Below are 72,089 nucleotides of genomic sequence, written 5' to 3' on the forward strand. Positions count from 1 at the left end.
AGTCCATGGAGATTCCTTCTTCCTGGGCAAGTGAGGAAGAAGGTGGCATGGGGAAAGGGACCTTGAATATTAATTAATTAATTCAAGGCAATATGTTAATTAATTTAATTAAAAATTGCATTGAACATCTCCCATGGGTCAAACGTTCCTCACAGCTGCCATATCAGAACTGGGAGCAAATAGGAAATACTAATGACATAACAGGCCACGCTTTTTATTTTCCTAATAAAATCTGCATATTTTCAAAATTAAATCTGCTTGGCTGTCACCCACTGGAGTTCAGAGGTAACAACAACGATGATGATAGGACAGCAGTTGGGTATTGCTTATTCAGTGTTTACTATGTGTCAGTCACAGTGCTAAGTGCAACACACCACTGAATTCTCATAACAAACCAAAAGGCATGATGTCACTGCACTCCATTCTGTAGGTAGGATGACTGGAGTTCAGAGAGGTGAAGTGGCTCACCTAACTCACAGTTATAGCAATTATGTGTATAAATAAATAAGGTTGCATGTGTGTGTATTTAATAATTATATACAAGGCCTGAAATGCTGAAGTGGCAGGATAAAGAGGCAGATTTCATGGTGGGCTTTGAGAATTCACCTTACATCTGTAGTTTGCTTCCCATGGCTACACACATGAACGGAAGCTCCATAAGGCAGAAATCTTTTTCTCTGTTGTTCCCTAATATTTCTGAACTCCTGGCACTGTGCTTGTCTTGTGGAGGGTACTCAGTGGCTCAGCGTCTCTTTGGTCGTTCCTTTATCTAGGTATATGGTAGTTATATGGTCACGTGGGAAAGAGCGCTGGGTTGGCAGGTAGAACTGGATTTGAGCTTTGCCCTGACTTACCTTACTAGTTGCATGAACTTGGTCGATTCCTTCAATCTCTGTGACCCTTAGTCTCCTCATTTGTGGGATGGAGCCATCACTGTTCTGCCCCCCTCTCTGAGCTGCTGTGAGGGTTTGATGCCAGTGGGCTGTAAGAGAGCTGTGTAAACCCTAAGATGTTTTATTTGATTAAAAGCCCTGGCTTATCTGGTTGCTTTGGTGTAAGGAAGAGTACCTTACAAAGATGACTGCAGCAATGAGGTTTTAATAAGAAGAAACATGGCAAAAAAGAGACAAGACTTGGGCTTGTCCTGGGAGTTGTCAGAGAGTCAGAGCGAGGCATAGTTCAGGGACTGAAAGGGTCCGAGGCCTTTCTACCAACAAGATTCTTTTGGCGCCTCCACTGGAATTTGTAGATATGCTACCTTCAAGTAATGTAACATCTCATAATATTTGCTTTTACTATTCCTGCTGTTACTGACATCCTTCTTCCCTGTCCTCTGAGTCTCTGTGTACCCTCTACCCTCCAAATATTTTTCTCCTCTGGATGGATTTTGCTTCTGCATAAATTGAGTTCACTTATAGACCCTGCTGCTTCAGAGCAACCCTCCAGTGTGTACCCTTAGGAATTAGGCTCTGACCACCAAATATTCCTGATCAAATTCCTGAGGGATAGGATCTGACAGGTTCCCATTTTCTCTCTCTCTCTCTCTCTCTCTCTCTCTCTCTTTTTAAGCAGAGCTTTTCCCTCCAGGACACCTCCTGGGTCAGTGTCCAACCCTGGCTAGGGGATGGGGCTGTGTCTTCTTTGTACTCTGTCATGCACCACTCACTTTTGGGAAACCCAGCCACCATATTGTGAGGACACTCAAGCAGCCCTGTGGAGAGGTCCATGTGAAGAGGAACTGAGACCTCCTGCTGACGGCCGGCACCAACGTTCCAGCCATAAGAGCACACCAGTCTGCAGTCAAGCCGTCCCTTGATTTACCCACAGCTGACATCTTGATTGCAACTTCATAAGAGACCCTGAGCCAGAATTGCCCAGCTAAGCTGCTCCTTGAACTTCTGACTCGCAGAAACTGTGAAAGGAAATAATTACAGGTGATAATGTGATTAATCATGGTGTCACTGCTCACTAGAGGTTACTAGTACTAATGTCCCATTTCTCAAGGACCACAGCACTGTTTTCAACAGACCAAGGACAAGATGACCCAATCAATCCCAGAATCCCATCTTTGAGGATCAGCTTCCTAAAACCAATTTTGGTATCAAATATTGGATTAGTCAGAGTCAAGTCAGTAGAAAAAAATCCTCACTAGCTTTCTCTATTTTAAATTCTCTCTTTTAAAGGGACTTGAAGGGCAAAAAGGGAATACTGAGGTATCAAAAGGTAGTAACTGCACAAAGCATGGATTATTCTTAAGGCTTGAGAAACAAAGTTAAGAACATGGGGCTATTGGAACCTAGGTTCTTGGAGGAGGGGCCCTATGGAACTGGGACTCAGAACTCTGAGAAGGAAGTGCTACCAGCTGGGGCTGGTGTATCTGAGTGGGTAGGGAGGATGCCATGAGTTTATATCTGGGAGGGCTGGAAGGAGCTTGGAAATGGGACCCACTGTTGTTGCTGAGGGGAAGGGCCATCACTTGGTTGATGCCAACAGGAAACAGCAAAACAGGAAAGAGCCGGTCCTTTTTACTCCTCCAGCTTTTCAGTCTCCCTTTAGTGCCCTCCATCAGTGGCACTTAACAGGAAGCCAGCTGGCAAAGGAGAAGTGATTTGCAAAGTCTTAGCCCCACACCACAGAGGAGAGTGTAGAAGGGTGGGTTTACTGCTCAGAGCAATAGCTTATAGCAATAGTACTGGCTCCTGGAGGCCATGGCATCTGTAAGCCCTGAATGAGAGGCTTAAGGATAATCCATGACTAAGGGAATTTTACTTAAGACCAGGGCTCCCCTAAAACATTGCCTGGAACCCAAAGATGAGGTGATAGGAGAGACTCCCCGCTATTTTGTTTCCTTCCTCCTTCCGCAGGTGGCCTTCTTCACCTCCCTCCTGCTCCCAGCACTGGTGAGAACTCAGCTAAATGGAGGACCACTGGGCTGTGGCTACTTTCTACACACACTGGACCACTGCATCCTAATTAGAGCTCTGAAGAGTGCACTGCATGGGAACGTTTTTATGCCATTAAGTAGTATTAGCAAGCTTCCTTTCTTTTTTTAACACTTAAACTTCCTTTTCTCATTAGCACAGTCTTCTGGAGGGAGAGGAAGGGGCAGAAGAGCTAATTAGTGAACTTGGGTGACTGTCTCCTACCTCTAACCTTTCCTAAACATCTTGCCCCTTGCTAGAGGAAGCCAGAGCCTACTTTGTCTTTTGAGAAACTATCAGAAAACATTTGCAAATAACTGTGATTGCCTTACAGTGGAGGAAGGAAGCACATTTTCCAATTACAGCCTGGGTGATTGCTCCGGCTTGTTTAATTAATGGAGTGGGCATCTGTTTGCTGAGGCCCTTTCGAATGCATTTTCTGGAGTTTCTTAATTAGCTACAAAAAGCTGCAGGTGTACTGGCAGGGGAGCATGGTAGAGCTGGGATGTCTTCCAGAAGAGAGAATCTTTTTTAATGTAAATATTTAGTTGTATGATGATGAGGTCCATTTTAAAGTTCTCTTCCTATTTGCTCTGTGTGCAGTGGTGTTGGAAGATATATTCGGGTTCCATTTGGATTGTTGACAAAATGAATTGAAATGGAAGAGACCAATTTTCATTATGACAGACACTTGTATGCAGTTAGACCATTACCAGGATGACAAGTTATTCTCGCGCTGTCACAAGGAGACTGCTGTCTGATTTTTCAGGCAAAAATGCTTGCGAGGGGAGAGGAGATATCACATACTAATTCTGTGCATCGAATTACACATGCTATATGGAGAGACCCACGGGGGCAGTGAGAGGGGCTTTCGGCTTCCTGGTAAGGGAAGATCGTCTCAACAACAGGGGTGTGTCCGAAAGGTTTACCATCCTCTGACACGGCTCTCTGCCTGTTATTGTTTATGAGAATCAAAGGATGTTGTCTCTTATGGCAGTAATTACCACCTCTGGATCTGAGAGATGATGTTACCTCGAAAACATTCGAGGCTGAGTTAGAGAGTCTGTGATGATACAGCGGGTGGGTATCGGAGGGTACACTCTGATCAACCATAACAAACCATGGCCATGGGCCAGATTTGGGCCACTGTTTCTTAAAGTTTTACTGGACCACACCCACACCCATTAGTTTACGTTTATGGCTGCCTTTACCAAATGGGCAGAGTTGAGTAGTTGTGACTGTATGGTCTTCACAGCCTAAAATATTTACCATCTGGCTCTTTATTGAAAACTTTGCTGACCTCTGAACTGTAGGGGTTCTGTGGTCTATTGGATGAAGCTCAGGGAGAAAGACCGCTACTTCTGTGGTCTCCTTTCCAGGCCTCAGTCTGCCGATCTCTGTGATGGGGCTAAACCTTCCTACCCTTTGTGTCTTATTAGACTGCTGTGTGAGGTATAACAGTTGAAACACTGTCTGATGAATTTTTGTATTTTCTCACTAAGAAACACACACTCAGTAATTGAGAAAATGCAACATATGCTTTCATTCTTTCCTTGATGTCCTGTATCCTGTGAACCAAGACTAAGACAAGTGAGGCACTGAAACCAAACTTGTCTTGGATTAGCCCCTCTGCCCTTCATTACTGCTCCCCTCCCACATCTTTTGTAGCATGTGTGGGACGAAGGTTCTTTTTATTCTGGGAGAAAAGGTGCACGTGTCTGACTGTACGAATAGCGGTTCATCGCTTCTCTCATGTATGCACCTCCCATTCTACCTCAAGGGTCCTTGTTATTTTATTCCAGGAACCACAAGTGGAGGCAGCTCTGTACTGTAGATCTTAATTTTTTAATGTCGAAAACATCTCACAACATTGCCCTTAAGGTTTCAGGTTTGCACTTCTGGGCCAGGGTTAAATTTTGAAGGCAAACTGATTTCAGCAAAGCATCTTGTGAGCGTTTTGGCACAGCTCGGTGAGCGGAAGTGATGCCCCTCTTTGACTCAACTCCAGCCACATCCTGGTGTCCATGGAAATAATGCAATTGAGCAGCCAAGGTAGAGAGGCTTGTAGAAGCTGCTATTAACTAGCTAGGTGACCTTCCACAACTCACTTGCCTCTGCTGGGTTTCATCTGCCAACATCTGATCGATATTCTCTAACATCGCCGTCTGTTTAAAAAATTCAGTACGTGGAGACCAGTTCCTATTATCTGGGTAGTGGAACAGTAGTCTCGTCCAACATGCTTATTCTATTCTAATTCCACACACTCCATTAAGTCTGGCCTTTGCCAGGGACCCTTACGTGACAAAGCAAGGTGGGATAAGTTGTTAAGAAGGGGTGTGTGGTCAGGGGTCCCCGCTGGACAGACGCCAGATGTGCACACAACAGAAACTGACTCTTGCAGCCTTAAGGAGAAAAGTGACGTGTTGGGAGGGTAACGGGCAGCTTGCAGGATCCACAGGAAGGCTGGAGACCAGAGACCAGGGGAGGCTGGGTGGCTGAGGACACAACCAGTGTTATGCCCTGGAATAACTGCTAGTGCCTCCACCTGAACTCCTGCTCAGGACTTCGGCTCCTCATCTGTGTGGGTTAGAAAAAGGAGCCTGCTTTGCAACCACGTGTTAGAGGACCAGCTTGGTGAGCAGAGCATGGCCTGGATTCAGCCCTCCACATGTCCTTACCCAGGCAGGGGCCACCCTAGAGCAGGGGTCCGTGGCAGCCCGCTGGACCCACCACTGCTGGCCTCTCAGCTCCACTTCTGCTGTCTTTGATGATTTCCATTCAGCCTGCCGGCATTTTTTGTTTCGCTACTTATTTATTTATTTAAATTGGTGTATAGCTGATGTACAATATTATGTAAGTTTCAGGTGTACAACATAGTCATTTGTATCCGTTTATAGTTATTATAAAATATTGGCTATAGTCCCTGTGCTGTACAGTATATCTTGAAGTTTATTTATTTTATACATAGTAGTTTGTACCTCTTAATCTCCTACCCCTATCTGGCCCCTCCCCCTTTCCCTCTCCCCACTGATAACCTCAGTTTGTTCTCTAAATCTGTGAGTCTGTTTCTTTTTCCTTATATTCACTAGTTTGTTTTCTATACTAGGTTCCACATATAAGTGATATCATACAGTATTTGTCTTTCTCTGTCTGACTTATTTCACTAGGCATAATGCCCTCTAAGTCCATCCATATTGTTACACCTGGTAAAATTTCATTCTTTTTTATGGCTGAGTACTATTCCAGTTTGTATATATACCACATCTTCTTTATCCATTCATCTGTTGATGGACACTTAGGTTGCTTCCATATTTTGGCTATTGTAAATAATGCTGCTATGAACACTGGGGTGCATGTATCTTTTCAAATTAATGCTTTCGTTTTGTGTGTGTGTCACTGCTTTTAGATTTAGAGTTCTGGGCAAAAGCACTGGCTTACTTTGGCTTACTTTGACTGAGCGTGGCCCAGATCTAAGCTCTGGGGAAGGGGAAATACGTATCCCCTTTGGCTACCATAATGGGGTTTGGGGTCCTGTGGTTTGGGTTCCCCTCAACTTGAAAGAATATTTCCGTGCCAGGTAGGCAAACAAAAGACAACAGTACAACTTACAAACTGCACCAAGTACAGATGTGCAGGTTGTTTACTGCAGAATCTAGGGGGCGCCATTTGCACTGTGGTCTAAATGAAAGGTGCCGCCAGGTTCTGTGCACAGCCGCTTGTACTGTGCGGTAATCAAAACCAGTGCACGCATTCACCTTCTCTTCTCAGCATCCTGTGAATGCTGACCCAGCAGTCCCCAGTTCTCTTTGTCTCCAGAGAACATCACATCAAATTCAGAATTACACGAACATTCTGAATACATCGAACAGGAGCGAGGATTTAATTGCTGGCTCCTTGATGTGACTTGGGTTGAAAGTATGCCAATTGTCGCTCAAATGTTTTCAGAAATACAAAATGACAAATTGATCATTTGTCTGTTTTCAGAGAGCTTGCTTCCGTTAGGTGATCTCTTTTCGACCTTTACAAAATTCAGTTTTCTCTGATCAAAGGAATTTGCTCTGGAAACACTTAGGGATATTATGAAAGAAGTTAATATTTAAACTTGCTGTAGACGTGTTTATATTTAATGTTCACTTTTGAATGCCAACGGAGGGAGAGAGATTTCTAATGATTTTTCTCAGCAAACGTGCCTTCAACAGTTGTCAAGTGTTTGAAAACAGAGTTTAAAAGGAGATTGTTTTTCCTCCAACTATCCTATAAAAATCCTATACACACTGTTCTCTCCTTGGTTGAGCCGTTTATGTTCATTTTCCCGAGTTTAATAACAGAAAATTCTCTTTCCATTATTTTATCTAGAAGCCTATATTCTGACATAAAACCAAGAAGCTTTTCCACTCCTTTCATTTTAGTTTCCTCACTTCTCAAAGAAAAAAGTAGTTCAATTAAATACCGTCTAAGGGCTCCTTCGAGGCAGAGACCTTTGGAAATTGCGCTAACCCTTTAACATTTAGGAAAGCATATTTATAGAAGCAGAATGTCTTTGCAGTATGTGCTTGCTGTTCAGAGAGGCAAAAACTTCCCGCACTCTCCTCTGAAGAATGAAGTAATTCCATTTCAAGGCTGGTCATTAGGAGTAATGGAGAGGCTGCCTGGGTGGAGTCTGGAATGTCACAGGCCCATCAGACTAGATTCATGTTTAGGTTTTAAATTAACTACAAGGGAAGTGTCCACTTCCACTGGTTCGGGGGAGCATCAGAGTGAAGATTTGGGGGGGAATCTCTGAAATCACAAGAAGAAATTTCCTCCATGCTAAGGGGTGGTGGGGGGGGGAGAGTACCATATCCATCCTCTCATTTATCTAATTCAATGATCCATCCATCGATTGATTCATCCATCCATCCAACGATCCTAGCATTTATTCAGTACGTATTTAATAAGCACTTACTCTGTACCAGTGTGTACCAGATGCCATATGTGAATGCTACAGAGAATAGAGAAACTTAGAATGCCAGAGAAACAGATTCAGGAGCAGAAAGGGATAATAGTGAATAAGGGAAGGCAGGAGGGCAGAGTGGGGCTAGGGATGTGAGTCGGTAGCAAGGGGAGTAGGCCAAATGTATTTTATGTTAGCATTTTAAGCTCTTTCAGATTCACTCTTCCATTATTTTATGTGGATTCTCTGCTGTGTAGAATTTCCATGGCCAAGTGCATTCTTCTTGCATGAATTCATTTATTCATTTAACAAATATATATTGATACAGGGACTGTGTCAGGTCTTGGGTATACAGTAGTAGGCAAGAAAAGACACACTCTCTGGTCTTATGGAGTTGACAGTCTAGTGGGAAACAAATATACCTAGATAAATATCTATTTATAATTGTAATATGGGCCACAAAGGAAAAGTAAAAGTTATTAAAACACAATAAAATAAGTCAATAATATGGCGTCTGGTACACAGTAAGTTCTCACTGGATGGGTAGATCAATGGATGGATCGTTCAATTAGATAAATGAGAAGATGGATATGGTACTCGCCCCACCCCCTTAGCATGGAGGAAATTTCTTCTTGTGATTTCAAAGATCTCCCCCCAAATCTCCAGCCTGATGTTCCCCTGATGCAGTAGAAGTGGACACTCTCCTTGTAGTTAATTTAAAACCTAAACATGAACCTAGTCTGATGGGCCTGTGACACTTCAGGCTCCATCTGAGAGACTTTATTGGGGTTGGGGGTCAGAGAAGGCATTCTGAGCAATTAGATGTATAAATAGGGGTTAGGTGGGAGAAAGCAGGGCAAGAATGTTCCAGGCAGAGATAACAAATAGCTTGTGTGAAGGTCCTAGGGCCAGAACGGAGGGCTTTGTCAGCTGGGCAGGGAGGAGATTGGCTTTCTTTATAAGACGAATGGGGTGGCAATGAGGAGTTGAAGAAGGGCGCAGCTCACGGTGGAAACCCTGACATAGAAACATCATGGATCTTGGATATTTCTATCCATTTGTGGCTGATGAGCTCTCTCCCTGGTGTCCAAGCTAGACACAGGGTGACAGCTCTAACAATTCATATGTTTGTTGTGTTTTGCAAATTAGAGTTTCATCACTTTTGAAATACACGATGTGAAAAAGCTCCATTGAATGAAGAAACCATTTGCATTGTCACAGGAAATTTCAACATTCAAAAGAGCCATTCAATTCTAGAAGAATAACTTTAACAATTTTGGAATTGTTGTAAAGATAATCTAAAAATTTCCTCACTACCTGTGCATATACAAATTTTCTCATGGATGGCGAATACCAAGACTTTGAAGAAATAATCATTAACAACTCATTATCAGGAATTGTGTATGGCCATTTCAAGCATAAAATGTAATGCAAAAAAAGTTATATTCACCAAAACAAGCCCAAGTTTCTCCATTAAAATATTAAAAAAGATTTTAAAGGGAGGGTTTGTCAAATTTAATAATAAACATGTTCCCTAAATCTTTGCATATTATAATTATACAACATTAAGAAAAGAAAATGAAGTTTTCGCCAAATCCTATATAGATATTCCTAATTTTCCTTCAGTTTACCCCTGGGTGCCATACACATATTAACATTTTCTACATGTGCCAAGATGTGCAAAAGGCAGGGAAGTGCCCTTCCGAACCAAAAGCAGCACCAGTCTGACTTGTGTTCTAATCAATTCAAGAAGCAGCTAAGCCCTGGCTTGCCTGATATGGCCTCACAAATCCTCTTTGAATGTCAACATTCTTCTGAGTAGAAAGTTCTCAACCTGTGAGCTTAGATGATGAGTCAGTTATAATGGACTAAGTTATGCTGCATAACAAACAACCCCCAAATCTCAAGTTTTATTTTTCTACTATAGTACATGGTGCTTGCAGATTGGGCACGGGGGGAACTCTGCTCACTGTGGATAAAAGAACTCTGGAAGGTTTTGCACCCATGATTAAATGCTCTGACTTCTGCTCAAACAGCTGCCTGGAACTATTTACAAGGTCCCATCCAGCCATAGGTGGGCCAGAAAGTATGCTTCCAGTCTGTGCCCAGACAGTAGAGAGCCAGGACTCGTGGGTGAGCCGCCCCGTGTACTCCCACGTGTGGTTTCTTTGAGTGGTCCTGGTGACGGCTACTGTCATCTTTGGCCACTCTGCCTGTTCTATATCCTCTTCCACAATTGTTCAGAGACTGGCTCAATGGATTATGGATTTTCCCTTCTCCAGGGCACTTTAAGGGATGATGCGTCTCTCTCAGTTGCCCGTGAAGAGACTCCTTATAATGGGATCTGCAATTGGGGCCTTGAACCTCTAAGCTGGAAAGTGAGCTCTGGGCTTTGAGATCAGGGCTTGTATGGGAAGGGGCTGGTGGGCGGCGGCACTGCCTGCCTTCCTCTCAGCCTTGGCAGACAGGATAGAGTCGGAGGCGGAAGAGTCCATCTGTGTCCATAAGGAGCCTGCCTTCGGGCTTCACACCCTGGGCCGAAACACTCCCTCTCATTCAGTCTCTGTTTTGCAAATACAAAAACAGTTCCAACCTACACGAGAAGATCCAATCCTTTTCTTCTCACAGAGATCCTCAGTGGGCCTCAGTCTGAATCTGAAAAGTCCTTTCCTCCCTCCGTGTGCCCAAGGCGGGCTAGCTGTTCTACTTTCTACCAGTAGGGGTCACCATTTCCCTTTGTAATTCTATGGAGACTAAAGTTGGTACCTTCACAGGTCTAATTATATTTTTCCTTTTTTGTTTATGGCATTAATCCTGAAGTTAGGGTCGACCTGTGGTGAGCAATAATACATTTAACCTTTGCCTTCATGCACTAAGATGTAATTGATCATTTGTGGTCTCATTTTCAGGAGCTGGGAGCCTCGGTTCAGTTTAAGATAGATGGAGACAGGGGGACCCTCGATTTTAGTGACATGTTGAAGAGAGCAAAGCACAGAGCTGACTTATTTTATGAACTCCAATATCTCTCTCACCTTTATTTAAAAGCAAAAAAGAATGTTTTTTTTTCACTGAGTGATTTGTTATTTATAATTTTACAACCATAGTCAGATCCTGGTGAGGGTAATTTCCCTTAGAATGTACATTAGCGTCTAGTTGGTAAATAAACTTGAGGCATTTCTGCACTGGGCATAAAATAAAGATGAAAACGTTAAATTCTAAACCAAATGGTAGCACGGAATTAGAGCTTCTACATAGTGCACACTCTGTTTTTCCTTCGATTATAATCTCATTGCTGTATGTCTGGATTGCAAAACAATTATTCTATGTGTTTTAATGCAAGCCTAAAGAAGCATTTCTGGTGGATTAACATTAACTGTGACTGTTTATTGAAAGCCCACAATGTGTCAGGCACACTAGCTACTGATATCCTCCATTCTTTAATGCTCACAATGTTGAAGAATAGAAGAGTAGATGTCACTAGATTTGATTCAAATACCTGGAGAGTAGGTATCACTAGATCTGATAGAAAAAGATGGTGAGGCAAAGAGAGGGTAAGCAAGGAAAGACAAGATGACAAAACTAATAAGGGGGTAGAATCAGGATTTGAACCCAGGTCTCAGGCTCATGAGGCCCCTGATATTATCACAATACCACTTTGGGCTCTGAATACTTGCATGAGTGTCTTGCCTTTCCATCATTTTACAATTCTGGTTCGTTTTTCTTATTCTCCAGTTTGAGGCTCTAGACTTACGAACTTTTCAATTCCCTAATGTGTGTCTGGGCTTTAGTTTAGCCTGAGACTTAAGGAACACCCCTTGAGCAGTCTAGTTAGTAGCTTGCTCCTCATAAGAGGGAAAGAGTATATGCTGGTATATTTTGAATCTTCGAAGCGGATGCAGCAGCCATTTGAATTCTGCACGGATTTGGTTTCTTCTGTCCACGGGGCATTCTCCTTCATCTTTGAACAATAAAACTGGTTATTGAAAAAGAATCTGGGTCCATCAGGTAAGTAGAGAGCCATCCCCTGAATGGCCCAGCCTGCATCAGGCTAGTGATGGGTCCTCAGTTAGTGGGCAGGTTCTATAGATTTACTGACCACACAGGGCTTTCTGCAGGGTCATCCCTGGTGTCTGAGGATGACTCTGGCCTGTGGCCAGGCAGATGCATCACCTTTACCTCCTGCTTTTCTGTCTAGTGGGGAGAGTGGATCAGAGGACTCACATCCTTCCATGGTCAATGCTTTTCCCATCCCAGAGAATAGCCAGCCCACCTGTCCTCCCTCTGATGCCAATTTTAGGTCCAGACATCTAGGTTTTGTATCCAACTATGCCCTTGGAGTGACTCAAGATGCCATTTTTTTCTACATTCTTGCCCTTTGCATGCTGATGTCCCAGGAGCTTCTCTGGTTTTTTTTTTCTTTTTTCTTTTTACATCTTTATTGGAGTATAATTGCTTTACAATGGTGTGTTAGTTTCTGCTTTATAACAAAGTGAATCAACTATACGTATACATATGTTACCATATCTTCTCCCTCCTGCATCTCCTTCCCTCCCACCCTCCCTATCCCACCCCTCCTTTGTGGTCACAAAGCACCGAGCTGATCTCCCTGTGCTATGCAGCTGCCTCCCACTAGCTAGCTATCTTATGCTTGGTAGTGTATATATGTCCATGCCACTCTCTCGCCTCATCACAGCTTACCCTTACCCCTCCCCATATCCTCAAGTCCATTCTCTAGTAGGCCTGTGTCTTTATTCTTGTCTTACCCCTAGGTTCTTCATGACATTTATTTTTTCTTAAATTCCATATGTATATGTTAGCATACGGTACCTGTCTCTCTCTTTCTGACTTACTTCACTCTGTATGACAGACTCCAGGTCCATCCACCTCATTACAACTAGTTCAATTTCATTTCTTTTTATGGCTGAGTAATATTCCATTGTATATATGTGCCACATCTTCTTTATCCATTCATCCGATGATGGACACTTAGGTTGTTTCCATCTCCGGGCGATTGTAAAGAGAGCTGCAGTGAACATTTTGGTACATGACTCTTTTTGAATTATGGTTTTCTCACGGTATATGCCCAGTAGTGGGATTGCTGGGTCATATGGTAGTTCTATTTGTAGTTTTTAAGGAACCTCCATACTGTTCTCCATAGTGGCTGTACCAATTCACATTCCCACCAGCAGTGCAGGAGTGTTCCCTTTTCTCCACACCCTCTCCAGCACTTATTGTTTCTAGATTTTTTGATGATGGCCATTCTGACTGGTGTGAGATGGTATTTCATTGTAGTTCTGATTTGCATTTCCCTAATCATTAATGACGTTGAGCATTCTTTCATGTGTTTGTTGGAAGTCTGTATATCTTCTTTGGATAAATGTCTATTTAGGTCTTCTGCCCATTTTTGGATTGGGTTGTTTGTTTTTTTGTTATTGAATTGCATGAGCTGCTTGTAAATTTTGGAGATTAATCCTTTGTAAGTTGCTTCATTTGCAAATATTTTCTCCCATTCTGAGGGTTGTCTTTTGGTCTTGTTTATGGTTTCCTTTGCTGTGCAAAAGCTTTGAAGTTTCATTAGGTCCTATTTGTTTATTTTTGTTTTTATTTCCATTTCTCTAGGAGGTGGGTCAAAAAGGATCTTGCTGTGATTTATGTCATAGAGTGTTCTTCCTATGTTTTCCCCTAAGAGTTTGATAGTTTCTGGCCTTACATTTAGGTCTTTAATTCATTTTGAGCTTATTTTTGTGTATGGTGTTAGGGAGTGATCTAATCTCATACTTTTACACGTACCTGTCCAGTTTTCTCAGCACCACTTATTGAAGAGGCTGCCCTTTCTACACTGTACATTCCTGCCTCCTTTATCAAAGATAAGGTGACCATATGTGCGTGGGTTTATCTCTGGGCTTTCTATCCTGTTCCATTGATCTCTCTTTCTGTTTTTGTGCCAGTACCATACTGTCTTGATTACTGTAGCTTTGTCGTATAGTCTGAAGTCAGGGAGCCTGATTCCTCCAGCTCCGTTTTTTGTTCTCAAGATTCCTTTGGCTATTCGGGGTCTTTTGTTTTTGCATACAAATTGTGAAAGTTTTTGTTCTAGTTCTGTGAAAAATGCCAGTAGTAGTTTGTTAGGGATTGCATTGAATCTGTAGATTGCTTTGGATAGTAGAGTCATTTTCACAATATTGATTCTTCCAATCCAAGAACATGGTATATCTCTCCATCTATTTGTATCATCTTTAATTTCTTTCATCAGTGTCTTATAATTTTCTGCATACAGTTCTTTTGTCTCCTTAGGTAGGTTTATTCCTAGATATTTTATTCTTTTTGTTGCAATGGTAAATGGGAGTGTTTTCTTGATTTCACTATCAAATTTTTCATCATTAGTGTATAGAAATGCCAGAGATTTCTGTGCATTAATTTTGTATCCTGCTACTTTACCAAATTCATTGATTAGCTCTAGTAGTTTTCTGGTAGCATGTTTAGGATTCTCTATTTATAGTATCATGTCATCTGCAAACAGTGGCAGCTTTACTTCTTCTTTTCTGATTTGGATTCCTTTTATTTCCTTTTCTTCTTTGATTGCTGTGGCTAAAACTTCCAAAACTATGTTGAATAAGAGTGGTGAAAGTGGGCAACCTTGTCTTGTTCCTGATCTTAGTGGAAATGCTTTCAGTTTTTCACCATTGAGGATGATGTTGGCTGTGGGTTTGTCATATATGGCCTTTATTACGTTGAGGAAAGTTCCCTCTATGCCTACTTTCTGCAGGGTTTTTATCATAAATGGGTGTTGAATTTTGTTGAAAGCTTTCTCTGCATCTATTGAGATGATCATATAGTTTTTCTCCTTCAATTTGTTAATATAGTGTATCACGTTGATTGATTTGTGTATATTGCATTGTGTATCCTTGCATCCCTGGCATAAACCCCACTTAATCATGGTGTATGATCTTTTTAATGTGTTGTTGGATTCTGTTTGCCAGTATTTTGTTGAGGATTTTTGCATCTATGTTCATCAGTGATATTGGCCTGTAGTTTTCTTTCTTGGTGACATCCTTGTCTGCTTTTGGTATCAGGTTGATGGTGGCCTCGTAGAATGAGTTTGGGAGTGTTCCTCCCTCTGCTATATTTTGGAAGAGTTTGAGAAGGATAGGTGTTAGCTCTTCTCTAAATTTTGATAGAATTCGCCTGTGAAGCCATCTGGTCCTGGGCTTTTGTTTGTTGGAAGATTCTTAATCACTGTTTCAATTTCAGTGCTTGTGATTGGTCTGTTCATATTTTCTATTTCTTCCTGGTTCAGTCTTGGAAGGTTATACCTCTTTAAGAATTTGTCCATTTCTTCCAGGTTGTCCATTTTATTGGCATAGAGTTGCTTGTAGTAATTTCTCATGATCTTTTGTATTTCTGCAGTGTCAGTTGTTACTTCTCCTTTTTCATTTCTAATTCTATTGATCTGAGTCTTCTCCCTTATTTTCTTGATGAGTCTGGCTAATGGTTTATCAATTTTGTTTATCTTCTCAGAGAACCAGCTTTTAGTTTTATTGATCTTTGCTATCATTTCCTTCATTTCTTTCTCATTTATTTCCAATCTAATTTTTATGATTTCTTTCCTTCTGCTAACTTTGGGGACTTTTTGTTCTTCTTTCTCTAATTGCTTTAGGTGCGAGGTTAGGTTGTTTATTCGAGATGTTTCCTGTTTCTTAAGGTAGGATTGTATTGCTATAAACTTCCCTCTTAGAACTGCTTTTGCTGCATCCCATAGATTTTGGGTCATCGTGTCTCCATTGTCATTTGTTTCTAGGTATTTTTAATTTCCTCTTTGATTTCTTCAGTGATCACTTTGTTATTAAGTAGTGTATTGTTTAGCCTCCATGTGTTTGTATTTTTTACAGATCTTTTCCTGTAATTGATATCCAGTCTCATAGCACTGTGGTCGGAAAAGATACTTGATACAATTTCAATTTTCTTAAATTTACCAAAGCTTGATTTGTGACCCAAGATATGATCTATCCTGGAGAATGTTCCTTGAGCACTTGAGAAAAATGTGTATTCTGTTGTTTTTGGATGGAATGTCCTATAAATATCAATTAAGTCCATCTTGTTTAATGTATCATTTAAAGCTTGTGTTTCCTTATTTATTTTCATTTTGGATGATCTGTCCATGGGTGAAAGTGGGGTGTTAAAGTCCCCTACTATGAATGTGTTACTGTTGATTTCCCCTTTTATGGCTGTTAGTATTTGCCTTATGTATTGAGGTGCTCCTATGTTGGGTGCATAAATATTTACAATTGTTATATCTTCTTCTTGGATTGATCCCTTGATCATTATGTAGTGTCCTTCTTTGTCTCTTCTTATAGTCTTCATTTTAAAGTCTATTTTGTGTGATATGAGAATTGCTACTCCAACTTTCTTTTGGTTTCCATTTGCATGGAATATCTTTTTCCATCCCCTTACTTTCAGTCTGTATGTGTCTGTAGGTCTGAAGTGGGTCTCTTGTAAACAGCATATATATGGGTCTTGTTTTTGTATCCATTCAGCCAATCTGTGTCTTTTGGTGGGACCATTTAATCCATTTACATTTAAGGTAATTATCAATATGTATGTTCCTATTCCCATTTTCTTAATTGTTTTGGGTTCGTTATTGTAGGTCTTTTCCTTCTCTTGTGTTTCTTGCCTAGAGAAGATCCTTTAGAATTTATTGTAAAGCTGGTTTGGTGGTACTGAAGTGTCTCAGCTTTTGCTTGTCTGTAAATGTTTTAATTTCTCCATCAAATCTGAATGAGATCCTTGCTGGGTAGAGTAATCTTGGTTGCAGGTTTTTCTCCTTCATCAATTTAAATATGTCCTGCCAGTCCCTTCTGGCTTGCAGAGTCTCTGCTGAAAGGTCAGCTGTTAACCTTATGGGGATTCCCTTGTGTGTTATTTGTTGTTTTTCCCTTGGTGCTTTTAATATGTTTTCTTTGTATTTAATTTTTGACAGTTTGATTAATATGTGTCTTGGTGTATTTCTCCTTGGATTTATCCTGTATGGGACTCTCTGTGCTTCCTGGACTTGATTAACTATTTCCTTTCTCATATTAGGGAAGTTTTCAACTATAATCTCTTCAAATATTTTCTCAGTCCCTTTCTTTTTCTCTTCTTCTTCTGGAAACCCTACAATTCGAATGTTGGTGCATTTAATGTTGTCCCAGAGGTCTCTGAGACTGTCCTCAGTTCTTTTCATTCTTTTTTCTTTATTGTGCTCTGCTGTAGTTATTTCCACTATTTTATCTTCCAGGTCACATATCCGTTCTTCTGCCTCAGTTATTCTGCTATTGATCACATCTAGAGTATTTTTAATTTCATTTATTGTGTTGTTCATTGTTGCTTGTTTCATCTTTAGTTCTTCTAGGTCCTTGTTAAATGTTTCTTGCATTTTCTCTATTCTATTTCCAAGATTTTGGATCACCTTTACTATCATTATTCTGAATTCTTTTTCAGGTAGATTGCCTATTTCCTCTTCATTTGTTAGGTCTGGTGGGTTTTTATCTTGCTCCTTCATCTGCTGTGTGTTTTTCTGTCTTCTCATTTTGCTTATCTTACTGTGTTTGGGGTCTCCTTTTCACAGGCTGCAGGTTCATAATTCCCGTTGTTTTTGGTGTCTGTCCCCAGTGGCTAAAGTTGGTTCAGTGGGTTGTGTAGGCTTCCTGGTGGAGGGGTCTAGTGCCTGTGTTCTGGTGGATGAGGCTGGATCTTGTCTTTCTGGTGGGCAGGTCCACGTCTGGTGGTGTGTTTTGGGGTGTCTGTGGCCTTATTATGATTTTAGGCAGCCTCTCTGCTAAAGGGTGGGGTTGTGTTCCTGTCTTGCTAGTTGTTTGGCATAGGGTGTCCAGCACTGTAGCTTTCTGGTCAGTGAGTGAAGCTGGGTGCTGGTGTTGAGATGGAGATCTCTGGGAGATTTTTGCCATTTGATATTATGTGGAGCTGGGAGGTCTCTTGTGGACCAGTGTCCTGAAGTTGGCTCTCCCACCTCAGAGGCACAGCACTGACTCCCGGCTGCAGCACCAAGAGCCTTTCATCCACACGGCTCAGAATAAAAGGGAGAAAAAGTAGAAAGAAAGAAAGAAAAAAAAGAAAGAAAGAAAGGAGGGAGGAAGGAAGGAAGTGAAGGAAGGAAGGAAGGAAGAAAGAAAGAAAGAAAGGAAGGAAGATAAAATAAAATAAAATAATTAAAATAAAAAATAATTGTTAAGAAAAAAATTTTTTTAAAAAGATAAAAAAAATAAAAGGACGGATAGAACCCTAGGACAAATGGCGGAAGCAAAGCTATACAGACAAAATCTCACACAGAAGCATACACATACATGCAGAAAAAGAGGAAAAGGGGAAAAAATCATAAATCTTGCTCTCAAAGTCCACCTCCTCAATTTGGGATGATTCGTTGTCTATTCCTGTATTCCAACAGATGCAGGGTACATCAGGTTGATTGTGGAGCTTTAATCCACTGCTCCTGAGGCTGCTGGGAGAGATTTCCCTTTCTCTTCTTTGTTCTCACAGCTCCCAGGGGCTCAGCTTTGGATTTGGCCCTGCCTCTGCGTGTAGGTCGCCGGAGGGCGTCTGTTCTTCGCTCAGACAGGACGGGGTTAAAGGAGCAGCTGATTCGGGGGCTCACTCAGGCCGGGGGAGGGAGGGGTACGGATGCGGGTGAGCCTGCGGCGGCAGAGGCCGGCGTGACGTTGCACCAGCCTGAGGCGCGCCGTGCGTTCTCCTGGGGAAGTTGTCCCTGGGTCCCGGGACCCTGGCAGTAGTGGGCTGCACAGGCTCCCCGGAAGGGGGGTGTGGATAGTGACCTGTGCTCGCACACAGGCTTCTTGGTGGCAGCAGCAGCAGCCTTACCGTCTCATGCCCGTCTCTGGGGTCCGCGCTTTTAGCCGCGGCTTGCGCCCGTCTCTGGAGTTCCTTTAAGCAGCGCTCTTAATCCCCTCTCCTCGCGCACCAGGAAACAAAGAGGGAAGAAAAAGTCAGCTTCTCTGTTTTTAATGAAACTCCAGAATATAAGATTCCACAATCTTCTATAACACAATCTGATTGTTCAAATTTGTTAAATATTTGTCTTACAGCTAACTCAAATACTGCATGCTGTAATGTCAACCCATTTCCCGTTACCTCCTTGGACAGAAATCTGAAGAAACTCACTGATATTCCTTAGGGCATGAATCTACTTGATACTTTAATAATAATCAAGAAATATAGGGTCCTTCAGTGTACAAGGTGCCTTCTAGACCTCATGAAATAGGCTTTTAGCAAGGAGTAAGCTGAGGCTCAGAGAAGTTAGAGAATTTGCCTAGGTCACACAGCTGGGCACTCGAACTAGACGACAGGTTGGAAAGGCCCGGGAAAGAGAAGGATAGAGGATCAGATCAAAATCCATACAACTACTAAGGAAATGGAGGGAGTGGGCAGGAACCTGTTGAGTGATGCTTGGGAGAGCTTTTCTCGTCTCTTAACAGAAAATTAGTCTCTAGGACCCTGCTCCAATATCCAAGACCTTTCTTTACACTCCTCCAGATGGAGCAATTGCTGCTGGATGCACCAGGTCCATAAGGACTCTTCTTAGGGTATATATATATATATATATATATATATATATTTATACCCTATATATATATTTATACCCTATATATATATATTTATACCATATATATATATATATATATATATATATATATATATTTTTTTTTTTAAGGAATTGGTTCACATGATTATGGAGTCTTGTCAAGTCCAAAATCTGATGGGGTAAGCTGGAATGCTGGAGACTTAGAGAAGAGTTGCAGTTCAAGTCCAAAGGCCTCTGCTGGCAGAATTCCTTTGCCTCTGGGGGAGGTCAGTCTTTGTTCTATTCAGGCCTTCAGCTGAATGGATGAGGCCCATCCGCATTATGGAGAGCAATCTTCTTTTACTCAAAGTCCACTGATTTAAGTATTAATCTCATCCAAAAAACACCATCACAGAAACATCCAGAATAATGTTTGACCAAATACCTGGGCTCCATGGCCCAGCCAAGCTGACACATAAAATTAGGGATTCCCATTCCGGGGTCTGTCTTAACTGCTGGACTGTGGGGTCCCCCAGGGCAGTCACTGTCTTGTATCTTTCTCTCCAGCACTCACTCAGTGATGAATATTCAGCAGATACTCAATAAATGCATATTTATTTGATAAAACAAAAAATAAACAAAAACCCCCAAAGCGCTTTCAAAACCAGTATCCAATTTTATGCTTACCATACTTCTCTGCGGTGGGCACACTTGTCCCCACTCTCCCTGGTAAGAAACAGAGACTTATGAAAATATGCCCAGAATCACAAACCTGGTAAGTGGCAGAACCTGGTCTCCGGCTGTGGTCCTTATGCTTTTTGCCTTTGCACTATACTACAATGTGCTTTTATTTGATGTGAATGTCAGAGGAGGCATTCTGGGATATACAGAATCAGTATCTTATAGAAACAGTTGTTCAAGGTCTAAATCCAACCAACACCAGCAACAATGAATATTTTATTGAGATCTGCCATTTTCTTGTGCACATCGTTTAGCTATTTACTGAACAGCTGTGAAGTACCTAGCCCTGACTGGAGGTGGGCAACTGATCTAGTCTCTATCCATCCATTCCTCCATCTTTCCCTCCCTCCTTCCAGCCGATAGTTACTGAGCATGTACTGTGCACCAGACGGCAGGGGAGGTGCCGGGAACATAAGGACGGTTAAGACCTGGCTCTGTCCTCAAGGTGTTCACAGTTAAGGGGGAAACCAGATATGTTACCCACCAGCCACAAGGGCTCGACGGCAGCATGTTTCTCTAGCAACAGGGAAGCCTGTGAGCATCATGGTGCCTGGATCCCAGCAGGGACTTGGCAGCAGCAGGAATGCCTTCATACACGAGGGACCAGCTGGCTCTGGGCAGTGAGACTGGTCCCTGGGCTTCTCAGGTGTGTCACAGGCAGCAGAAAGAATGAAGTACACTGCTCTCTACTTTGTCCTTTATTTGAGGCTGAAAAAGGCCACATACACAATGCCAGGGGCAGCATTGCCCCCTGATGGCCTGGTCTCTTGATCATTTTTATCATCATCGTTATCAGTTATTATATCAGCATTTATCATCAAATATTTAGAGTCGCCCAGTTGTAGCAGGTCATCCTTCCATCTTCCCTTCTCAGGTCTTAACAACAAAGCTGCTCAAGGGACAGCTGCCTAATCACTCCCCATGAGCCCTCTTGTCAGTGTTTCTTTCTTTTCGACAGCTCCACCTGCAAAGCCTGCTGGGGGGCAAGATAGCTTTCATCCACATGGGCCACCGGGGGCCTCAGAGCCTTCTCACGCACTCTTCCATATCCTTGGAACGCTCTTTGTATGGCCCCTCCTCATCCTCTTATGTCCTAACTTACATGCTACATCTCTGGAAAGATTGTCACTCACCTCTCCCTCCCACCTGAAGTAGCGCCTTTCCCATCTGCTTCTCACTGTCTCTAATTCTCTGGTTTGTTTAATTGTTGGCTGCCTCCCCAGCGAGAATGCAAGCTTCCCAAGGCCTTGCCTGTTTCATTCAGCCTAGCACAGTGCCTTGCATGTCGTAAATGTTCAACCAAGATTTAGGGAATGGATGCAAGGGTCTTTGGAGCCATATAGCCTGTCTCTACACGGCACAGCGCCTCTGACCCCTGTCCCTGCTGGCGAGCTCATCCCTCCCACTGCTCTTTAAGGTGTTCTGATTCAGGGCTGACAGCGCATCTCTGGTGGAAAGCGGAGTCTTGGGTTGAGGTTGGTCTGCTGAACCATTTATTCTGGACCCTCCCAACACATTCCTTACGGGCTGTCTGGTGATGTCCTCTTGCTGCTTCCTGCCCGTGTTCCCAGGCAGACTGTGAGCCTGTCAAGGACCTGATATGCTCTTTCATATCCCTGATGACACTACATGCTCAGGAAATACCTGAGGGGTATCCAGTCATGGTTATTTTAAAGCTCATAACCATCTACATTTGGATAGAGCCACACTGCTCTCCGATCATCCCAGCTAAGGTGACAAGCTCCCGGCAGTATAGCAGAGTGGATAGGGATTCGAACTTGGAAATCAGTCAGAGTTTGAGTTCCGGCTCTGCTACTGTGACTTCAGGCAAGTTACTTAACCTATCTGAGACTCAATTCTTCATCTATAGAATGGGCATAACTATAGTACCCACTGTCCAGAGTTCATGGATAGAGGAGTGTATCTGGAGGGTCAGAAGATGAGGAAGAATTGCTATCAAGCTGTTGCCCCATTACGTGTGCTTGCTGAATATCATGGTTTTTTTAAGAGCAGGCAGAATCTTGCTGCTCATGAGTGACAGAGGATAGTGAAAGAGAAAGGAACAATAAGAATACAATAAAAGCCACACTCAGGACTGTGGAGAACTGCTCTGTATCACAGGGCCACAGAGCACTTGGGGCTCGCAATCACAGCCTTGGAGTTCCAGGAAAAATGTAGACTGTGAGATAGTGACGTCTGTAAGAATCTTAGGAAGCTTTCCACCAGGAATGATTAAAATAAAAATACATTTATACACTCGTAGTCACATAAATTGGCATGTAAACAGTGAAATCTCTAAATCTACTAAGTTATGAAATCTCTGAAGACACCATTAATAGAAGGTTCATCCTGGAAACTCTAATGACTACAAGACACCAGACACAGCACAAGAACTTAGGAGATGCTGCCTGGTGGAATGGATGAATCTAGAATTTTGTATTTGAGAGGCGTGTCATTCCTATCCCCTCCATGGTCATGGCAGCAGCTAACCAGGGTCCTGAGGGTGGGCTTCAACTCTGTAGAATGATCAGCTGAGTCAGGGGCCAGACAGGAGATGCGCTGGGTGCCTGATCAGGCTGGATAGCTAGAAGTGTGGTCCTGCCCACGCACAGAACGTGGGGGGAAGCAGCGTAATTGGAGGGATGCTGCTTAGAATCCCGGAATTGGGAAGGACCTACAAGGATCAGTGGTACCAGCCTTTCCTTCAGCACATGGAAATCTGACACACCCAATTCTTCTTGGAGGTGTCCATGGATGGGGAGCCACCATTTTTCTCCCTTTCCTTTTAAAAGCTACATTTCCTTGGTGACTCTTTCTTATGGCTGACCACAGTCTCTTGCTTTATTAGGAGTCCATGTCTCATTCTTTGGGTCCCTAGGAAAATGTAAAGGAGAGCTCAGCATCCTCAAATTCTTCACTGACCTCATTTACTTCAATGTCTTTTAAAATACTCTAATCAAAAGCTGGGCATGAAGCCCAATGGAGGCCTTACTAATGAAGCAAGTTCAAATGGACAGGAAAATCATGGTATTCTGGAAGCTCAACCAACAATCTTTAATATTCTGACTCAGTTGAAGTTGCCAGCTCTAGGTGGCCACGATGAGATAACTAAATGCCCCACAGGTGAGTAGGACATAGCCATGAGGCCCCCAACAGAGCCAGCCATACTGGCTTTAGAAGGTGAGCGGGTACCTTGATATCTGGGGAGCTCCAGGGTAGCTGGGGATTAGGAAAAGGGCTCTAGTTCTGGGGGATGCAGTGTGACCAATAAGGCTTTCTGGGAAAACTAAACTATGTGGGTGATTGGACTGAACTCAGAACAGTGATTAAAGGGGGGCTCTAATACAAATAGCAATAACTGTAACCAATTATAGTTTTAATGATAAAAATAGCTTTTTGTTTTACTTGTTTCTCCTTATGAAAGATAGCATGTTTTTATTTCTTTTACTTCCCCAGCTTTACTGAGCTCTGATGGACAAATAAAAATTGTATATATTTAGGTTGTACAATATGATTTTTTCAAAGGTATACAATGTGACGATTTAATATACATAAATGTTGTGAAATGGTTACCACAATCAAGTTAACTAACACAACCACCACCTCACGTAGTAGCTTTTAGTTTTAAAAGCACTAGCACCTACAAGGTGTTCTGCTAGACACTTTATATGTGTTATCTCACTCCTCACACCAGTCTATGAATTAGGCACCATTATTATGCCTATCTTATAGGTAAGGAAACTGAGGTACATAGTGTAATAAGCTTCTCAGGCATTCTGTTAAAGACACACTAGTGGCTATCAACTGGCAGTGGTTTTGCTCCCAGGGGACATTTGAAAATGTCAGGAGACATTTTTGGTTTTCCCGTGGAGCTGAGGGGCATTGCTACTGGCATCTAATGTGTTGAGACCAAGGATGCTGATATACATCTCACAATGCACAGGACAGCACGCCCACTCCTAACCCTAACAAAGAATTACCCAGCTTAAGATGTCACTAGTGCCCAGGTCAAGAAACCCTGCTCTATACAAGTGGTCTACTTTAACCCTTACAGGGACCCTGATGAGAAAATTCGGGCTCACAGGGATGAAGCCATATGCCCAAGGTCTCTCAATAGGTGAGTGGCAGGGCTCGGGGTTGAAGCTATGTGTGTCTAATTTCAAGCCAGGGCTCTTAGCCACACGGGTGGGTGGCTCCAGAGGGGTTGGTACACAGCATTTCGGGAATGGAGAAGAGTCTTTGTCTTGGGAGGTTGGACTCTGGAGCACTGTTATCAAGATGTGGCTAAGCTGCAATCATGGGAGCTCATTGGTGAGCATGGCGGAGCTGTGTTCCCTCTTGACACCAAGGGGAGGGCACGTCGGCACTAAGCACCTTCTGACAGAAGGAGGACATTCCCTAAGGAAGCTGCAATGGATTTTCATTCATTCACCCATTCTGTGTTTATTGAAGGTTAACTCTGTGCTTGGTGCTGGTGATGTGATGGCAAAAGGCCAGTTTCCTGCCCCCATGAAACATATATTCAAGTGGGGAGATTGACAGTGTGTTAACCAGCAAACGCATAGAATAAGTATGTATGATTAGCCCCTTGAAGAAAATACATAGGTGCACTGACAAAGGATACCGTGTTGGTGGATATGTTACATGGGGAGTCAGGAAGGCCTCCCTGAGGTGGGACCACATAAACCGTAAGAAGGCTGGGAAGGAGCTGGCAGAAAATAATCTCAGGTAGTGGGAACGGCAAAGATAGAGATCATGTGGTGGGACTATGCTCAGGGTGTTCTAGCGGCAGATGGAGGGTAATATACGGGGCTATTCAAAGCACTGGTCTCTGACACTGCCAGGCTACAACGTCGGAAGAAGCTTGCACCAGAGTGTACGGTAATGCACTGCTTCCTTCATCGAGAGAGTCTGGCTCTGAAGAAAATGTCACTGGAACCCAGCAGCATGCTCAGTGGTGTAGTTGATCGACATTCTGGCCCAAGCGCCTCATCTTATCACAGACTGGTTACATTTTGTGGCTGGTAGCTGGTCTGGGGACAACACACTGAGTAGTCCTGCAGAACCCAATGCTGACGGTTTTCCAGCCAGATCCCTCAGTCTATCCAGGCAGGCATGGCCCTGTGTCTTCTTGCTTAAGCGTGTTCCCAGGCCCATGAAGTGAGAGAGTGGCATGGACATATTTACACTACCAAACGTAAAATAGATAGCTAGTGGGAAGCAGCTGCATGGCACAGGGAAATCAGCTTGGTGCTTTGTGACCACCTAAAGGGGTGGGATAGGGAGGGGGGGAGGGGGGGAGATGCAAGAGGGAGGAGATATGGGAACAAATGTATATGTATAACTGATTCACTTTGTTATAAAGCAGAAATTAACACACCGTTGTAAAGCAATTATACTCTAATAAAGATGTGAAAAAAATAAATAAAAAAAATAAAAGGAGAGCTAAGAAAAAAAAAAAAAAGAAAAAGAGTGTTCCCAGGCCCAAATGGACACTCTGCCAGAGCACTGGGAATTAATGTCCCCAGAATTATGGTCAACAGTGAGGGGTGGTAAACTCCCCAGCTTCCTCACTCTGTGCTGAGACCACTCTGAGGCATGTCTACACAGAGGGTCCCCAGGAGAGCTGAGCCCCTACTGTCCACAGAAGTGATCCCCTCAGTAATGCACCGTTACACGTTTCCCACTCTCTCACAGTGCTTCCGGGAGTATCTCTCAAATTATCTCCTTGAACCGAATCCTTGTCTCAAGGTCTGCTTCTGGGAGAACTCCAGCAGAGAGCATGGCTGGACTGGAATGCACACAGGGCAAATGGCAGCTGTGGAAGTTGGATAGCTGTGCAGTCCCAGATCACACAGGGCCTTGCTGATCATAGTAGGAAACTTGAACTTGATTCTAAGTGTGTGGGGAACCACTGAAGAGCTTAAGCAGGGGAGGAGTATTACATGAACCAGTTTATAATTTAAAAAGCTCCTCAGGTTGTGCTCTGTGGAATGGATCAGATGGGAGCAGAAGTAGAAGCAGGGGACCAGTTAGAAGCTGTTTGCCGCAGTTCAGGTAGGAGCTGATGGTGGCTAGGGGGTGTGGTACGGATGGAGGCACATGCATAGATTGAGATATATTTTAGAGGATATACCAATAGGACTTGATGGTGGATGCACCGCAGGGGGGCAGGGAGAAGGAGGAGGGTCAAGGATAATGCCTTGATTTCTTGATTCCCAGTGTGGATGGAGGGAGCTGGGTGGTATTCTGCCATGAAAGGCACTCAGGAAGTCAGTGATTAGGAAAAGCTTCTCTGCTGTGACAGTGCCTCACATTTAAGCCATGCTAGCTGATCCAGGAATCTACTCCGTGCAGTGAATACATGTGAACCGTATGTATCTTGGTAGAATCTCTGAGAGAAGATTAAAACCACTGTTCCAGCCACAGGGAGAAGCCATTCCCTCTATTTCACCAAGCATAGGGACATTAAACTTAACAGGCTAAGAAATGAAGTGGAAAACCTGCCCAGTGACCACGACGGCTGCTGATGAGCTCACACTGAGAAGATTCCCTCCAAGTGAAATGGGAGACACGGGAGAGGGAGGGTAAGGACATGAGACCAAGACCTCGATCTTCAATAGCCAGGGACTGCCAAACCACCACCCTCAAGCCATAGAGGGCCACCTGAAATGCACATATACATTTCCCAAGATCTGGCTGCAAAGGGAGGGATTAGAGACCCGGGGCCGTGTTTTATTTAAAGGACATTTGGAACAAAACACAAACCAATGATACCCATATTTTAACAAATAGACCAAGATTTCACGCCCCAAATGGGGATTTCTTTAGGAAGAAAGACCCTAGGATTATAGGTTTTCACAGTCAGAGATGGCAAAGTCAGAGATGGCAAAGTTAGCACGGGTTACCCCAAAGTGCAATGAACATCTGGCCACTGGCTGGGATGAGTATTTGGCAGCATTTTGAGGATGGTTCTGATGGAGAATGTCTGATTCTGGTCCTGAAGTTCAAACTGCCTCTGTATTCCCAGTTGATACTCACAAGGCAACTGGTTTCTCTACACCCTGTGGTACTTGGGTTTAACCACAGTTACGATATCTGGATTTTATACCTTGTTTTGTTCATCAGACTGATGTCTGTCTGTCTATCTATCTATCTTCTATCTATCTATCTGTCATCAAGTGATGTTTGATTCCTACCCAAACCAAAATCAGTTTTCATCATAAAGCCTGACCACCAATGAGCATTGTCCATAGCAGAGCATAGAGATTATGAACACATGTTCTAGGGGTAAACTGACGGGGTTTAAATCCTGGCTCTCTTCCTTACCCACTCTGCACTCTTGGCTAAGTTGGTTAGCTACTCTTTACAGCAGTTTCTTAAGCTGTAAATGGGATTGGTGATAACAATCACCAAGGGTTGGTGATAACAATTTTTGTATGTTTAGGGTCTGAAGGTACATTTTTTTTAAATCATATTTTTAATCAAAGTATAGATAATGTACGATATTGTGTAAGCTACAGGTGTACAGTATAATGATTCACAATTTTTAAGTTATACTCCATTTATAGTTATTAAAAATATTGGCTGTATTCCCCTTATTGTACAATATATCCTTGTAGCCTATTTATTTTTAGCATAATAGTTTGTACCTCTTAATCCCCTACACATTATTTTTCCTGTCCTCCCTTCCCTCTCCCCACTGGTAGCCACTAGTTTGTTTCCTATATCTGTGAGTCTGCTTCTTTTTTGTTATATTCATTAGTTTGTTGTTTGTATTTTCTCTGTCTGACTTATTTCACTTAGCACAATACCCTCCAAGTCCATCCATGTTTGCGGCAAATGGCAAAATTCCAAGCTGGGGCAGTGTCCTCACCTTCTGGGCTCTGCATCCTCACCTGTGGGGCTTCCCGCTAGATGAACTGTTAGGTGGTCCCTTCAGTTGCCTGTGACCCCACAGTTCAGAGCTTTCCCAGTAAGTGCCATCCATGCCCTGCTGATCCACCTGCAAAGACCCCCTCTGGAACCTTCTAGTAACCTCCCCAGGGCTGGGGAGGGCTATGAAAAATACTTTAAATATTGTTTTCTGTCACCTTGCAAATAATATTTCCATTGTTCTCTTAAAGGAATGTATGTTCTTTATGGCAAAATTGAAAAATCTAGAAAAGAACAAGGAAGAAAATAAAAACCACCTGCATCCACCACCAAGAGACAGCCCTGTTTAACAACACATAAGCCCAGTGCTGTTTTTATGAGATCATTAGTAGCTGTAGTTATTTAGTATCAACTGTGTGTTTTGCTAACACGTCTTACTTCCTCTGATTTCATTTTAACCTCACCATAGCCTTGTGAGGTGGGTATCCTTTTTGCCATTTTATAGATAAGAAAGTTGGGGCTCAGAGACATAAGACTTGCTCAAGGTCAAACATTCTCTACTGCAAACTGCTTCTGCTCTTTAACAATATAGTATAAGTGTTTCCACACGTGGTTAAATATACTTCTAAAACACAATTTAGAATTTCAAATATTTAATTTTGCAACTAAGTAATTCATTCACATGGTTAAAAAGTAAAAAGGTTTACGGTGAGGAGCTTTTGTTCATTCCTGTCCCCCTTCTGACTACTCTCACCAAAAACTCTCGCTCATTTCTTGGATCTCTTTCCAGAGTCTCCTTGCGATGATACAAGGTGGTATGCATATAGGGTTTTATTTCTCTGCAAAAGGTTGCACACTATAATCATTGCTCCACGCTATAAACCCTGCTTTTTCACTGAACAATGTTTCTGAGAGAACTTTCTACAGCAAGTGTATGCAGAACTTCCTCTTTTCATTTTGTCATGCTATAGTAACCCATTATATGAATACGCTGTAATTTATTTAGCCAGTCACTATTGATAGATATTTGGATATTTCCCTTACTATTCACCCTTTCAAAAAATGCTGTAAAGAATAGCATTGCAAACGAGCCATTTTTCAGTTTTTAAAGGCTGTGTGATATTCCTGCTGAGTGACATGCCGCAGTTTGTTTAACCAATCCACTATGAATGGATACCTAGGTGGTTTCTGGGTTTCCCTGATCGTAAATAATGCTGACGTGAACGTTCAGGCCCGTGAGCATTTGTGCTCTTACTTTTGATCCTTCTCTCGGGGAAACGCTAGGAGTATTTTTAAGGCTTTTGATAACACACTGCCCATCTGTCTCCAGGAAGAGCTGTGCCAGTTGCCAGCCGCAGTGTCTGAGAATGTGGGGTCCTGCTCGTCCTAACAGGATGCTCTCGGGGGAAGACAGCTGGGGTAGGTGAAGGAAGGGTACTTCAGACCGCAGGCCAAGGGCAGCCACATTGGGGAAGTCCTTCAGACTTCTTAACAGAGAAGGAAACCACGCTCACAGAGAGGAAGAGCCTTGCCTGAGCCCACATGGGTGGGATAGATCATGTGGGCTGGAGCTGGGGCTGTCTTGGGGCTCCTGAATCATTGCCGAGGCAGCGCATCTCAGTGGTTAGGGACATGGACCACTCCGTTTGGAATTCTTCCAGATCTTTGCTAGCTGTGTGCTCTGGGGTAAGCTAACAAACCTCTCTGAAGCTCAGATTTCTCATCTGTAAAATAGGACAAAGCTCACTTAATTATGGCAAGGAATTAAAGTAGATAACCTGGTGGAACACAGGGGGCTAGCCCACACTTATTAGTATTTTTATTAAAGACAGTCATCGTCATCATCCATTTACTCGTGGTCTCTCGGAGTTGATCCAAATGAAGACAAGCAGCTTGGGAGATAATTTGTAGGTACCAAGTCAGACTCAGGCTGCTGAGTGATGAATAGATTCTGATGATGGCAGGGATGTCTTAATCTTCTAAGGGTACGAGCACTCATTCTGCTGTAAGCCTCTTCTCCAAGCCTTGAAATTCTGGAGGAAGAGGGCTTGGAGAAGAGCAGGCACAGAGAGAGTCTCTATCTACCCAATTCTTCCCTGCTTATCTGCGAGAAGCTTGGGCCCCGCTGGCTGACCGGAGGTGTGCTGTGTTTTGTTGAAAGCCCCCCGGCAGTTCAGGTCTCTCTCGCTGCTGATGTGACTTGGTCCGCTAATCATCCATCCATTTAGCAAATATCGATACTTATTAAGGGTCCACTATTGTTATGTGGTAAGGATGCGATGTTGAACAAAAATGTGATTTATGCTTCAATGGAGCTTAGCATAGAGTAGGGTGTATCAGCCTACTAGTGCAGTGTAATAGACAGCTCTAACATTTCAGTGGCATGCAGCAATAAGCATTTATTTTGCTATGCCTCTGTATCTATGTGTTGGCTTCAAGTTTGGCTGATCTAGCTGGGCTCCTCAGGGCTGTTCTAAGTTGCAGGTCAAGTCTGGGTCCAGTCCTCATGACTCCCATCCTCCTTGTGCCAGTGGAATAGCTGGGCACATTCTTTGCATGCTGATGGCAGAAGCACCAAATACCTCAAGGTCTAGGCTCGAAACTGAGTCACCATCACTTCCCTCCATTTACCAAAATAGGTCATGTGGCTGAGCCCCAAGTCAGGGGAGGCAAAATCACATAACAAAGGATGCAGACACAGGGAGAGTTAAAGAATTAGGACCAATATTTCAGTCTTTTCACGAGGGAAATGGACATTAATGAAACAGTGCCTCAAATATGTGATTATAAACTATGACACATGCCATGAAGGGAAATTTCTGAGTTTGAGGAGGGACGTGATTTAGTCAGAGGCACCAGGGTAAACCTTCCAGAGACGGTGATGATTATGATGAGATCTGAAGGATGACAGAGTAGGAGAAGACATCCCAGACGGGGAAGCATCACGTGCAAAGTCCCTAGGTCAGGTGGAAGCAAGTGTGGCTGGAGGGTATGAGCAGGGGGGAGGGTTTGAGAGGAATTTTGAGAGGTGGGCGGGGCCATGTCCTTTGGGATTTTGGCCTTTGTCCTACGAGTAACTCATGACTTGAAAATGAGGAGCGTTGGCTTCTTGTCATCGCTGTTCCTTTGCTGGGAGTTATGTTCACCCCTTCTCATTGCCCAGTCCTGTTCATCCCTCGGGATGCAGCAGGAATATCAACTCCATGAAGCCCTTTCAGCTTCCCTGGGCAGCCAGCCTCTCTGGATCTCCCTTTGCTGGGTACGGATGTCTTCTGTGATCATACCGGCCTGCCGTTTTGGTGGTTTGTCTCTCTTGCAAGGCTGTGAATTTTGGGGAGGCTGACACCAGGCTGTATTTCTCTTTGCCTCTCCTGTACTTGGCAACAGGCCTTGGCCCAGATCAGTTACCCAGGAAGTGTTTATTGTTTTGAAGATTAAGTAAGATAATGGATGCAGGAGTACTATGTAAAATGTGGAACATCAATACATTATTATTATCCCCATCATCCAGATGCTGCCATGTTATCTTCCCTGTGGGAGGGACAATCTCAGTTCCAAGAGGGGGGTCTGGCTTAGTGGGTGATACAGACGTCGCAAGCATAGAGGTTGCACAGAGGGGCTAGAAAAGGAAAACAAATGAGCAAAAATGGGCTGGGGTATAACAAAAAGGAGTGGTGGGCTTGGGGCAAAGTGTAGAGGGAGTGCCCCATTCATGGGAGCAGCCGCTATTCAGCTCTGCCAAGCAGGAATGTGGGCTCTAGTTACCAGATCTGATTATTTCCAAGAGAAGCTAAAAAAACATATTTCATTTGGAGAAATAGACATTTAAAAATTTTTCCCTCTGATTAAAAAATTTTAAAAAACCCCACTGCAGGTCAAACAAAACATAGCTGGTGGCCTTTTAGGCCTGTGGCCTCCAGTTTGTGACCTTTGGTTAACAGAATGAGCCTTGGAGCCATACAAAACTAGTTCCAAATCCCAGCTCCTTTTCTTACCTGCTGTGTGACATCAGGAAGACAACATGATCCTCAGTTTCCTCCTTTACAAGAGGGGAACAATTATAGAACATACTGCATAAATAAGGTGTATTTGGTACAAGGCTGATACATACTAAGCACTCGAGGAGCTATAGACATCATCACCTTTGCTGCTGCTGGCTCCTCTTACCCCCACCCCATCAGCTTGGAGCGTGGGTTTGTGTATAAGCACGGTCATGTGGAGCTGGGGGAAGGGCAGTTGGTGGTCGCAGTCAAGTCAGTTTGAAACCTTCCGAAGGTTTTGCTGCTGAGGATGGATGCCATCTGTCATGGCCATTTTTGAGGCCAATGGAGAATGACATGAGAAGGGACACCTCGGCAGGTGAATAAACGACGTGTCTTATCTGGATGATCCAGGCAGCTGCTAAACCCGTGTTCAGACCATTCATTCATTCTCTAGTTCCCAAGGCTTTGATGGATGCTACCTTCTAAGAAAACTGCTGGGGTGCCAAAAGGAGTAAGCCACAGTCACACAATGTTGACATAAAACACCAAAGAGCTCATACACTATGTCTCTAGCTCTGCCTCTGTCTCTCTTTCTGTCTCTGTCTGCCTCTCTCTGTCTCTGTCTCTCTCTCTGTGTGTGTGTATCTTTCTCTCTTTGCCATATGAGGGCACAGAGAGAAGGTGACCATCTGCAAGCCAGAAACAGAGTCCTCACCAGGAATTGAATCCTGCTGGAAACTAGACCTTGGATTTTCCAGCCTCCAGAACTGTAAGAAAACAAATTTCTGTTGTGTAATTCTGTTGCCACTTAATCTGTGGTATTTTGTCAGGGCAAAATGAGAAGCTAAGCCCAAGCTAAGACACATACTGCGCCAGGCACTGATCACATTACTACATTCATCTCGTTTAAGCCTTTCAGCCAACTCCAGGCAGATTCTGTTAATATCCCCATTTTACAGATTAGAAATATAATAGTAGTAGCTACCAGTTTTGAGCACTTATTATATTTCTGGCACTGTTCTTAGCACTTGCATTTATTTTCTAATTGAATGCTCTGAACACACCCTAAAGGTATTATTATTATCCCCATTTGACAGAAGAAGGCACCTAGGTTTATAGAATTAGGGAACTTGTTCAAGGGCACAGAGCTGTAAGTGGTGAAGCTAGGTTTCACATCCAGGGTGTTCCAAATCCCTGCAAGAAAGGTCCCACAGCTAGTAAGGGGTGTGGCCACTGATTTCAGAGCCATTGCATTAGTCTGTGTCTCTGAGGCTTCTCCTCACCTATAAAAAGGTTGGTCCTTCCCTCCTTCCTCCCCTAAGGGAATCATGGCAGTGACTCATAATTGAGAAGGGTTACAACAACTGATTTAGAGTTTTCTTTCCAAGCCACACACAGATCCTCTAAAACCTCCGTGGGAAGAGCATCATTACATCTGCCCTTGGTGCTGATAGAGTCTCCAGGAGAAAACCTGTTTCCTCACACGCTCTTCCTCGCTGTCTCTCTCTCTTTAAGTAAAAAAGGATTTCCTCTCCAATAGTCAAACTAGATGAGCATGTAAAGCCCTGAATAGAAGATTATTAAAGCAGTCCACAGTCAGCCTTTCGGCTCACAATCTAATTAGCTGGAAGAGGCCCCTTAGAGTCTACACCAGAGAAATCTCCTAAGGCCCCAGAAAGTCGTCTAATGAGAGAAAATGGAACCATCTGAGGAAAGGGAGAGGCTCATGTTTGTGTGTCTGTGGGAGGGAGGAGAGACTCCAGCTGCTGTGTATACCTCAGTAATCACTTCCATGGTACCCCTGGTGAGAAGATGAAAAATGTAATCACAAGACTCTCAGCTAACACAACCTGGGCAGTAGTCGCCCTGGAGCCTGGTATACAGGACACCCCCTAGGGTTTTCCAGAGAGAGGAAGATTGGTTTTCTTTAGAGCTACTGCAAGCCCCAGGTAGCCAGCCTCTTCTCACCACCTTAATAGACCAGAGAGGAAGAAGCAGACTAAAAATAGCCTGCAATTGTGTTAGGGAGGCCTCTCACACTCGGGGAGAGTTGTAAGTGACCTGTGAGAGGGGATGGGCCGGTCAGTCAAGTATTCTCTGAGTCACTGCTCTGCGCTCCAAGAACAGCAGGAAACACAGCCCGCCTCTGAGGACTTTGTAACCATGTCACTCAGTTCAATCACTCCGCCATTCACTCCCTCAACAAGTATTGACTGGGCATCCACTGTGAGGCAGGCACTGTATTTGGCACTGAGAGATGGAACAAAAAAGCCCTTATATTCTGGAACCAGAGATAGGCAGAACACAGGCAAAATGAACACGATAAATGGAGGATGTGAGAAGTGTGCTATGCAGGAAACTAAAGTGGGGTTTTGTGTGACAGATTGTGTAGTGGGGTTTGTGATGTGCTACCCAGATGTCTCCCTTCAGGGGTGATGCACTTATTCAGCAAATCTGGGATCTGTGGGCTTAGAAATCCTGGTTCCCAGAGAGGGGTTTTGCCAACAGGGGGCCACAGCTAGAGTCACGTACACCTCAAGGTGTGGCTGCCTCCTGGTCAATTCAGGCTCCTGGTAAGTAACCCTGATTATCAATAGGAGGTAGGCTGCTATTGAGTAATGGGGGAAGGTGATCCATGGGGTGATCCATGGGGGCACTTCTTGTCCAATTTTGTAAGTAGATGGGTAAATGCAGCAGCCATGGCCCAAGAAGGGCACGATGATGGTGGCTCAGACCTGCCACCAGGTAAGCCATGAAGACCAGCATGCTTGTTGTGAGGGGAAGGGGGATCCAGAATGGGTAGGAGAAGAAGGTGACCCAGGGGTTAGCTGTGGCGGTGGGGGCTCAGATGATCCCATGAATCCTCTCTTGGAAGTTTGCCCCCAAAAGAGACCAACCAGAATCCTAGGGAAGCAGTTCACAGAACTGAGCAAATGAAGGAAGCAGATCTGATCAGCACAATGAGTGGAATGTAGCAGATGCTATGACGTGTCACAAACACACCCCCTTTCGGACACAGGCACTCATTTCCCGGTTGTTGGGAGTGTTGGTGGCTGACAGCTCTCAGCCAAATCACTCTCTGGAAACCTCCCTCCAAGAGAGAGCTGCCTTTCCCAAGGTTGTGTCTCCTTCATGAGGGTAGCTTGCGTCCAAGGGTGAGCAGGGCAGAAGTCCAAAGCCCAGCCCCCTTGGCTCAGCTCCAGAGCTCCCAGTGGGATCACTTGAGGTCTTTGCTGTGAATGTATCTAAGCTTGACCCCTCCTTCTGCTCTGTCCTGTTTCCTTCACCCATAACAAGTGCTGGTTCCAAGGGAGGCCCGTAAACTTTCCGCAAACAGGTCTCCAACTCGGAGTCTGTTTCCTGGAGAATCCAACCCAAGACAGTGTGTGACTGATGGAATGAGAATTAAGTTATACATTGTTGCCAGAAGACCTCTCCGAGAGGGTAATGTTTGAGCTGAGTCCTGAATAATGAGGCGGGACTCAGCTTTGCGAATATGCTTGGGGAAAGTATCTCCGGAGTATATTAGTACATATATTAGAGGATAATTAGTACAAAGCCCGTGAGATGGGAACAGTCTTGATGTATTAAAGGAATAGGAAGAAGGCCTATGGGGCTTGAGGGTAGTGATGGAGAAGGAAAGTAAGATAAAAAGATAGAGAGGGTGACAGGGCCAGGTCTTACAGGGCCTTATATGTTGCAGTGAAGATTTGGGGTTTTATTCTAAGGATGATGAGAAGTTATTGGAGGGGGTCACCAGAGGAATGAAAGGATCCAATTTACATTTTAAAAAGATCACCCTGGCTACTGTGAATTCAATTTCATCAGGAAGACAAGACTAACTGACACGGAAAATTAGAGAATAACCTCAAAGCAATATGATTCTGTGTCTATAAAGGGCATCAGGCTCTTTAACATGTGTCTTGCACATTCACTGAATATTCATCTAACAATAATAATAGTTGAACACTTACTATATACCAGACATTGTACTTGGTTCTGAGATACAGCCAATAAACAATATTAATAATATTCTGAACCTCACGGACTTACATTCATAGTGGACAAACCTTAACAAAGTGCTCAGTTGGGTGACAAAGGGTTCAAGCAAGTCACTGGGAGCGCTACATGAGGGAAAGACTTCATGGAGAAGGTATGACTCGGATTAGGTGGGGAAATGAATAGGGAGCACCCATGACAGATAGAAGAAACTGTAAGAATAATAATATGGCAGCAGGGGTGAACATGGTAACAGTATCGACAGTTACCATCTATTGAGTACTTATTATGTGCCAGATACCGTGCTAAGAATTTAGCATCTTTTATATTGTGTAGTCTTCAGGGACACCATATGGAATAAGCAATGTTTTCTCCTATTTTACAGATGATGAAACTGAGATTCATGGAAATGTTTGTTCAAGATCACATACTCAGGGACTTCCCTGATGGTCCAGTGGTTAAGAATCCGCCTTCTAATGCAGGTTTGATCCCTGGTCGAGGAACTGAGATGTCACATGACATGGGGCAACTAAGCCCGTGCGCCGTGACTACTGAGCCCATGTGCTCTAGAGCCCATGAGCTCTAGAGCCCATGTGCCACAACTAGAGAGCCTGCGTGCCACAACTAGAGAGAAGCCTGTGCACCGCAATGAAGATCCCGTGTGCCACTACTAAGACCTGACGCAGCCAAATAAATAAATTTTAAAAAAAGATCACATACTCAGAAAGAGGTGGATTTGTATTTCATTCTATGTCTGACTGATTCTGAAACTGAATCCTATGCCTTTAAGAGAATCCTGATTGAGCAGAAGTGGGCCTCTGGTTATATATTTTCTGGCGTATACCTCTGGTTATACACCACCATTTTCCAGGATGAGTTCTGTGGCAAGACTTGCTTCTCTACTGTTGTGTGGATATAACCCTTGGCTCAGTGTTTCCTTTTCTGCCTATGACTCTTTCCCATCTCTCATTTGGCAGAGACTGCTAAATGGCCACCAGTACCTGTTTTCTCCTCTTTATGGCACATGGTTTAATGTATTTTCCAGCATCCCTTACAGTTGTGTGGCACTCCCATGTCTGCCCCACAAATCTCCCACTCCTGCTCTTTACTTGTTTCCCTTTTTTGGATGTCTTGGGAGCCATCCATTGAAGATGTCAAAACCACTCTTAGCCTATGTGGAGAAGAGACCACTCCCTGACCTAGACTGTGGTGTTTTATTTATCAGAAATAAAATAGACTGCTTATTTCTATTTTATCAAGTAGAAATAAAATTCTATTGTGTTGAATCATTACATGATTGTGTCTATTTGTTACTGCAGCCAGACCCATATTAATATGCCTACTTTCTGTCATTGCTCCTGAGAATCTAGATTTCCTTTCAAAGATCATTCCAGCCTTTGTTCAAGATTTGGGCCATTCTAATTGTAATTTGGGCCATTCTAATAAAAATGAGCTAAGCCAAGGAGTCTACAGATAAAGATAAAAGAATGAGTGAATGGAAACTTCACGTTTGCTCTAGTTATAGTAGTAATATGATAGTGGGACCCCGCACAGGGGCACGAAAGAAGGGAGAAATAGGCACAGAGAAAGAAGAGAGCTGGGAGGAAGAAAGAGAAGAGGAAGTAGAAATGTGAGAGAGAAGACATGGAAGAAAGGAAAGAGGATAAAGAGGAGAGAGAGAGGAAACAGGAGAGGATAAAGAGATGGAAAAGAGTAGATTAAAAAGCCTGGGGGGGGAAATTAAAATCAAGTCACTTGATTTTAACTTCCCCAGGAACTCATCACACTCAACCTCTGATACTGAAAGATGCTTCTTTCCTGGTATGGAACTATGTATCTAATCCACCAAGCTGTTACCCTTTCACACCTACAAATATTTCTGAGTAGATATGGCACTGTGCTCAGTAGCCTTAGTTTTCATGTCAAACCTGAGATTAGCTCCCAGTCAAGCTCTTAAGGAAGTAGAGCTTCCTCCTGGCAGGTAAAACAGAAGAGAGATAAAGGTTACGCCAGCAGGAGTCAACCTGAGCTTCAGCAACTTTATATAGAGAATGCAGTGGCTGGGAGTTATTAAACTTGGTGTCCTTTCCAATCCCACCTTCCCATTTTCTTTTTCCTGAATAGTTTGAAAATGGGTTACAAAGAGAATCAGAGTGGTTATCAGGACTGGTAAAGCGGTCACGGGGCAGTTAGGAGAAAAGCCCCTTCGAAGCATCACTCTAACAGACCTGTTAGAAGTCAGAAGTCTGTCAGGACCACGGACAGCTCCAGGACTCTCTTGCTGGAGGGCGGTGAAGGAGCCCATGAAGGGGGCTTTAGTAACATGAGCCCAGAAACTCCTGGATAACTGACTGCTACCGCCTGCCACCTTATTTAATTATGCAGTGATCAGCAACACTTACATTTTAATTAGGGAGTCACTGTAATGAAGTCATCCTCCTTTTCCCCGGGCGGGCCTTGCTCATTCTCTCCTCACTCAGGAAGGATCTCCCACACTAATTGCCTGTTTGGTACCTTGATCTTGACACTGCGAGGTACGTAGCGATCCCCTTGCTTTCCTTCTAATGCATTCTCTGGTTTCTTTGCCCTCCTCCTCTTTGATTTACCTAATTAGTACTAATAATGTAAAAGCTGCATGGCCCTCTTCTGATCCTGCTGTTGACGCCAGACAGAGCCATTCCATTAGCAGATATTAAATAGCGCTAATGTGTGGTGACACACGGTTGGAGCTGGTTTGCACACAGTTCCAGCCTGGGACCGTGGGGCTGCCTTACACACACACACACACACACACACACACACACACACACACACATACTCACTCATCTTACCCACTTTGTTCCTGGAGAAAAGTCATTCTAGGCTGTAGCAGCTTCGAGTGCTGTGTCTTAATAACTGTTTGAGGCCCCCTTTACCGTGGTCTGGCCTTGAAAACCACATGATTTATTCCACATTTCAGGATTTTAATGATTAATTCATGAACGTATCTGCAAGAATGCCAAGGTCTCCAATGTAATGAAAGCCTTTTTTTTTTTTCTCTAAAGTTGTTTGTTTTCATTTCAAATCAAAGCAATCTGTCTTGAGCATTCATTTCTCTCCTGCTTCTCTCCCTTCACCCTGAAAGGGGGAAAAAAACCCAGAGCTCATTTCACTGTGGTCCTGATAACATTTTGACAAATAATAGAATTCATTTACATTTATCAAAATAAACAGATACATCTTCCATCTTCTCTCTGTTTAGCTGACACAGATGGGTCTCTCACCTCCAACAGGCACCAGCAACCTTGGGGTCATGTGTGGTGATTCAATCTGTGTGTTCCCAGGTTATGTTGAAATTTTTGTTGGAGTATAAAGAGGTGCTCAGACTGAAGGATCCTGAGTGAGCTCCCAGTAGGACCTTCCCTAGGACCCAGGAAGCCAGATATTGTAGCTCTCAGTTTGGCCTGGGGATTCCATGGTTAAGAATATTTGTTCTGGAATTGAATTGATTGGGTTGTAATCCTAGTTTCATCACTTTCCCACAAAGTATGTCATAGAGCTGCTCTGAAGATTAAATGAGATAATATATGCAAAATGCTTGACACTGCACCTGGCACATAATAAGTGCTCCAAAATGTTAGGATGATGCTGATGATTATGATCATGGCCATGATGATGATGATGATGGTGCTTGAATAACATGAGATTCTATTATTGAGCCTCTATGTTCTGTGCAAGAGGAGATGGTGACTCTATTGCCGTAAAATCCAGATAAACTCTGATGCCTTGGAGCACTGAAGTTAATTTTTAAAACAAATTCCTGCCATTAAGATTGTTTCTGAGAGGCTACCTCATTTTTAAGGAGTTATATTTTTCTAAGCCTAATTATCTTAATGCTGCTGTTTTATGGACTTAGAGACAGCAGTCTCTAAGTGTGCTATAAGAGTGGGCAATCAGAATGAAGTGCCTGATTTTACACAAGGAACCAGTTCTGCTCAGTCACTGCATCTTGGGCCAAAGCAGAATGGCCTATTTGTACCTGGGTCTCTGCACAAGGACTTGGATAGGTGGGGGTGGGGGGGGTCACAGTAAGGAGTGGAATTCAGGATCCCTAGCATTACAAACAATGTTCTTTTTGTGGCCCTATTAGTTTTTTTTAAGTTAATGAAGTTGATTTCTTAGAGCAGTTTTAAGTTCACAGAAAAATTGAGTGTGAAGTACTGAGAGTTTCCATATATTCCCTGTCCCTACACAACCTCTCCCATTATCTGCATTCTGTACCAGCGTGGTACATTTGTTACACTTGATGAACCTACACTGACACGTGATTATCGCCCAAAGTCCATAGTTTACTTTGGGGTTCACTCTTGGAGTTGTACATTCTACGGGTTTAGACAAATATATAATGGCTTGTATCCACCATTATATTATTATGCAGGATAGTTTCCCTGCCATAAAAACTTCTGTGCTCTGCCTATTCATTGCTCCTTTCCTCCTTCCTAACCCTTGGCAACCACTAATCTTTTTATTGTCTTCATAGTTTCGCCCTTTCCAGAATGGCACGTAGTTGGAATCAGAGAGTATGCAGCCTTTTCAGATTGACTTCTTTCACTCAGTAACATACATTTAAGGTTCCTCCACGTCTTTTCATGGCTTGATTGCTCTTTTTTTTTTTAAAGCAATTAATAATATTCCATTGTCTGGATGTACCACAGTTTATTTAACCATTCATCTACTGAAGGACTTCTAGGTTGCTTCCAAGTTTTGGTAATTATGAATAAAGCTGCTATAAACTTCCATGTACAGGTTTCTGCGTGGACATAAATTTTCATTTTATTTGAGGAAATACCAAGGAACATGATCGCTGGTTCTATGGTAAGAGTATGTTTAGTTTTGTAAGGAGCTGTCAAATTGTCTGCTAAAGTGGCTGTACTACTTTTGCATTTTACCAGCAATGAATGAGAGTGCCTATTGCCCCACATCCTTGCCAGCATCTAGTGTTGTCAGTGTTTTCAATTTTGGCCATTCTAATATGTGTGTAGTAGTATTTCATTACGAAAAAATTTTCAGTTCCCTAATGACATGTGATGTTGAACATCTTTTCATATGCTTACTTTCCATCTGTATATTTCCTTTGGTAAGATCTCTGCTAAAGTCTTTGGCCCAGATTTAATTGGGTTGTTTATTTTCTTTTCGTTGAGCTTTAAGAGTTCTTTGTGCATATAGGATAAGTCTTTTATCAGATGTTTCTTTTGAAAATATTTTCTCCCAGACTGGCTTGTCTTCTCTTGTCTTTCACAGAGCAGAAGTTTTTTATTTTAATGGTCTGACTTATAGTTTCTTTCATGGACCTTGTCTTTGGTGTTGTATCTAAAATGTCATTGCCATACTAAGATCATCTAGGTTTTCTCTTATGTTACCTTCTAGGAGTTTTGTATTTTACATTTAGGTCTATGGTCCCTTTGAGATAATTTTTGTGAAGGGTATAAAGTCTGTGTCTACATCCATTTTTAGGTATGTGGATATCCAATTGTTCCAGCACCATTTGTTGAAAAGACTACCTTTGCTCCATTGCATTACCTTTGCTCCATTGTCAAAGATTAGTTGACTATGTTTATGTAGGTTATTTCTGGGATTTCAATTCTGCTCCATTGATCTATTTGTCTAATTTTTCACACTGTCTTAATTGCAGTAGCTTATAGTAAGTCTTAAAGTTGGGTAGTGTCAATCATTTGACTTTGTTCTTCTCTTTAATATTGAGTTGCCTCGTCATATAAAATTTAGAATCAGTTTGTTGGTGTCCATGAAATAACTTGCTGATATTTTGATTGGTATTGAATTGAACATATAGATCAATTTTGGAATAATTGACATCTTGACAATATTTAGTCTTCTTATGGACCTGGAATATCTCTCCATTTATTTAGTTCCTCTTTAATTCCATTCATCAGAATTTTGTAGTTTTTCTCATTTAGACATTGCACATATTTTTAAAGATTTATCCCTAAGTATTTTATTTTTTGGGGATGAAAATGGCAATTTCTTATTAATTTCAAATTCTACTTGCTCATTGCTGGTATGTAGGAACACTATTAACTTTTGTATGTTAACCTTGTTATAATCACTTATTAGTTCAAGGAAGTTTGTTTTGGTTATTGAAACTTTTGAATTTTCTACCTAGATGATTGTGTTCTGTGAACAAAGACAATTATTTCTTCCTTCCCATTCTGTGTACCTTTTGTTTCCTTTTCTTGTCTTATTGCAATATCAGGACTTCCAGTATATTGTGGAAAAGCAGTGATGATAGAATACATTGTTGCTTTGTTCCTTTTGTTAGTGGGAGAACTTCAAGTTTCTCATCATTAAGTATGATGTTAGTGGTATGTTTTTTGTAGATGTTCTTTGACAAGTTAAGAAAGTTTCCCCCTTTACTCCTAGTTTTCTGAGAGTTTTTACCATGAATTGATGTTGAATTTTTGTCAAATGCTTCTTCTGTATCTATTGATATGATCATGTGATTTTTCTTTTTTAGCTATTGATGTAATAGATTACATTAATTAATTTTCTAATGATGAATAATTCTTGCATATGTGGGATAAATCCCACTTGGTCTAGATGCTTAATTCTTTTTATTTGTTGGATTCAATTTGCTAATATTTTGTTGAGGATTTTTGTGTCTATGTTCATTAGAGAGTCTGGTTTGTAGTTTCCTTATGTCTTTGTCTGGTTTTGATATTAGGGTAATGCTGGCCTTATAGAATGGGTTAGGAAGTATTCCTTCTGCTTCTATTTTCTGGAAGAGATTGTAGAAAATTGGTATAATCCCTTTCTAAATATTTGGTAGAATTCACCAGTGAATCAATCTGGACCTGGATTATTAATTGTAATTAATTTTCTGTTTATTTTATTTATTTATTTTTTGCAGTATGCGGGCCTCTCACTGCTGTGGCCTCTCCCGTTGAGGAGTGCAGGCTCCGGACACGCAGGCTCAGCAGCTGCGGCTCACGGGCCTAGCCACTCCGCGGCATGTGGGATCTTCCCGGATCGGGGCATGAACCCATGTCCTCTGCATTGGCAGGCGGACTTGCAACCACTGCGCCACCAGGGAAGCTCCGCTGTTTATTAATTAATTAAAGGTTATTAGTTATTGATTTAATTTCTTTAATAAATATAGACCTAATCAGATTTTCTACGTATTCTTGTGGGAGTATTGGCAGATTGCGTCTTTCATGGAATTGGTCCAAATTTTATGTTATCAAATTTATGGACAGGAAGTTGTTCTTAATATTCCTTTATTATCTTTTTAATGTCCATAGGATCTATAGTGATGTCCTCTCATTCATTTATGATATTAGTAAGTTGTATCTTCTCTCTTTTTTAATTAATCTAGCTAGAGGCATATTGATTTTACTGATCTTTTCAAATAACCAGCTTTGCTTTTGTTGATTTTCTGTATTTATTTCATGTTTTTAATTTCATTGATTCCTGCTGTAATTTTCATTATTTTTTTCTGCTTACTTTAGATTTAATTTGCACTTCTTTTTCTAGTGTCTTAGGATGTAAGCTTAAAATAGTGATTTTTGATCCTTCTTCTTTTCTATTATGTGCATTCATTGCTATGAATTTCCCTCCAAGAACCATCTTCTCTGCATCCTACAAATTTTGATAAGCTGTATTTTCACTTTCATTTAGTTAAAATATTTAAAAATTTATGTTGAGATTTCTTCTTTGATCTACATGCTATTTAGAAGTGTTTTTCTGATGTCACATAGCTAACCCAGATCTCTTTAGGTTACTATCAATATTTGTTTGGGAAATTTTTTCCATCCCTTTGCTTTCAACTTCTGAGTCTACAGTGAGTAACTTACTGTAGTTGGATTGTGTTTTTTTTTAATCCATTCTGCCAGTCCCTGCTCTTTGAATGGAGACATTAATCCATTTATTTTTTCTTTTTGACTTGCAGGATCTTACTTGGACAGAAAGTCAACAATGAAACAAGATAAACAACAGACACAACACTCCACCTAAGCTCTCATGTGCACATTCTCCAGGACAGACCACATGTTAGGCCATAAAACAAGTCTTAATGCGTTGAAAAGACTGGTGTCTTCTGCAACCACAATGGAATGAAGCTAGGAGTCACAAATGGAAAGAAAACTGGAAAATTCACAAATAATGTGAAAATTAATCAACCACTGAATCTAAAAAGAAATCACAAGGGAAATTAGAAAATAGTTAGAGGTATGAACCAAAAGCAGCAGCGCTCAGAGGGAAGTTTATAGCTGTAAATACCTGCACTAAAAAAGCAGCTCTGTCTTATCACCAGAAAAAAAAATGTAACTATAAAAAAAAAGAAGTGTTTTGTTTAATGCTTTAAATCACTGATTTATTTGAAAAGTTGACATGGAGCAAAGTTCAAGTGGTACAAAAAAGGAGGATATAGTGAAAAGTCAGATTCTATCCCATTTTGATCTATAAGTTCACTTGTCCTCTCTGGGAAGTGGCCTCTGTTATCTGACTCTTATGTATCCTGCCAGAGATGTTAGGATAAAAACCCAAAAGTGGTCTCACTGAAACCAGGGATGAATTTTAAGGAGTGGGGGTGGGGGGAGGAAGTCAGAAGGATTAATTGATTGATATGCAGGTACCAAAAAGAATGAGGGTACTAAACAGAAAGTCTGATTCCAAACCAGGTGGACTGAACCATAGTGGTATATCACTGAAAGCAAGAGGTTAAGAAGGGGGAAAAGTAGAAAAACTGGAAATTAGATGTTGATACTGGGGAAAGAACTAATATCTTTGTTATGGGTTAACCACATTTATTACTAAAAGTGAAAAAAGTTTATTGTGCATATTTGGAAGTACCTGACGTGGCTCATGGTATTGCCAAATGTACTCCATCATGAGCCATGTCATTGTGGTTTTTACTCTGGAGGAGTAAAAAAAATATGGAGAGGCTCTTCACAACCTCTGGTTCTCCGTCTGTTACAGAAATCTAACTCTAGAGATTGACATCAAAGGAAAGCTACAATCAGTCATAGACCCATGGACTTTCAGAGTTGGAAAGTGTCATTTTACAAAAGGTCAAACTGAGGCCCAGAGAAGGTGAAGTATTTACTAATGCATGGGCTGCATTAAAGAAACTCCATTTTTAACTCTTAATACTGCGTCATGTAACCATCGGTTCTCTCTCTCTTCCACACACTCTCAGCTCCTTGAGAGCTGGGATTGATCTTGCTCATATAGGACAGTGTGAGGTCCAGTACGAGATTCAATAAATGTTGAGTGAATTAATACACAAACGCTGAGGAACAGGTGATGAGTCTGACAGCTCATGGAATCCAAATTCAGAGGATTCCATGGAAGGAATTTTCACAGAGAAAAAAGTGATACCATTTCCTGAATTCAGACCTTGTACACAACCAAGTAAAGACTATCTGGGGAGCCACAGCATGCATGGAGTAGATGAAGGACAGTGAATCTGGATGAAGAAGCAGTTAGAAAGTTTCTTGGGCTTAAGAAACAGAGAACCCAACTGTCTTCGGTTTAAACAATAAGGATGTTTATTGACTCGCAAAATGGAAGTTCAGGTGCAAAGTGAGCTTCACAGTTACCAGATTCTGCAGTTCTGCTGCATTTCCCCACAGTTCTCCTGGCTCTGTCTCCTCTGTGGAGTGGCTTCATATTCAGGTGGGTATGGAGAGGCTTCTGCAGCTACCTCTCACATCTACACACAATGAAACCAAAGGACAAGAGAGGAGAGGGAGCTTCTGGAAGCCCCTCCAGAAGATGGAGGAAGGACTCTTTCAGCTTTTGTCTTTGCTTTCTCTCAGTCTGTTCTCCAAAGCAATCCTGTTAAAACAAGGATTTAAGTCAAATCATGACTTCTGCTCAAAACCCTCTGGTGTTTCCCATCTCACTCTGTATAAAAGCCAGAGTCCTTCTCAGACCTGTAGAGCCCAACAGGTTATGGCCAAGCATCACATCTTTGTTTTCCTCTCCTACTCTTGTCCCCTTTGTCAACCCTGCTCTAGCCACACGGGCTTCCTTGCTGTTCCCCAAACACACTAAGCCCATTCCCACTTCAGGACATTTTGCCTAGAGTGTTCTTTGCAAACTTCACTAGTATAAATCCCTCACCTCCGTCAAATGGCTTTCCCAAAGGACCTCATTTAAAAATGCTGCCCCTGGACTCTCTCTCTTGTCTTCCCTGCTTTAGATCCCCTTGCTTCACTCATCACTGCCAAGTGTTATGTGTATATATATTATGGTTTATTTTATGTGTGTCCCTCCCAAAGGCAGTGTTTATTTTTTTTAATTTCATGAGTTTTGTATGCCCAGCACACATACAGCAGTGTCTGGAACATAGGAGGCACATAATGAATATCTGTTGAATAGATAAAGTTCTCTCCCAAGCTCCTCTTTTCCTTTCATTGGCTCAAATTTGGGCACATGACCATTCATCATCCAATCATTGCAGGGGGGTTGGGATTACTTTGAAAACAATCAGGCTCATCTCTGCAGCTGGTGGTGGGATTAGTTTCACAAGAAGCACCTGGCTGCATGCACACCGAACAAAACGATTTCTGTTAGGAAGGAGAAGAGAGGAAGGGATAGTGGTTGGACACCCAACAATGTCAGTACAGATGGCGCTAGACCTTTCTGAAGGCCTCAGCGTATACTCCTGTGCACTCCCTGCCTCCTTTCAGAGGGCTTCCCACTGACCCAACTTTGTAACCCAAGGATTACAAAGACCTTCCCTCTTGGACGTTGAGAAGGGATGGGGGTGGGGGAACTGGGGAGAGAAGAAAATTACTTCAGAGAAGCAATGGAAAACACGGTTGACAAGCAACAATACAATCTGCAAAATGAGAAAATCACATACAAATCCCAGATTGCAAAATCAGAGGTGCTAATGACAATGCCAAACAGAACTTTTCTTGTATGACAATCCAATTTTTCCATTATAGCAGAAAGACCCACTGAAAAATAGAGCTCCTCAGCATGGGCTTCTATGCGCTAAAGTTTGTGAGTGAGGAAGGTGTAAGATGCTCATTTCTGCCTGGAAGTTGTACAAGGTGCTCAGCAAGGATCTCTGGTATGCAGGGCGCTGAGTCTGCATCAAGTGTTCATGAGCTGGGGCTCATAGCAAGAGCTCAAGCACCACCAGCAGCTAAGAACACTTTATTCTTGCTCAGTAGCGGCCACAGAGAGAGGATCTAAGAAAAGCTAAGCTTGGATGGGGTGTGGCCTCATTTGGCACCTGAGAGGGTACAGGTATTTTCGTTCTCAGGTTTGGTAGTAGGTTATTCAACATCTGTTGTGTGGTAGACATGATTCTAGGCACTGAGGATACACAATGACCTCTCTACAAAGGCAGCCAGGGTGCTTCTTTAAAAATGAAAATGCAAATCCCATCACACTTAGAATAACCCCCAAATTCTGTACGTGGCTCACGCCTACCTTGCCAACCTGGATGATTGCTGTTAGTCACCCTGGCGGCCTTCTTTTCTGTTCTCTCATACTCCAAGCTTCTCCCTGCCACAGGGCTTTTGCACATGCTTGTATTCTCTCCTGGAGCACTCTTCTCTACGATCTACTCATGGCTGATGTCTCACGATTCAGATCTGGCTCAATATTGTGCTTTTGGAGACGCCTTCCTTGACTATCTCATGACACACCACACACCAGCGGTGGCATTAAACTTTTCTAACCACAGCGTTGGCACAATCACTGGTTAATCCAAACAGATGTTAGCCACGCACCACTACCGGCTGAACACCACCTGATCGTGTGCCATGCACGTCCTCAGTCAATGTATGTATTTCCTTGACATCATCACGGTTTTCTTTTCTACTTTTCTACTTCTTAATTGCATGTCTTAGCATATTACAGCAGGAGTTTTTCTGTTTTGTTCCTTGTGCGTTATGGCATCGACAGTGCCTAGTTCAGGTCTGGCGTAAAGAAAGTGCTCCATTAATGTCCAGAGCTTGTGAAATGAAGGGTCAGAACACCAGCCCTCAGGCAGCTTACCTTCTGGGAGATGGGCTTAGTGATGGCAGCATTTTAGAGGTGTGTGCTTGGACCACTGAACTGACTTAGAATTCCAAATTCTGGAATCAGAAGTTCTTTGGAATTGCAAGTAACTAAATTGGAGGAAAGAATGATCACGTTACTGTGGGTGCATGATGGGGCAGGGCTGCACAGGTTCTGGGGAGACACTCACTCTCTCCGCAGTGCTGGCCCTTTTGTGGAGCCTGGTTCAAAATGGCATGAATTTGGCTCTCGATAGGTCAAATGCTTTGTTTAATTATCTTACCTAGAATGTCTCATTTAATTCTCCATGATACCTTTGTGAGATAGGTAGGTGAAATCAGGTTCATCTTGCAAACTAAGAAATGGAAACTCAGTGAGATTGAATGACTTGACCAAGGTCACAGAAGCAAGGCTTAAGCCTGGTCTCTCCTCTGTGCTGCATGCGAGCTTCTACTATAGGAACCATGTATCTCCTGCCTGGTTTCCCCCAATCCCCCTACCTCACCCCAGACCCTTCCGTGGAAAAGACTCATGAGATTTCCTGTCTTCACAGACTCAGTAAAGAAAGTGGACAGAGCCAAGGAACCCTATGCTCGTGGTGGACATCAAAACAGTGACTCTGCCAGGCTTCCTCCAAGTGACCTTGAGCAGATCTCATCCCCTTGTCAGCCTCAGCCTCCCCATCTGTAAAATGAAGGGCTTGGATAATGGCCTTAAGAATCTTTCCAGATTTGATGTAGGATTCTGTGATGTCAAAAATAAGAGATATTGTATTACTGCGGACTGAAAATAATTATCTTTTATGCTCTACATGTAACTTTCTGCTTCTCAGGCTACCTGCTACATGCTGTCAACGTCACCTCATTTATCAGACACTGTTGTAATAAAGATGCAATTTGTGGCTGCAATTTCCACTTTATGGTAACATTTAATTTACACGAGGTATTTTTAAAGCATGTCACTTGTAATGTGCGCACCTGCCAAGAACCTGCTCTTTCGTAATGACTTTCCAGCGAGGTCAGATAAAGTGCCCAAATTTCAGTAAACAAACATCGGGCAAGTTTTCAGCACTAAAGCCTCCCTCCCATGCTGGGGAGGGATGTTGTGGCCCTGTGGGGGATGATGACAGCTCTCCCATATTCAGACACAAAGTCCTTCTGACTAGGTGGATGAAGATTATGGGAACTTTTCCTACTGATTCTTTCAAACTCTGATTGTTGGAGGGAAGGAGCTGTTCAGAAGCCTGTGTGTGCACCAGGTCAGGGGGCTCTTAGAGATCAGTTTGCCAATAATTGGTCAACTTGAGAATCAATTCACTCAATGACCAGTTCACTGAGTGTCCAATCGATTGACTGATTATTTTGATAAAAATTTTAAGGCAAATATTTGAAGAGCAGAAGCAGTGTGAGAGGCAGGAGCATCTAGGAAAAGAATCCCAACTTGGTGAATTTTTCTTACTTTATTAGTCTTTTGGAAAACTGGTCATTTTGCAAGTTAGCTTCTGAATAGCTGATTTGTGGCAAATTGGTCTGTTTCTGAGGGGTCAGTCCAGTCACTTGGAGGTCTGCAACTTTGACCTTTTGGTTCTGCTGATGCAGATTTTAAGTCCACCTAGTCCATCCCTCTGCAGCCAGGCAGAGCATCCCTGAGCCAGCTCAATCCACAGGAAAGAGATAGATAGTAAGTCAGGCTGTACGTGATGGATCTAATTCTTGTCTTGCACACCTTGAGTGAAAAGGATTTTGAGGAATCTTTTTCCTTAATTCTGGCAGGAATTTAGTGGCCTTTGAAGCAGAGCCAAGCAGACATGAGCTTCTGGGAAACCTGATCCTCTTACAAGCCTCTGAAGCCCTTTCAGCCAGCCCTCAAACACTGCTGCCCCCATATTATGCTGTGAGGTGTTTTAAAAAATGAAACTCTCATTATTGTTAGTGCAATAATGATGCAAGCACCCAGAGGCCAGGAAAGACAAGGCAAGTGAGTGTGTCTTTGGATAAGGCATCTTCTGGCCCAGCCTCTCTTGGACATTTGGAGCCAGTTAAGCAACTTGACGTGGTGACTGCCCACCAGGACAAAGGTTGCCTTAGAAGGGGGTGAACTTATGTCCCAGGGATTTAGCCACTAGTTCAAAATCCTCCCAAATGTCACTTGGCTGGTGAGGATTTTTTCTTGAGCCTTGTCTGGCCTGTGCAGGTTATCCTGGATGAGGACTTGACTCTGAAGCCTACAGCTCAGGTCTGCAAAGCCCAACTACTCACTGCTCTAGCCCCAGGACCACCACAGCACCAGGCTTGGTGGTGAGGCTCAAGAAACCCACATAAATGCTTGGTGGCATTGAAAGGCAGCCAGCCAGCATGGTGCCTACTTTCCTCCTCCCACTACAGGCTGTTTTGTCACAATTGAGGACTTTCTCAGATCAGGTATACATTATAGGGAATGACAAAAGGGTATTTATCATTCCTGTAATGTAGCCTATTTCCTCGTGGTGGCACTGCCCATCATGCCCTTGAACATGCCATCCCCTTAGCCAAGAATGCCCTTTCCTCCTTGTCTGTTAGCTTGTCTGAACTTCTCTTTCGATACCCAGCTCAAATGTCATTTTCTTGGTAAAACTTTCCCAGTTTTACCAGGCTCAGATTACTTGTAATTGTGATGTACACATGAGTCTCTCCACTGTATTGTAAAGTCTTCAAAGAGAGATGCTTCATCTTATTCTCATTTATTCATTTACTTGTTTAGAGACAGCATAGTATAATGTCTAAGAGCTCAAACGATCGATTTAGAGATAATCTGGTTACAAAGGCTAGCTGTACAGCTTATTGGCTGTGTAATTTACAGTGAGTGACTTATCCTCTTTAAATCCTGTTTCTTATATGTAAGAATGAACACAGTGGTAGTATTCATCTCCTAGAGTTGTTGAAAAAATTAAGTGCATATATTATTTCTTGTGCACTTACTATACATCAAGACTTACGCTGATAATATTAATTATTATGATTATTTATTCAACTAATATTTATTGTACCAGTGCTGGGTGCCTGATACTGTCCTAGATGCTGCCTCCAGGATCTAACCAGATGTTTAGTACAGAGTTAAGGCTTGGTTGATGTTCTCTGAATGAATAAAGACTGAACAAGTCATGGACTTAGTTTCTAAGTCTATGTATTAGTCAGGCAGGCTGGATAATGGTGTGTAACAAACACCACCCCCATCCCAAATCTCAGTAGCTTAACTGAACAAAAATGCATTTATTGTTTCTATTATATGTTCAGTGTGGGCTGGCTGAGATGGTCTGCTCATCAGGGGTCAGAGAGCCAGGCTGACCATGGTACTATCTCAACAGATGCTTCCATGATCCCTGTAGCAGAAGGAAGGGAATGGAGGGCTGTCTCTTAAAGTTTCCACCTGAAAGTGGCACACATCATCTCTGCTCACATTTTCTTGGCGAGAGCAACTCACATGGCTCTGCATAAATTTAAAGGGCAGAGAGAATTGCAATTGCAATCCTACCCTGTGCCCAAAAGGAGGATCATAATATTTGTGAATATCCCTCATGACTATTGTAGGCTGGAAGCTGATAGTACAGTCTTCTCACTAATACACAGTCATCTTTGGCTTACAAAGAACCCCCAGTTCACGGTCAGTATCATTAGTTACCCATAGGTTTCTGGTTTGGAATTAAAATTTCAGATTAGGTCTTTTTTTCTCTCCTCACTTCCCTACTCAATTATATTTTAAGCAGATGGGTGATCCTGTCAGCCTTAAGAAAACAACAGAAAAAACAAATGTATGTAAAACATCCTACCACCTAATTAAATTTCTCTGCCCCCCCAAGATTTGGGCTTGGATGCTGAATTGCACTTTAAAAAATCAAAGCAGAAACCCAAATTCAAGAAAACTTGCAAAACGCTTTCATGTTGTTCTCCGCGGCTGACATGTAAATGAAAAGAATGCTTTTATTTCCCCCTACGACAAACACCTTTATTTTTGTTGCTTGATGGCTTGGAACGGGGTTCTGTTTCGAGACAATTAAAAGAAGCTTCTAAACGCAAACCCAGTGAAGCAGGCCAAGGGGAAGATGTACATGGAGGGTTAAGTGGGACAAATCTTAATCAAGCAGTTACGGGTCTTTGAAGAACCTTGGCCAGGCCTGCAATAACTCCTCTGGGCTCAGCCTGACACTCCAAAAGATCTGTCATCACAACCTTTCAGACCCTCCACCCCATCCCCACCCACATCAAGTGAGGGTGCATTAGCTGTCTATTTCCATGTAACAAATAACTTCAAAACTTAAGTCAACAAACATTTATTATTTCACACATCTTCTGAGGGTCAAGAATCCAGGATTGGCTTATTTGGGTGGTTCTGGCTAAGGATTTTTTGTGAGAATCTGGTCAAGTTGTCCGCTGAGGCTGCTGTCATCTGAATGCTGGACTGGGGCTGAAGGATCCCTTTCCAAGCTCACTCATGTAGTTGTTGGATGGCCTTGGTTCCTTGCTAGCTGTTAGCCAGAGGCCTCAGTTCCATGCTGTCCACCCCGTACCACAGAGCCATTCATGGCGTGGCTGCTGGCACCTCCAAGCGATCCAATAGCTAGCTAGCTGGATAAACTGACCAAGATGGGAGTCTTCGTGTTTCATAACCTATTCTTGGAAATGACATATGTCACTTCTGCTATGTTCTGTTGGTCACACAGACTGACTCAGGTACAGTTTGGTGCGAGAATACGCCAGGATGTGAACATCAGCAGGTGGGGATCGTTGGCAGTGATTGTGGAGGCTGGTTACCACATGAGGGATGCACGCTCACACACACACACACACACACGCACAAACGCACACTTAATCAGTAAACAAGAGAACAAACTTTATCTACTATGGCCAAGACCTGGGCTAGGTGATTTCCATAGGTTATCTCAGTTCTCACAATAACTGCAAGGTAAGTGCTATTATAATGCTCATTTTCACAAAAGAAGAAACTGAATTTCAAAGAGGTTGAGGAGTTAAATGCTGTCTGGCAGGAAGTGGTAGAGCCAGGGTACAAAATGAAATCTGTCTCATGCAAAACACTTCCTGCAGCCATGTTACCACTGGGTAAGGTTAGGGTGGCACCGTGCGGTCTTGACCAGTGGCCTTTGAAATTAGCTCAACCTGACCTCAACTCTAGATACTGCTACTCACCAACTGTGTGGCCGTGAGCCAGTTACCTGACCTCTCTCAGCCTCTACATCCTCGTCTGTAAGACGGAGACGTATTTAATGGTATCCAGTGCATGCTGCTGTGGATAGGTCAGGTAACAGCTGTGCACCAATAGCTATGAGGTGAGTGCTCAGTAAATGCTGGGGGCCATGGTTATGAGCCCTGGGCTGTGCCCCTGCCTAGATCAAATTCCTTCCCTCCCTTGTACCTCAGTTTTCCTACCTGAGGAGTGAAGGCCTTAGATTATATGTCCCAGGTCACTTCCAATTCATAGTTCATGAAAAATTTTAACACAGTATTTATCTGAATCTTGGAGCTGTGCTAAGCAGTGTGAAACCAAAGTATCCTCTAATTATGGTACACTGAACAGTTGAGATTTTCTTGACTTTGGCCGAAATTTAAGGAAAATGGGTTACAGCTTTCTGTTTGATACTCTGTATTCAAAGTGTCAAAAGGTGGCCTTGAGGTGTGGGGGAAAGCATGCTGGGCAGAGGACTCTGCTCCCAGAAGACTTTGACAGGCTGTGTGACCTCAGGGAACACTCTTGACCTCTCTGTCCTTATGCTTGTTCAATTGTTTCAGATGAGAAGAAAACTCCTGCTTTGCCTTATGGCCAAATGAATTTGGGACACACAATACAAATGAGGCACGTTCTTAGTGATGAAACTCCTAAGAGGGGACTGAATCCGAGAGGCTTTGGAGGATGGTTGCTTGTGCCCTTCTGGGGCCTTTGACTGCTCAGGGGCAGGAGGGCCAGACCAATTCACTTCTAGAGAAAAAGAGCAGTTTGGAAATTCCAAGGACCTTGTAACATATCTTTTTCTAAAGGATTTCTCAGAGGAAGAGGTATAGAGGTGTCCGAGGCAGTGACAAAAGAACCGTACGTTGTTTTAAACCTCTGGGGGCAGAAATACTGGCTGCCTTGGATGGACTGAATTTTGTCTACTCCTCGATAAAGTGCAGAAACTAGAGCCAAGGGGAAGCAGGAGAAGGGAAGGGAAGGAAAGTGAAATGTGTGTGTGTGTGTGTGTGTGTGTGTGCGTATTTTCCCTCTCCTGTATTCATCCCTCCAGGTCAGGCAGTTCAGAATCAGCTCTTACATTGGCCACTTTGACCTCTCTTCCTGCATGGATGTTGCAGGTGCTGTTTGCAACCAGTGAATGTAGGTTGTCTCTGCTTCTCCAGCTATCCTGTTAGTATTTTGTTATCCATACCAGCTCTATGGGTGTAGAATTATGACCCATCATGGATGAGAGAAGTCTGATCCAGCCTCTCTGTACTCTGCCCTAACCTAAGCCAGTCTGGTCCCTGTTCCTACATAGCGGCTGAGTTCCCAGCCAGCTCTACCCACCCCTAGTCCCAGAATGCAGCAGACCCATGGCTTCAACAAAGCCCCCATCCCATCCCCTTGTGGCAGAGTGCTTCTGTCCACTTCTGATCTTATCTAGGGAGATGTTTACTTTGATTTTTAGTGGGGCTATAAGATAATGTACATACTTTAGTACTTTTCCTATCATTGTTTTATATTTCTCTATTTGGTTCAGAGGTTTGTTGAGTTAAACACAACAAGCACTGTCTTAACTAGATACAGAATTTCATGCCATTTTAAAATCCCTCTAACAGATTTTTAACTAAAATTTTTATTAAGATAATTGTAGATTCCCTGTAATTGTAAGAAATAATCCAGAGGGACTCTCTGCACCCTTTATCCCTTTTCTTCCAATGACAAGCATTTTGCAAAACTATAGTACAATGTAAGCCAGGATATTGAATCTCTCACAGTTTCTAAGAAAACTTTTTTAAAAATGTGCTCTCGGGGCTTCCCTGGTGGCACAGTGGTTGAGAGTCCGCCTGCCGATGCAGGGGACACGGGTTCGTGCCCCGGTCCGGGAGGATCCCACATGCCGTGGAGCGGCTAGGCCTGTGAGACATGGCTGCTGAGCCTGCGCGTCCGGAGCCTGTGCTCCGCAATGGGAGAGGCCACAACGGTGAGAGGCACAAATACCGGAAAAAAAAAAAAGTGCTCTCGGATTTCCCAGGTGGCGCAATTGTTAAGAATCTGCCTGCCAATGCAGGGGACATGGCTTCGAGCCCTGGTCCGTGAAGATCCCACATGCCGCGGAGCAACTAAGCCTGTGCACCACAACTACTGAGACTGCGCTCTAGAGCCTGTGAGCCACAACTACTGAGCCTGCGCGCCTAGAGCCCGTGCTCTGCAACAGGAGAAGCCACCGCAATGAGAAGCCCGCGCACCGCAACGAAGAGTAGCCCCCGCTCGCGGCAACTAGAGAAAGCCTGAGCGTAGCAACAAAGACCCAACGCAGCCAAAAATGAATGAATAAATAAATACATTTATTTTCTTTTAAAAGTGCTCTCAGGGAGGTGAGGGGTGCAGGGTGCATGCTCCCCGCCCTTGGGTTCTGCTGGCACCATTCTTGTGGCCCTGGAGTCAAGAGACCGGGCGAGAGTCTGGCCCAGCTCTATTGCAGTGTCCAGGGTGGCCTCCCTGGGACTTGGCCTCCTCGTTTGTAAAATGAGGGGGTGGGATGAGAAATTCTCCAAAGTTTCTTGTATTTCTACCATTTTGTGATTTTATACATAGCTTGTGACACTCCTGGGACCACACTGCATTTCCTCAATGGACTCTTCCCCACCTGCCTTGGCCCCTGTGGTTGAGTGGGACAGACACTCCCCTCCTGGGCTCTAGGGCTGGGTGTGTGATTGGCTTACTGGGTCTAAGGAGACCTTTCCATTCCATCTGTGGATGGTCCAGGTTTGGTGGCCTGACCCCAGCCAGCCAGTGAGCAACCATCCAGGGATGTTTATTGAGACAATGGGGACACTGAAGAGTGGGATGAAGACTTGGTGTTTCAGGCAGGCAGTCACCTTGCCCTCACTATGGAAGAGCTTGCTCAGAACTGGGTCGGAACAGAGAAAAGTGGAGCTGAGAGATGCAGAGAGAGGGAGGAGGACAACCCGAGTCCAGAAATGTCCTGAAATACTGAAGGTCACATAGCCATAATGGAGCCTCACTTTACCCATTATACCCAAGTGAGTAATAGTTATTTTCGGGCAAGAGGAACCATTTACCGACTTCATGCACCTGGTTCTGTGGGGGGCTCCTAAGGAAGGCTGGATTAGAGGGAAAAGAGTTTGCACCACCTGCAAGCTTGGAATTAATCACAAACAGGAGGGTGTTTCCCTCAGAGGAGCTGGAAGGAGTTTACAGGTGTGATCTCACTGGTTTTCAGCTGTAATCGAGTGAAGTTACCTTGATGTAGAGGTGCTTTCCTCATTCCTGGGAGGAAACCAAGTTGCAGTGGAGCTCAGATCCCTCCCACCCGCTCCCATGGCCCATTAACATGCGCTGACACCTTCGAGCCTCTTTTGGTGGCCCGTTTCCTCTTAAGCATTGTACAGAGTGACTCAGATCTCATCCCCAAACCATTCGTCAGGGAGACAGCGATTTATTGAAACGGAACAAGAATGAGATAACTCCAGCTGCTGGTCCAGGCCTCATTAGCGCTCAGCCACTTGGAGTTCAGCTCTAAGCATAGGTGGCCAGAGGTCTTGGCCAAGGGGTCCTCTCACCTCCTGCTCCGCCCTCCGGAGTCTTCTGGAAAGCCTTGGCTCTTAATGAGGTGGGAATGGTACCCTCAGAGCGGAGGGTTTCAACTGGGGTTGTGAAATTGGTTCACCTGGAGAAGCTTAAATCTGTCTAGCTGTCTGTCTGCCTCTCCCCTTCATCTCTATTTATTTAAATAGGTAATGTGAGCCCAAAGTAAACAATTAGAACAAAGCTTCCTCATCTGTAAAATAAGCATAATAACACCTACCGCAGACAGTTATGATAACTAAGTGAATTACTATATGTAAGGTGTTTAGCACAGCGCTGACTCCTTATTAATATAAATCTTATACTTGCATTCCCAACCACCCAATTCCCTTCCCATTACAGATTCCAGAGATCATCTCCATACATAGATGTGCGCATATAGAAACACACACACACGCACACACACACGCACACACACACACACACACACACACACACACACACACACGTTCCTAAAGGCAACATCACTGGAGCAAGTTCTCAGAACTTGTTTCCAGGCCCCTGCTCTGGCCAGACTACAGGAGTTTCTAGAGCCAGCCTGGGTTGGGAACCTCAGGCTTGGAAGCTGAGTAAGTTTCTGGGGAACATCAGGAAATTAGAGTGTGGAGCCACTAAGGTAAGAAGCAAGTGATCGTGTTTCCACAAGTGCCTAAGTCAGGAGGACTGCGTGGAAGAGGGCCACCGTGAATGAAATATGCTCAACGTAGCTGTGAAAATCAAAATCACAATAAGAAAAATGGACAGAATTGTGGAACATTGGTTGGGACTTATCCTGTTACCTCAGAACTCTGGCTAGAGCCCCAAGCTCAGGACTGTCAGCACTGAGAACTTCCACAGCCCTGAGGGCAGCAAAGTTGCCAGCAGACTCCTTCCCCAGGGCTTTCTAAGAGGTGGCAGAAATGCTCTGGCCGCCTTCACTGTCACCCTCCCCTCCCTGGTGTGAAGAGATAGATCTGAGGAATCCGTAGGAGTCCTGACTGATCAGTGCGGTGGAGGTGACACAACAGTTTCTTTTCCCTCTTCCTTGGGGGGCTTCACCTGGTTGACAACACTAAGCAAACTCTGTATAGAGAGAGAGGGAGGCAAGCATCTTGCTCTTGGGCAGGACACTGGCTGAGCTGATGAAACCTGTGGGTCCTCTGGGGCTGCCGGTGGAAGAATTCATAGACAGCTCGGCAAGTGTCCCTGGGAGCTTGGGAATATACAGCAGCGGAGGAACTGGAGCCAGCTCCTCATCTAGACATTCTGAAGGTGAAGGGCCAGCGGAGCAGCCTGTCCTGGCGGCTGTAGTGAAAGGAGGCCGTACAGTTGCAGGCACTTTGCACCACTGATGTGGCAAGGATGCAAATGCTTCCGCAGAGCCCAGAGAATGCTGCAGAAGGCAGGCGGGCTGGGGCATTCTCAGCAGTGCTCATCCAAGGAGACTGCCTGCCACTGAGGGGCCTTGGCAACAAGAGGCTATGCAGAAGGAGCATGGGGAAGGGGGCGGGGATGACTTCGAGGGGGTGTTGGAAGAGGTCAGCTAGAGGGCATCACCCATGTCAGAGAAAAGGGCAGCGGCTCCCTGACGTCCTCCCCAGGAAACCCTACAATCGTCAGTTGCACCCGTAGGGGTTTGATGGAGGTGAGAGGGCTTCAGCAGCCTCGGGGAGGGGAAAGACTGCTTTCCTCTCCCTGCTCATCACAGAAGGAGCCGGAGCACAGAAGAGGGACATGGGAGATGAGAGCGGGCTGTTCTCACCAGTGCTGCTGCCTCCCCCATTGCGGGGACCTGAGTAAGACAAGGGGGGTTGGCCAGAGGGGGCACAACGGGGACCAGGATTCAGTGTACTTGATATGTGGTCCCAGGAAGCTGCCAAGCAAGTGGGCACTGAGACTATCAAGGGAAAGGGAGCCAATCAAGTGGGCCACATTTAGTGGTTCCTGCTGTGGGCCACATGGCTAACCCCTCTCCCGAGTTGTCCACCAGGGGTCGAGTGGGCTTTCAATCCCGCACCTCCGTCTGTCACTCACTGAGGGCTGGACCCACATCTGGTGGTGTCATGTGGGCAGCAGGGAAGTCCTTGGGTACCCAGCCTGTGCCAGAAGGAAGGGTGTGCTGACAGCCTCTGCCATGGGGATTTGAGGCTTAAATAGGAAACAAGATGAAAGTTTTGAACCAGTTTGAATTGGACCGTGCAAGAAGAGTGTTTCACACCCGGAGGTGACCCGGAAGCTGTGGGATCAGCTGGCGAGGTCAATGCGGGATGGAAAAGGGAGATACAGAAGAGCATATGTGAGGGTAGGAGAAAAGGAAAGCTATTCCAGGCTGCCTGCCGAGTCCATACGGGAAAGGAGGTGACTTCCCCGCGTCAAGCGCATGCCTAGTGCTGTGAGGGCCACCCCAGAAGCTCTCCTCATTTAATCACCTCAAGGGGCGGCTTTGCTATTGTCTCCATCGTGCAGATGGATGGGCTGGGCTCTGGGAGGCTAAGTGATGTTGCCAAAGTCACTCAGCTACTCGGGGGCAGAATGAGGTTTGCCTCCAGCCCCACGCTCTTGACCACTAGGGCAGAGACTCCTAGTGGCCTGTCCCCTGTCCGTTTCCTCTTCCTTCCTCAGTAACAGAGCCTTGGTGTTCTTTCAGGCGCCAATGCTTCTGGCTTCACGACCATACTTTCCAGCCTCTTTGCAGGCAGGGGCGTCAATGAGGTGTAAGCAGAGGCTTTTTGGGGGGAACTTCCAGGGAAGCCCCTTAAGAAGTAACTTACAGGTAGTATGTGTCCTTTATGCCCTTTCCTCCTTCTCCTTTTGCTTCTTCCCTGGACCACGATGTGATGTTCAGGGCTCCAGCAACAATCTGGGACAACATAACTTTGAGAATGGGCACCGCAGATGAAGGGCTAAAGGGCTGTGGAGAAGAAAGTCAGCAGGAGCCTGGGTCTTTGGCGACTTTGCCCCAGACCACCCACCTCGTCAGCCTTGTACAGGTCACTGTTCTTTCTGGTCTCTGTTACTGGCAGGTGGATGCAGATCCTGACAGATACAATCACAGAGCTACCGCATTTTCACAGTGAGAAGCAAGTGAGACATTCAGTGCCTGTCGAAAATATTTACTGAGGAATTTGTATGAGACCAGCCCCAAATGGAAGGCACTGGGAAGGCACCTTCTTCCTTCTGTCAGACACCAGCACAGTCACCCCAGCCTATAGTCATCCCTCCAGCCCCTGCTATCAAAGCCCAGGCCACCTTGGCCATGAATCTGACAATAGTTCCCACACTACCTGAGGATGTCTCATGTTTCACTGTTTAACATTTTAAGGGCTAAGATTCCTCCAGGACAGCATCATGTCTTAGAAATTGTGCGTTCTCCTCTTCATGTGCACTTGAGGAATTCTGGGTTAGGCAGGCAAGCTATAGAGATGCTACTGGCACGAGAATCTGGAGGAGAGGAGGGAGTGATGAACAGGCCTTTGGGACTGATGGTAAGAGACCTGGGGCTCTAATAAGGAGACCCCCCCACCTAGAAAGAGGGTCAAAAGCTCTGGTAGGTACAAACCAAATTAGGAAACCAACTCTGAGTGAAAGAAACAGGTATTTGGGGGAATTTTTGATTGTGAGCAAGAAATATTTTTGAGTAACTCAAGATGTCTTAACTCAGGAAAGATGTCATTCATATAATGGCTCTCATCCCTTGCTCAGTGTATAGTAGGTCTAAGAATTTTGATCAAGAGGGTGTATTGGTCAGAACACTGTGGGCTGTGAACATAAGAGTTACACATGTTCCTTTCATTGGCAAACTTACCCGGAACCATATAGCAAAGAGGATTCTGGGAGATGTAGCTCCCAGTCTTAGAAGGGAGTGATGGTGGTATCAAGTCGACTATAGGCAAGCCAGCCTAGGAATGCAGATGTTTTGGACTGCCCATCTTTTACTATTTTGTGCTGCCTTTTACAGAAGAATTGTATAAGAACCTGATTCTTGATTCCAAGGAATCTGAAACAGTGCAAACCAAACTCATGTCCACAAGCCTAACCTTGCCTTGAAAGAGCTGGGTGTGATATGGTGAATCCCCCCAAGTCTGTTTACTAGATTTAGGGTACTAGTGGCATGTAGGGGGTTGGCTCTGGTCTCTTGGATTAAGTAAAGAGGGCAAGAGTGACAACAAGATACCTCCACTGCCCAATGGCCATCATCACCTGGCCCGGCTGGGTGCCTCCATGGAGGGGTTTGCTGAGAGCTCAGAGTTGCCTTCTTTCTGAACCCATTAATACCGATGCCCTATATGAAGTGATGGGTGATGCTTGGCTGAGTGTGGTCTCTTATGATTAGTAGGTGACTTTACTCATATGGGCTTCTGGCAGTCATGATAAATGGTATCACTGACTGACTTTTCTGCAGTCGGACAAAAGAAATAAAATGAAACATTCATGACGCAGCAATCTTGCTGACAGTCTGGTCTGCAATCAGAAAACTTGAGAAATTAGACTTGAAAATAGCTTGAAAATGCCTTCAATATATATCTGCAGAGCAAATGCAGTTGTATCTTCTGATTCTTTGACCAGCTAATTTTAAGTGGCTGTATCTTGAAAGAAGTCATGGTGACACTTGGGGACTCCTGTTGAAATTTTAGATTAGTCACTGAACACAACTGCAACTTCTGTCTTATTAGAAGGACCTTTAAGGACAGAATAAAATAACAAAACCCAACCGTCTTAGTCTGAGTTCCCCAGAAACCAGAGCCTGAGACAAAGGCTTGCCTTTTAAGGTGGTTCATTGGAATGTGATTACAGACCAAGAGTACAGGGAAGGGGAGTGAACAGGGAAGGAGGGAAGGCCAACACAATGATGGGTTATTGAGTTGTCTACTGGTACTTGACTCTGCTAGGACTTTCGGAGAAGCTTTATGGAATGTGTCTGAGAACTGTCTGCCCAGAGGACCAAGGGGGGAAACATCTATCCATTGGCTCCAAGTCCGCATTGATCAAAAAATGTCCCATGAGACCTTGCATTTCCAGGTCATTGGTGTTAAGTGTAGCATGTGTTTGAGTGGGAGGTGCCCCAGGCAGGAGCTGAGATTTACCCAGTGCAGGCCCAGGGGGAAGCGATCGTCTGATTACAGCTGCACAGAGATGACCATACCCTAGTTGGAACCAGTCTCTGCAGCAGTGACTGGAGGAAGACGTGGGTTTGAGAGGGTTCTCAAGGGGGCAGAAGAGGTATCCTAAACATATTCCAAACAATGAGCAGGTATTGACTATTTCAGATGTTGGATGCAGGGGTGGTCTGGGTAGAATAGGTAGAAGAGTGACGTGGTAAAGCCCTACTCCTTACTCTTCCCTAAATACCCATGCTTTCCTTAACATATTGTACCCTAGGTATATGGAAATATTTCATTTATCATAAAATTTAAACTGCTGTTACTTCTGAGAGTTATAGTCAAATTTAAATGCACACTTCGATATAAATGATAGATACATATGTGTGATAGTTAATTTTGTGTCGACTTGACTGGGCCATCGGGTGCCCAGATATTTGGCCAAGCTTTATATCTGGATGTGTCTGGGAGGGTGTTTCTGGATGAGATTAACATTTTTTTTTTTGCCGTACGCGGGCCTCTCACTGTTGTGCTCTCTCTCGTTGCGGAGCACAGGCTCCGGACGCGCAGGCTCAGCGGCCATGGCTCACGGGCCCAGCCGCTCCGCGGCATGTGAGATCCTCCTGGACCGGGGCACGAACCCGCGTCCCCTGCATCGGCAGGCGGACTCTCAACCACTGCGCCACCAGGGAAGCCCCGGAGATTAACATTTGAATTGGTAGACTGAGTAAAGCAGATTGTCCTCACCAATGTGGATGGCCCTCATCCAATCTCTTGGAGGCCTGAGTGGACCAAAAAGGCTGAGTAAGGGAGAATTTGCTCTCTTTATCTGATTGTCTTTGAACCGAGACATTGGTCTTCTCCTGTCTTTGGACTCAGACAGACTGGAACTTACACGATCAGCTCTCCTGGGTCTGCAGCTTGCTGACTGCAGATGTTGGTATGCCTCAGCCTCCATGATTATGTGAACCAATTCTTTATAATAAACCTCTTTACATATATATGTATATCTTAATATATTAACATGTATTTATCATTATATATTTATATATCTTTATATATATTTACTTAACATTATGAAGATATATATAAAATATATATATATTTCCTGAGGATCTAACTAGAAAGACATATATCTATAAACCTTTCTTTATATATATATATAGCTATATTTCTATACAGATATTTTATTGGTTATCTCTCCTCTCTCTCTCTCTCTCTCTCTCTCCCTCCCTCTCTCTCTCTCCTATTGGTTCTGTTTCTCTGGAGAATATACTGACTAATCGAAATATATATTTTCCCCCAAATCATGTTTTCATAGGGAAAGAGGGTACAAGTATCCTGGGAATCGGATGTAGTTGGGAGCCAAATTTTCCAGTCCTTATATATTTTTTCCATTATCAGCCTGGTTTTGCCTAGTGCCTATAACCTTGGGAGACATTGTCCTGGTTGCCACCGCCTCTTTCAAGGGTAGATTTTTTTCCCCCAGTCATTCTTCTCCCTTGGCTTTCGCCATGAGAAACCTGATGTGAGGAGAGAACTCAGCAAATATTTAAGTAAATATTTATGGAATGACATGAATGAATACAGAGTTAAAAATAGAACATTTTCTTATCTACCCCGGACTAGATGTGCGACCAAACAATCCCGAATAGATTTTGCATAGATTAAACGTCACCTTCCTGACCTCCCCAATAGTTCAGCTACTGCTTCTGTTCTTTTCCAGACCACCATGTATATTCAGCTGTTGTAGCCCTTATTTTCCCTTGTACTTATTTAAGGCTTGCTAGAGTGAGGACTCCTCAAGGGCAAGGACCATTTCTTCTTCATCTTTCTATTGTCAGCACTGAGCAAAGTCTCTGGTGCCTGGATATTTAGAATTAATTAGAATCTGACTTTATATAAATCATGATATCTTCAATAACGGAATTAAAATGAAAACCATTTGTAGAATAAAAAGGCTAAACATATCTCCCAGCTGAGTGACCTTGGGCAAATCACTGAACTTCTCTGTACATCAGTTTATCTAAGTGAAAAAGGAGAGATCAAATTGGGTTAGGAGATCTATGGCATGCATGCTGGCCCTCTGCTTCCTATGCCCTGGCTGACATTTCTAATGGACCATGACTCTCTCTCACTGGGTCCAGACATGAGCTTATTATACTCAATCTAGTACAGGCATTCCTTATTTTATTGTGCTTCACAGATATTGTGTTTTTTTTACCAGTAGAAGGTTTTGTGGCAACTCTGTGTCAAGCAAGTCCATTGGTGCCATTTTTCCAATAGCATTTGCTCACTTTGTGTCTCTGTGTCACATTTTGGTAATTCTTACAATATTTCAAACTTTTAAATTATTATATTTGTTTTGTAATCTGTGATCAGTGACCTTTGATGTAACTATTGCAGAAAGATTATGGCTTACTGAAGGCTCAGGTGATGGTTAGCATTTTTGGCTATAAGGTATTTTTTTATTACTTTTTTTTAACAGATCTTTATTGGAGTATAATTGCTTCACAATACTGTGTTAGTTGCTGTTGTACAACAAAGCGAATCAGCCATATGCGTACACAAGTCCCCACATCCCCTCCCTCTTGAGCCCCCCTCCCATCCTCCCTATCCCACCCCTCAAGGTCATCGCAAAGCACGGAGCCGACCTCCCTGTGCCACGCTGCTGCTTCCCACTAGCCAACTATTTTACATTCTGTAGTGTATATATGTTGATGCTACTCTTACTTTGCCCCATCTTCGTCTCCTTTATCATAAATTAAGTGCCCATATGTGCGTGGGTTTATCTCTGGGCATATCTTATACCATTGATCTATATTTCTGTTTTTGTGCCAATACCATACTGCCTTGATTACTGCAGCCTTTTGCTATAGTTTGAAATCAGGGAGCCTGATTCCTCCAACTCCGTTTTTCTTTCTCAAGATTGCTTTGGCTATTCGGGGTCTTTTGTGTTTCCATGTGAATTGTAAAATATTTTGTTCTAATTCTGTGAAGAATGCCATTGGTAGTTTGACAAGGATTGCATTGAATCTGTAGATTGTTTTGGATAGTATAGTCATTTACACAATATTGATTCTTCCAGTCCAAGAACATGGTATATTTCTCTGTCTGTTTATGTCATCTTTGATTTCTTTCATCAGTGTTTTTTTTTTTTTTTTTTTTTTGTTGTACGCGGGCCTCTCACTGCTGTGGTCTCCCCCATTGTGGAGCACAGGCTCAGGACGCGCAGGCTCAGCGGCCGTGGCTCACAGGCCCAGCCGCTCCGCGGCATGTGGGATCCTCCCGGACCAGGGCACGAACCCATGTCCCCTGCATTGGCAGGCGGACTTCCAACCACTGCGCCACCAGGGAAGCCCTCATCAGTGTTTTATAGTTTTCTGGGTACAAGTCTTTCGCCTCCTTAGACAGGTTCATTCCTAGGTATGTTATTCTTTTTGTTGCAATGGTAAATGGGAGTATTTCCTTAATTTCTCTTTCTGATTTTTCATTGTTGCTGTATAGGAATGCCAGGATTTCTATGCATTAATTTTGTATCCTGCAACTTTACCAAATTCATTGATTAGTTCTAGTAGTTTTCTGGTGGCGTCTTTAGGATTTTCTATGTATAGTATCATGTCATCGACAAACAGTGACACTTTTACTTCTTCTTTTCCAATTTGTATTCCTTTTATTTCTTTTTCTTCTCTGTTTGCTGTGGCTAGGACTTCCAAAACTATGTTGAATAACAGTGGTGAGAGTGGGCAACCTTGTCTTGTTCCTGATCTTAGGGGAAATGCTTTCAGTTTTTCACCATTGAGTATGACGCTTGCTGTGGGTTTGTCATATATGGCCTTTATTATTTTGAGGCAGGTTCCCTTTATGCCCATTTTCTGGAGAGTTTTTATCATAAATCGGTGTTGAATTTTGTCAAAAGCTTTTTCTGCATCTATTGAGATGGTCATATGGTTTTTATGCCTTAATTTGTTAATGTGGTGTATCACATTGATTGATTTGCGTGTATTGAAGAATCCTAGCATTCCTGGGATAATTCCCACTTGATCATGGTGTATGATCCTTTTAATGTCCTGTTGGATTCTGTTTGCTAGTATTTTGTTCAGAATTTTTGCATCTATGTTCATCAGTGACATTGGTCTATAATTTTCTTTTTTTGTGTTACCTATTTCTAGTTTTGGTATGAGGGTGACGGTGGCTTCGTAGAATGAATTTGGGAGTGTTTCGCCCTCTACAATTCTTTGGAAGAGTTTGAGAAGGATTGGTGTTAGCTCTTCTCTAAGTGTTTGATAGAATTCACCTGTGAAGCAATCTCATCCTGGACTTTTGTTTGTTGGAAGATTTTTAATTGTGGTTTCAATTTCATTCTTGTGATAGGTTTGTTTATATTTGTACATTTCCAGGAATTTGTCCATTTCTTCGTGGTTGTCCATTTAATTGGCATATAGTTGTTTGTAGTAGTCTCTTATAATCCTTTGTATTTCTGCAGTGTCAGTTGTGTTTCTCCTTTTTCATTTCTAACTTTATTGATTTGAGTCCTCTCCCTTTTTTTCTTGATGAATCTGGCTAAGGGTTTATCAATTTTGTTTATCTTCTCAAAGAACCAGCTTTTAGTTTTATTGATCTTGCTGTTGTTTTCTTCGTTTCTATTTCATTTATTTCTGCTCTGATCTTTATTATTTCTTTCCTTCTACTGACTTTGGGTTTTCTCTGTTCTTCTTTCTCTAGTTGTTTTAAGTGTAGGGTTAGATTGTTTATTTGAGATTTTTCTTGTTTTTTGGGGGGTGAGATTGTATTGCTATAAACTTCCCTCTTACAACTGCTTTTGCTGTGTCCTATAGGTTTTGCGTTGTTGTGTTTTCATTGTCATTTGTTTCTATGTATTTTTTAATTTCTTCAGTGATCTTTTGGCTATTTAGTAGCACACTGTTTAACCTCCATGTACTTGTGTTTTTTACAGTGTTTTTACTGTAATTGATTTCCAATCTCATCGCATTGTGGTCAGAAAAGATGCTTGATATGTTTTCAATTTTCTTAAATTTTCTGAGGCTTGATTTATGACCCAAGATGTGATCTATCCTGGAGAATCTTCCATGTGCACTCGAGAAGAAAGTGTATTCTGCTACTTTTGGGTAGAATGTTGTATAAATATCAGTTAGATCTATCTGGTCTATTGTATCATTTAAAGCTTGTGTTTATTTTCTGTTGGGATGATCTCTGCTTTGGTGTAAGTGGAGTGTTAAAGTCCCGTACTATTATTGTGTTACTGTCGATATCTCCTTTCATGGTTGTTAGCATTTGCCTTATGTATTGAGGTGCTCCTATGTTGGGTGTATAAACATTTACAATTGTTATATCTTCTTCTTAGATTGATCCTTGGATCATTGTGTAGTGTCCCTCCTTCTCTTGTAACAGTCTTTATTTTAAAGTCTATTTAATCTGATACAAGTATTGCTACTCCAGGTTTTATTTTATTTTTGGAATTTTATTTTATTTATTTATTTATACAGCAGGTTCTCATTAGTCATTATACTTGCTGTATAAATAAATACATGTCAATCCCAATCGCACAATTCATGAAACCCCCCCCCAGCCCCCCACCGCTTTCCCCCCTTGGTGTCCATATGTTTGTTCTCTACATCTGTGTCTCAATTTCTGCCCTACTCCAGCTTTCTTTTGATTTCCATTTGCATGGAATATCTTTTTCCAGCCCCTCACTTTCAGTCTGTATGTGTCCCTAGGTCTGAAGTGGGTCTCTTGTAGACAGCATATATATGGGTCTTGCTTTTGTATCCATTCAGCCAGTCTGTGTCTTTTGGTTGGGGCATTTAATCCATTTACATTCAAGGTTATTATCAATATGTATGTTCCTATTACCATTTTCTTAATTGTTTTGGGTTTGTTATTGTAGGTCTTTTCCTTCTCTTGTGTTTCCTGCCTAGAGAAGTTCCTTTAGCATTTGTTGTAAAGCTCGTTTGATGGTGCTGAATTCTCTTAGCTTTTGCTCATCTATAAAGGTTTTAATTTCTCTGTCGAATCTGAATGAGATCCTGCTGGGTAGGGTAATCTTGGTTGTAGTTTTTTCCCTTTCCTCACTTTAAATATGTCCTGCCACTCCCTTCCGGCTTGCAGAGTTTCTGCTGAAAGATCAGCTGTTAACCTTATGGGGATTCCCTTGCATGTTAATTGTTGTTTTTCCCTTGCTGCTTTTAATATTTTTTCTTTGAATTTAATTTCTATTAGTTTGATTAATATGTGTCTTGGTGTGTTTTTCCTAGGGTTTATCCTGTATGGGACTCTCTGTGATTCCTGGACTTGGGTGACTATTTCCTTTCCCATGTTAAGGAAGTTTTCAACTATAATCTCTTCAAATATTTTCACAGGCCCTTTCTTTTTCTCTTCTTCTGGGACCCCTATAATCTGAATGTTGGTGCATTTAGTGTTGTCCCAGAAGTCTCTGAGATTGTCTTCAATTCTTTTTTCTTTATTCTGCTCCTCAGCAGTTATTTCCACCACTTTGTCTTCCAGCTCACTTATTCATTCTCTTGTCTCTGTTATTGATTCCTTCTAGTGTATTTTTCATTTCAGTTATTGTGTTGTTCATCTGTTTGTTCTTTAGTCCTTCTAGATCTTTGTTAAACTTTTCTTGTATTTTCTCAATCCGTGCCTCCATTCTATTTCTGAGATTCTAGATCATCTTTACTATCATTACTCTGAATTCTTTTTCAGGTAGATTGCCTATTTCCTCTTCATTTATTTGGTCTTGTAGGTTTATCCCTTGCTCCTTCATCTGTGACACATTTTTTTGCTGTCTCATTTTTTTTTTTTTAATGAGTGGGATTGTGTTCCTATCTTACTGATTGTTTGGCCTGAGCCTTCCAACACTGGGGTTTGTAGCCTATTGGGTAGAGCTGGGTCTTGGTGCTGAGATGAGGAGCTCCATGAGACCTCACTCCGATGAATATTCCCTGGGGTCTGAGGTTCTCTGTTAGTCCAATGGTTCGGACTCAGAGCTCCTACTGCAGGAGCTTTAGCCCGACCCCAGGCTCATGAACCTAGATCCTGCAAGGTGCCTGGGGGGGGGCAAAAAAAAAAAAAAAAAGAACAATATCAAAGTAAAAAATAAAATTAGACTAGGAAACTAACAGATATGTTAGAAAGAGTATAAAAATAAAAACATAGATGGATCAACAACCAGAAGGTACATCAGTACCACAGTAGTAAAAAAGAGGAGGGAATAAAAAAGGAGTGGGAAGGCCTTGGCTGTGAAGGGTGGGGCTTAAGCAAGGGAGAGGTTTGGGCAGTGGGCAGGGCCAAAGCTCAGGACCCACAGGGCTGGAAAAGGCCCTGGGGGCTGTGGGGGGTGGGGCTTAGGCTCAAGGAACAAAAGGGGCCCAGGTGTGCCCCCCCACCCGGGTCTGAGGGCAGGGGATCTCACTGGGAGCCCAGCAGGCTTCCTGGGCCCAAGTGGGTGGGGCAATCACCCTCTGCTCCTCTCCTGCTCCTCCTGGAGGGCCCCTCATGCCTGCCTCTCCTGATCTCCTCCGCCTCCTTCCTACATCCCCAAGGACCCTTGTGGCCTGGAGGGGACTTTGGAGAGCAGGGGATCGGCCTGGGAGCTCAGCAGCCTCACCAGGCCCAAATGGGTGGGGCAATCATCCTCCACTCTTCTCCTGCTCTTTTTGGAGAGTCCCTCCCACCTGCCTCTCCTGATCTCCCTGGCCTCAGGGGTGCTGATCCTGTCTGGCCTCCACTTCTCCTTCCCCCTCAGTCCCCCTATGTCCTACTGGTTTACTTTGGGGTTCCTCCTGTCTCCTTGGGCATCAGAGTCTCCCACCAGTGGTCAGCAGGCGCCCTAGTTGTGGGAAGATGTTAACTCCGCGTCTTCCCCCACCGCCACCTTGACTCCACCTCCACTATTAGGTATTTTCAAATTAACACATGCACATTGTTTTTTTTAGACATAATACTATTGTGCACTTAGTAGACTACAATACAGTATAAACACAATTTTTATATGCACTGGGAAACAAAATTCATGTGATTTGCTTTATTGTAGTACTCACTTTATTAGAGTGGTCTGGAACCAAACCCACACGATCTCTGAGGTATGCCTGTGTAGCTTGAGGTTTCTCTGATGATCTTAGTTTGCCATCAAGCTGGAATCAGTTCTTTGGAAGGTTTTAGGCAGGAGAGAGACAAAATTTGATTCATGCTTTCAAAGATCATTCTGATCAACTAGCAGAGGCTGCTCAGAGTACTGGATCTTCTCAGAAACTCTAGCTAAATTATAGCAGCAGAGACAAAAGTGCGTGGTTGATCTGGTAGGAAAGCAAATGGCAGAAACATAAATGAAACTGTTAAAGAAGAGGGAAATCCTGTGAGACCATGGCATAGCTTCCCCAGGAGGAAGAGGGTTGAGTGTGTTATTAGGTCTAGTAATTAGACTTTTAGTCAAATTCAGGGATAGGAAATGCAGTCTTGGGTCTGAATGAGGCAGGGGATTGGAATGGAAAACCACATGAACCAGGATGTTTGAAAGGTTGATCTGTAGCGATAAGATTCTCTGGAAAAAATTCCACCTATCAACATAAAGAGAGAGGAAGCATTACCCTTGAGAAATCAAAATCTCTATTTTGTGCTTTATGCAAACTTCAGATCCAAATCTATTCTTTCCAAATTTTCTATGAAACCCAAACTGAAAAATTAATATATAAAGTGATTCTAAGCCTACTCCTTGAGTGCCTGGCAGAAGTAAAGCAAAACTCCTGTGGAGGAGCACTTCCATTTCCCATGCCACAGGAGTTGGACCGTGTAAGAGAGACTAACGATGAATCCACAATCCACAATTACAAAACACACACAGAAACGAAACAATACTCATTAGAGAGCCAATAGACAAAACAATATTAAGTAATTTTGTATTTGTTTAAGTGTCTGAGACATAGTATTATATAAATGTTTAAATAGATAAATGGATGGATAGGTAAATAAATAGATAACAAAAAGAAGATTAAAACACCAAGAACTTTGGTTACCAGAGAAATTCATAAAATATTTTGAAGTAGGTATACTTAAAACTATTAAAGACATAAAAGGCACAAAACATTTACAAGAATGTTCATTGCAGCATTATTTATTATTACAAAAAATTGGTACTCAATCTACATATTCACCAATAGGAAAATGGACAAATTGTGTACATTCAAATAATAAATGAATGAGTGAATACTATGTCAGTTAAACGAACAAACTAAAACTAAGTTTATTTAGTTCAGTCTCAAACACATAATGTTAAGCAAAAAAAAAAAAAAAGAAAAAATTTTAGAAGGATATCTACAATGTGATTCCATTTATAGTTTAAAATCATACATGCATAGTAATACTATATTACATATATTGTTTGTGGGTATATACATACATAGTAAAGATATAAAAACATACATATGCATGGTAACCTCTAAAATCAGGATAGTGGTTACTTCTGAGTATGAAGGGGTAGAAGGGGAATAGGATTGTCTCCACTCACCTTGTTTCTTAAGCTAGGTGGTAGAAACTTAGTGTTTGTTAAATTATTCTGCATACATTTTTCAAACATGAGGTAATTATTCATCACTGTAATCACAAGAGAGAAATACTGAGTGATTGATACTTATCCATAAAAGATACTGTAGAAGAGCACAGAGCAAGCCCAATGAAGTAATGGAAATAAATAGTAGAGACAAGAGCAAAAATTCATTAAAAAGAACATGAAGAAACAATAAAAGAGAATGAAATAAAGCTAAAAGCCAGGATTTTGAGAAGCTTAATGAAACAAACCTCTGGTAAATTCAGTCAACTTAAAAACAGAGTATACAAATAAAAAGTATTAGTTCTGAAAAAGGAGACATAACTACTGATTCAGTAGAGGTGAAGAAATCATAAGAGGATATTATGAGCAACTTTATGCCAGTGCCATCTGAAAACATACAAAAAATTGATATCTTTTAAGAAATTGACTCAAGATAAAATAGAAAAACAAAATAGACTTATAACTACTAAGGAAATTAAAATAGTATTGTAAAATCTATTCTTTTCAAAAATCTCTAAGTTAGGTGAATTTACAGGCAAGTTTTGTCAAACTTTAAGGAGCACATGGTTCCAATTTTGTATAAATTGTCC

Source organism: Phocoena phocoena, chromosome 20 (assembly GCF_963924675.1).
Source record: "Phocoena phocoena chromosome 20, mPhoPho1.1, whole genome shotgun sequence".
NCBI lineage: Eukaryota > Metazoa > Chordata > Mammalia > Artiodactyla > Phocoenidae > Phocoena > Phocoena phocoena.